The sequence below is a fragment of the Rutidosis leptorrhynchoides genome, chromosome 8, assembly GCF_046630445.1.
Source record: "Rutidosis leptorrhynchoides isolate AG116_Rl617_1_P2 chromosome 8, CSIRO_AGI_Rlap_v1, whole genome shotgun sequence".
NCBI classification, from domain to species: domain Eukaryota; kingdom Viridiplantae; phylum Streptophyta; class Magnoliopsida; order Asterales; family Asteraceae; genus Rutidosis; species Rutidosis leptorrhynchoides.
The window spans coordinates 89,598,221-89,670,309 of NC_092340.1; the positions used below are offsets into that span (position 1 = coordinate 89,598,221).

The 72,089-nt window shown below is 32.4% G+C and overlaps 2 protein-coding genes across 3 annotated transcripts; one reads left to right on the forward strand and one right to left on the reverse strand.

Moving 5' to 3' along the window:
* The first annotated feature begins 23,325 nt into the window (after positions 1 to 23,325).
* LOC139861909 (alpha-dioxygenase PIOX-like) lies at positions 23,326 to 26,607 on the forward strand. 2 transcript variants are annotated; one of them, XM_071850434.1, is made up of 9 exons: positions 23,572 to 23,694; positions 23,767 to 24,033; positions 24,370 to 24,519; positions 24,604 to 24,737; positions 24,816 to 25,029; positions 25,108 to 25,253; positions 25,329 to 25,556; positions 25,646 to 25,848; positions 26,076 to 26,607. In XM_071850434.1, exons 1-9 carry the CDS (start codon positions 23,572 to 23,574, stop codon positions 26,543 to 26,545), a joined length of 1,935 nt encoding a protein of 644 aa, XP_071706535.1. In that variant the 3' UTR covers positions 26,546 to 26,607. The 2 variants fall into 2 exon arrangements, with proteins under 2 accessions (XP_071706536.1, XP_071706535.1); XM_071850435.1 differs by lacking the exons at positions 23,572 to 23,694; positions 23,767 to 24,033 and adding an exon at positions 23,326 to 23,352.
* A 339-nt stretch (positions 26,608 to 26,946) lies between these two features.
* On the reverse strand, positions 26,947 to 27,708 carry LOC139863610 (secreted RxLR effector protein 161-like). Its single transcript, XM_071852223.1, has one exon. It carries the CDS (start codon positions 27,706 to 27,708, stop codon positions 26,947 to 26,949), a length of 762 nt encoding a protein of 253 aa, XP_071708324.1.
* Between the last annotated feature and the right edge of the window lie 44,381 nt (positions 27,709 to 72,089).

Below are 72,089 nucleotides of genomic sequence, written 5' to 3' on the forward strand. Positions count from 1 at the left end.
AACTTTATTTGGGGTTGAAAAGGTACGTACACACCTTGTACCTCAAACAACGTCCAGTTTTCCTTCGACGGTCGAGCAAGCAACACCTACATGTTGTGCACACTCCATACACACATAGTACACCTTAAATACATTATGTACAATAAATATTTGGGTCTTACATTTCACAATCCATTATCAATATTATATTATATCTATTATATATTATATTATATCAATATCTATATCTATAAATCTAAGTGTTTCATGTATGCAAGTAAAAAGACCAACTTCTTTACAGACATCTATGATTAATCATCACCATCATGAAACACTTGCATCATTTTCTCCAAACCATCATAACCAAGAACCATTATCTATTTACTACTACGAGTGTTCCTGTTCGGCCACCCATCTACCATCTTTTGAGATTACTTGAGTCGAGAGCAAACCATACTCGAACGACACATCGAACTTACAACCATCTTCTGTTTCTTTGAATCCACGAAACACCACCATAACCCACCATTAATCGAATTCAACGATTATCCAAACATCCAAACACCCACAAAACTCTGATGTTATCATCTATTGCTACTATCCTTATGCCAACTTCGCTACTGCAACTACTTCTATTAAATCCCAAACCAAAACTAAACATCTTCTTGTTCTCTTTGGTGATTCGATGTACATTCTAAAAATCAAACCATTCGATTGTTAATCCTTCCGAGCATAAACCTCACCTCTAACAACCCAAATTGAAACCTTATGTGTTTCCTCACAGCTGCTATTTGCTTCTGTTCGATCAATATAAATAAACCAAAAATCTTCGGTTTAGTTGGATACGGTAGCTGTTATCAACAAATAAGACGTACACCATTCAAACACACTTGTTGTGTACTTATATACAAAGACTACAACCCAACCATACGCTACTCTCACCACCTAGCTATAACCACCATAAACCCACTACCATTGTTTCCTTATTTAAATTCGTTACCAACACAATCATCTCCTTGTTTGACTCACTACGATTACTGCTATGCGTACCTGTTTCTACTTCTAGTTGCTCGACAACCATTAAACCACCATTAACAACCTGCAATTTTTCTTTATGCTCACTGCTACAACAACTGTATACTTCTGTTTCCTTTTTGCTATTGACGGACGAAACCATTGAAACCTACAAACCCAGAATCAAATCCAACGAATACCTTTGGTTATTTTTTTGTTCGTTGTTTTGATGGTTATGTTTTTCTGTCAAGAAAACCATGAATGATGAAGAAGATTAGCGAAAATAATTTGATAATGATGGTGATTGATGGAGGACACATTGATGATGAGTAATCAACGGGTTTTCTTTTTGGTGGTCGATAGCTATAAACCACGAAACCCTTCACATTTTTGCTGCTACCATTTTCATTTAAAAACATTCACTTTGTTATTTGGGCCGTAAGCTTTTGGATATGTTGGGCTTCTAAATTGTTGAAGCAGGGCCAAAGTAATTATTTTTCTGATTGGGCTTCGGTTTTCTTTTTGTTGCTAGGCCGTGAGCCATTTTCTGCTTCTCTGTTGGGCCTCGTGATCTTTTGAGTTTTAATGGACTAACTCGTTTTGGGCCTGGTTATCTTTCTTGGACGGCCCAATGTGTTTTGAAGTAATTTTTGTGGAATGGTAACCCATGATATAAAGATGGCGATTTATGAAAATGAATGATACGTTAAACGATGATGAATGTTAATGTATGGTGATGAAGACGAAAAGTTTATGATGTTATGATTTTGAAAATGATGACGATAGATATGTTAATCGTATGGCGAGGATGATTAGAATGGTATAATTTTCATCATCCTATTATTACCTATTATTACGATATTTATCATTATTATTATTATTATTATTATTATTATTATTATTATTATTATTATTATTATTATTATTATTATTATAATTATTATTATTATTATTATTATTATTATTATTATTATTATTATTATTAGTATTATTATTATTGTTATTATTATTAACATAATTATGAACATGTAAATAAAAGTTATATTATAAAATTAATAATAAAAGTTATTATGGTAAAATTATGGAAAATAATTATAAAATTATATGAATACATGTACAATTATGAATATGACTATGAAATTAAGTTATAGGAACTGAAGTTATAAGTTTAGAAATTAAACACGAAGTTATGAAAAATCTGATTATTTTTATTAACACTGTTATTATTATCATTATTATCATCATTCTTATCAGTGTCAGTAGTATTACAAATAGATATTTTTATATAAAAAATACATTACAAAAATATTAATATTAATATTAATATTAATATTACTATATTTTTATTATTAAGAGGATATTAATTAAACTGTATATAAGATATATCAATTAATATATAAATATATTTTTTCATATATAAACCCTAATAGAATAAACTACTTAAATAAATATTTACTATATTAATATTAATAAATGTATCATGAAAATAAATATTAACCACTTAAGATATATAGAATAAAAATAAGTTATTTAATTATTAATATAACATATAAATTATTAATATAAGGAGTATATTTATCATATTAAACTTGTTAATTGTTATTATGTGTGTTAATATATATATATATATATATATATATATATATATATATATATATATATATATATATACTTGATATAGGTTCGTGAATCCGAGGCCAACCCTGCATTGTTCAGTTCCGTCGTACCTATATGTTACTACAAAATATCGTATCGTGAGTTTCATTTGCTCCCTTTTAAATGCTTTTGCAATATATATTTTTGGGACTGAGAATACATGCGCTGCTTTTATAAATGTTTTACGAAATAGACACAAGTAATCGAAACTACATTCTATGGTTGGATTATCGAATCGAATATCACCCCTTTTAGCTTGGTAACCTAAAAATTAGGGAACAGACACCTAATTGACGCGAATCCTAAAGGTAGATCTACGGGCACTAACTCCCCCCATACTGGAAAATGGTATGCTTTAGTACTTCGAGTTTATATTATATAGATGGATTTCTATTTTGGGATATTCTATATGCATTATGTTAATGTCGGTTACCAGGTGTTCAATCCATATGAATGATTTTTAAGCACTTGCGAGTGTATGATTATTGAATAAAGGAAATCTTGTGGTCTATTAAAATTATGGAAATGATTGATTACGATAAACTAATGAACTCACCAACCTTTTGGTTGACACTTTAAAGCATGTTTATTCTCATGTATTAAGGAAATCTTCCGCTGTGCATTTGTTCATTTTAAAGATATTACTTGAAATCATTTATGGCATATTTCAAAAGACGTTGCATTCAAGTCGTTGAGTTTAGTAAAGATTATGATTAAGTAAATGACAGATTAGATCATTTATGGTTGGATATTATGAAATGGTATGCATGTCTGTCAACTTTCGATGTAATGAAAGTTTATCTTTTTAAAAACGAATGCAATGTTTGTAAAATGTATCATATAGAGATCAAGTACCTCGCGATGTAATCATATGTTATTGTATTCGTTCTTATGGATTAGGACGGGTCTTTTGATGTTATGCGAGGTGTATATGAAATAGCTTATATTTTACTAGGAAATACTATTAAATACGATACAATTTTACACAAGATATTTATTTATTTAGAGAATGGATATACTTAAACCTTGCTACAACACTTATAGGCAGTGTACCTAATCGTACAGTAGTGTAGTTTTTAGTAAGTCCGGTTCGTTCCACAGGGAATCTTTTAATCAAAGCTTAACGCTATATTAGTTTAATTTATAAAAATACGAATATATATATAAGTAATATTATTATTATAAAGGGGGGTTTTTACCGTTTAATGACCGGTTTGTCGATTTTAAAAACTTAAGTCGCAGTTAAAACCAAATGTAAAATATTAAAAATAAATACAAGACTTAATTTAAAGCGTAAAGTAAATAACGATAATGAAATTGTGATAAATAAAAGTGCGATATTAAAAAGTACGATAATTAAAAGTGCAATTAAATACAATAACAATAAAATAAAGTGCTATAATTAGAAGTACAATTAAATATAAAATAAAGGAAATTAAATATGAAATAAAAGAATTATGCTTATTTAAACTTCCGTAATCATGATGTTTGACGTGTTGATTTTAGCTTTATGCCCATGGGTTAATTGTCCTTTGTCCTGGATTATTTAATATGTCCGTCTGGTTTTTGTCCATAACAGTGCATCAGTCATAAATATAAAGTGCGAGTGTCCTCGTCAAATTATCTTTATACCCGAAGTTAAATATTCCAACTAATTGGGGACTTAAACTATAACAAGATTTTAATACTTTGTTTAATAATTACACCAGGTTATCGATTGCGTGTAACCCAAGGTTTTAATACTTTGTTAACAATTATGCCAAGTGTCCTTGTACATAATTTCACCCCTCTTTTAATAATTCCATAGACTATTAATCCATTCCCGTGTCCGGTTAAATGAACGATTATTCGTACATATAAATACCCCGCCCATCGTGTCCGATCGAGTGTACATGGTTATTTATAGGGACATCCAATTGTAAATCTTTATATTAAAATTAACAAATTATCATTTAGTTAAACAAATATAAAGCCCATTAATAGCCCATAGTCTAATTTCTACAAGTGTCGTTCTTTTGTCCAAACCCCAATTATGGTACAAAGCCCAATTACCCAATTTTAGTAATTAGCCCAACATCATGATTACTTCGTTTTAAATAAGCATAATAATAACTTAGCTACGAGACATTAAATTAAAAAGGTTGAACATAACTTACAATGATTAAAAATAGCGTAGCGTTACACGGACAGAATTTCGACTTACACCCTTACAACATTCGCTAACATACCCTTATTATTAGAATTAAAATTAAAATTAAAATTAAAATTAAAATTAAAATTAAAATTAAAATATAAATATAAATATTTACGTATAGATATAGAGAGATTGATATATGGATATTTTTTCGATCAAACTGCGTTTGCTTTTATAGGCAGTTTTTGAAATTGGGGCTCCGCGAGTCGCGTAATTTTTTGCTTTCAAACTCCGCAAGTCGCGGAGTTTGTAATTCCAGCTCACCCAGCTTTGGCTCTTTGTTTGTCGACGGATTATATAAATAAATATAATATATAAATAATTTTTGTAATTATTTACATAGTATATTATATTTATGTGCATAGTTGACTTGTAATTTTTAGTCCGTTGCGTCGAGCGTTGAGAGTTGACTCTGGTCCCGGTTCTGGATTTTTGAACATCCTTGCGTACAATTTATTATCTTGTACTTTGCATTTTGAATCTTGTACTCTTGTAATTTTGAGACGTTTCTTATCAATAATTGGAACCTCTTTGATTGTATTTTGTACTTTTGAGCTTTTTGGTCGTTTGCGTCTTCAATTCGTCGAATCTGCCTTTTGTCTTCACCTTTTATTATTTAAACGAATATCACTTGTAAATAGAACAATTGCAACTAAAAGCTTGTCTTTCTTGAGAGATAATGCTATGAAATATATGTTCGTTTTTAGCATTATCAAATATTCCCACACTTGAACGTTGCTTGTCCTCAAGCAATACATAACTTGAAATAATATAATACATCACACGAATCACTTCTTTATTCTTCACACTTTGTACATCAGTGATTTTGATATGGCGGTATAAATAATGGTAGTAATGATATGGTTTACAGTCCCACATGACTATAAAATTTAGATCCTTTAAGGAAATTGGATCTTTATGAAAACATTTGATCTTTTGAAAATTAAATCTAGTTTTTACCCTAGATAAGTTTTCCGGAATAACCCTTTACCGGTGTTTGCAAATTCTTTTTGTGGGTTTGATGGGTTTTAGATTTGAAAATTTTGGCTCAAAACTTATGGTTTTGTGTCACCCACTTGCTAACCTTGTATTGGGAAAGCAACACGTCCAGTTTACTTGTTCCGAATATTACCTTTCGATAAACTACTGTCCGGTTGTAAAGGAAAGCGTTGAACAAGCAACTGTTAAGGCAATGTCCCCTGACATGCTTTTAATTATGGTATATAACGTGTCAGACGCAATTACTATCCTTGGTAGGAGCAATAGTAAAGCTCACCCTTATAATTTTTCAGTCTGGCACAAGGTCCTGTCTTTGACCATGCTATGCAACCACCGTTCTTACGGTTGACACCCGATTTGGTTCAGGTGACCTAATGAATTCCAGATGAATTCCAAGGATTTTACATTCAATGGTAATGAACGCATTGAAAATGGATTTTCAGAAAACAAATCGGTTTGTAATTTTTGATCAAAATATTTTCTCGTTCAAGCTCGAGTTTAGATATCATTAAATTTCATGAGGTTGAATTCTCAATCTTTAAGGTCAATCTCTAGGATTGAGTAATATCAGTCTTAAAAGCTGATTTTTGATCTTTAAAGGAGATTATCCTTTCTGGGGATCTGATTTATTAGTCTTATCAAGCTAATTTGCACGGTGCCCCCCATTTTACGAGATAAATCCTTCTCATGGTTAGGATAAATCTGACCACTTGGCCACCCTGTTTGATGCTGAGGTCCGTGGATTTCCTGCTGATTTTAGTGATGACTTTTCTAGGTTTTTCGTCAACCTAAAGCTGGTCTGGACGACAACTTCATGACCTAAATCAGGAAGCGCGTTTCTTTTTCGGAAGACTTTACTTCCTTTTAATGATGGAATTGATTCATCGTGTAGATCCATCTTTCTTACAGTAAATTGGGTAAAACAGTTAATTATCGTTCAAAACAAAAGTATTTTCAATTATTTGTTACAGAAATATGTGACATATGTTTAAAATAACTTGGTAAATTTTCCCACACTTGGCTTTTATTTTTCCTTTTTGTTCTCCTCTATTCCATTCTTAAATGAATTCTAACATTTTGGTTTGTTTCTCAATTTATGTCCTTTTCGAGGTAACAATAATTTCGGTGTTAACACCTAGTTTTATCGTTCATAAATATGTATAAACATGATTTTAAATTCATTTAGTTGAAAATTTTGAAAATTTTTACTAGAATTGGGTAGTCAGTATATAAGACTAGGGCTGTTCTTTATTATCAGAGAGCAGTAGATTCTAATACAACTACTGCTTTACTAGTATTTTTAATGGTAACCAAGTGTATAAAGTAAAAATTTTAAAAATCCGAAAGAATTTAACCCCTTCCCACACTTAAGATCTTACAATGCCCTCATTTGCAAGAAATCAGTAACAATTTAAATTATTGAGGGTGATTAGCGTAGAAATGATTAAATTTTACCAAAGTTTCCAAACATATTTGTGTTTGTTTGCAGAATGATAAATGGTTCATATCATTTGTTCATTCCGTCTTGTTGTTATATCACATTTATTTTGCATCTTGTCATCAAAATTAGTTGCTTTTGCTGAACTTAATGCCAGTCTTTGAAAATGCGTTGTTTTACCCTGTTGTATACATAAGATAAACTGCAAATATATGTACATATTTTTTAAGTTTGGTATATTACCCCACATTAAAAAATTATTAAAATATAATAATAAAAGTTAGAAAATTATAAAAACTAATACAATTCCAACATAAGTATTAAATGTATCAATATTACAAATAATAAAATAAATAAAACTAAGTACACTAGGGATGATACTGATACCAGTAGGGGTTCCATGCATAACCGTATGTGTTATAGAATGCTTCGGCTGGGTTATACGTAGGATACGGTGGTTGCATCTCTATAGACCAGGGAGGAAATATGGGCGTTGGAGTAGGAATATAGTTTCTACCTATTTGTTGGCAATAAGCTATGATTTGGTTTTGATGAACTAGTCAATCTTCAAATGCTCGATGTCTAGCATTTTCGTACTCTTGTGAAGCTATAAACCTTTGCATTTCTGTCATTTCATTTCCCCCTCCCACATTACCTTGCTGTTGATTTCTCTCAGCCTGTGGATGTCTTCCATGGTATGCTACTGCGGCGTTATTTCGCCTTTTCAAAACCTTCGCACCATGGTATACATTTAAACCTATTGTATCGCGGGGTTCTGGTTCTTCGACTAATAATCCCCCCCGACTTATATCCACATTGAGATACTCAGCAATTAGTGTAATAAATATACCACCTCCTATTATACTGTGCGGTCTCATCCCCCTAACCATAGCTGATAAATAATAACCCACACAATACGGTATACTTACAGCGCTTTGTGGGTCTCGAATACACATATGGTAAAACAAATCCAGTTCATTTACCTTTTCCTTATTCTTACCTCTTTGTGTAATCGAATTAGCTAAAAACCTATGAATTACTCTTAACTCTGCTCTATCTATATCCAAATAAGAGTAATTTCCCCCTTTAAATCGGTGATGGCTAGTCATTTGACTCCATACACCATGTGTATCAAAATTTTCATCAATCTTTCTACCATTTAATATCAACCCTCTACAATCGGCAGATGCTAACTCCTCAGGCGTATATATACGTAAGGCCTGAGCCATGTCTAGTAAAGACATGTGGCGCATCGAACCTCCTAACAAAAATCTAATAAAAGATCGATCGGTTAAAGTAGTTACCCCATCATTTATTTCTATACTACACAACAATTCTTCACACCATACTTTATATACAGGTCTACGCATGTTGAATAAACGTACCCAATCATTAAAAGTAGAATTACCATACCTTTGTGTAAGTAATTCCCTAATTGGCCCGGCCAATTCTACAGATTTTAACGGTTCCCATTCTATTACCCTAGGTACTTCAACAGCTTTAGAATGAAGAGTGTGCAAGCCTCTTTGGTATTTTGGATAATCTATCCAACGTCTGTCAAATCTCAAATTCGGGTGCAAATCTTCCAAGTGTATATCAGAAAATGTCATAACTGGATGAGGTATATCTTGTTTGTAGTAGTTATCCACCTCCTGTTGTTCCGCATTCTCAGCAGGAGCATTGCGAGCTTGGGATGAAGATTCACCCCTTTCAGTCTGCAAAACACATCAAACACAATTTTTGTGCATCCAAATATGCATTAGTGTCAGCAAAATCATCAATCAAAATAATTACAATGACATGTTCAATTTATATCAAACTTAAGCTCATTTTCATATTTTTATCAAATCTACACTTTTTCAAATAAGCATATACGAAAATGTTCGCCAAGTTCATAAGCATTCAACTCAAATAACATGTCAAAATAATCATTACTAGCATTTAAACAGGTTTCAAATGGCATTACTTCTCAAAAATCAAGTTCATGAATTTTAGACTTGAAAAAGTCCACTTTAATTCTCAAAATCATGTTTAAGCTCAAATTTTGGATCATTTAACTACCTAAACATGTTACACTACTTAATTTAGCAACAATTCATGACAAAAATCGGCCATAACCTGTTTATATCAAAAATCCCAAATTGCTCAAGAACACAAACCCTAGATTACTCAAAATTTGAAGTTTAAGGCGTCTAATCATGTTAAATAGCATCAATCTAGGTTATACAAGCATAATACATAAGCAATTTAAGCATAATTACACTAAAAAGCATCAAAATCGAATTGGGGAAAAAATTGCTCAAGAACACCAATTTTCGGATTAAATGGTGTTTAGGTGTAGAAATTTACCGTTTTCCTTGAGTAATTCCTTGATAGCATCCTTCTTAACATGATTTTAGTAAAAGATTTGATGAAAAACGATTAAAAATTACGAATTTCGGAGTGTTTGTGTGTGTATTTTCGGGTGTTTTTCTCGCAGTATATGTGTGTGGGTGGTGTGGACTGATCAGTTCGATCCCTTTTATTTTTTTTCTGGGTTTTGGTCTCTCCGCGAGTCGCAGCATTTGGACCTTACAAACTCCGCGAGTCGCGGTGCTTTTTTTTTTTTTTAATAATCCTTAACTTATAAAACAAATATAAAATAAATTTAAAATTTTGTTTTCCTTTGTTTTAGGATGAGGTCGTTTCGGATCGATGTCCTAGTCCGTCCTTCGACAAAATTTTAAAATTTATCTATTTAAAGCGCGGTTTTAAAAGCAAAGATTTTTGGGTTTTTTTAATGTTTTTGGCATACTTTAATTCAATAAGATTAAAAATAATGATAATAAAAGTTCTCGTCCCTCCCTCGGGTAAAGCAATTTCGGTTCAAAGACCTAGTCTTCAACTTACGACGAATTTTACAAATCATATTTTTAACTTAGCGAAATAAAGTAAATTTTTTTATTTTTAAATTCACACCACTTAAATTTAAAATGCATAAAATTAAAAATTCATATTTTAAAAATTAAAAATTCACACCAAACTTAATTTAAAAATTTATATTATAAATTCACACCAAACTTAAATTAAAAATTCATATTATAAATTCACACCAAACTTATATTATATTTTTGTTGTTATACATACAAACTTAAAAATATTAATTTTTTAAATATTGACAAATTTAAATATATTGATTTTACAAAGTTTACAATATTAATTTAAGATTTATATATTAATTTTAAAAACATGGTAAAAATAAAATTAAAAATCTTTTTGGCTTTTTATCCCATTTTAATCAATCAAATATTATCAAAAATATACGGCCCTCTTTTCGGTAAAGTAATTTCGGTTCCATGACCTAATTTAACTCATGACAAATTTTTGAAATATTTTGGGTTGATTGATTAAATATATTTATACCTTAAGAATAAACGTTAAATTTCGCAGTGATGTAATAAATTTTTTAATGATATCAATAATTTCGGTCGCCAAACCTAATTTCATCGAATACCAATTTAATACTTTATAGCGAACAAATTAGTGTTTATTATCAAAAGGTTAAAAATGAAAATAAAAAATAAAAACGTACAGATTTACCTGTGAGATAGTATTCTTAGTGATATGATCTATCCCATTCATAAGATAGTCTGTTTAATTGATTTTCCATGGCTACATAGGCGTAACCTCGAGCATTCAGTGTTTTTTCTTCTAAACATATGAACGGTCCGTCTCTGCATAAAGTAACAAATTCGGTGTTTGAATAGGTTTGATTATTTGAACATTTACCTCCATGTGACCATTTTCCGCATTTGTGACATCTTTCTAGGCGTCGTGCTCTTCTTTTCGCTGCGGATTTTTATTTTCCTTTACCAAATTGTAACTTATTATCTTCGCATCTGGATTCTTTTCTTACTCCGTCCAATCTTTCTCTGATTACTGATACTATTTCACTCGGAAGTGTCATTATTACGTTTAGTGATCAAAGCGTGTAGCATTAGACCATGGTTTAGTTCACAGAAAGTCTTCATTTCGTAAAAACCTAAAAAAATAAAAATTCAGAATGGGGGGAGAAGACTAGTTCTTTAGGGTCTGTTAGGGAAAGACCATTCGGGTTCCATTTTCGAGAACTACACGAATACAGAAAATCTAACTCTAACAGAAATACATATTATCCTTTAAAAGACTTGATTCTCCCCACACTTAGTTAGCTGTGGTATCGAAATCGTGATTAACTTCATTGTCAACTTCCATTGGACTATCTATGTAATGTTTAACTATGTGACCATTAACTTTAAATTCAATTCCATTTGAATTTATTAATTCTATCATTCCGTATGGGAAAACTCTTTTGACTATGAATGGTCCAGACCATCTTGATTTTAATTTTCCAGGAAATAGCTTGAATCGTGAATTGAAAAGAAGAACTCTGTCTCATTCTTTAAATTCTTTTGAACTTCTGATTCTTTTATCATGTCATTTCTTCGTTCTTTCTTTATAGATTAATGAATTTTCGTATGCTTCATGTCTCAATTCTTCTAATCCGTTTAGTTGACTTAACCGTAGACGTCCAGCTTCATGTAAATCAAGATTACATGTCTTCAAAGCCCAAAATGCTTTGTGTTCAATTTCTACTGGAAGATGACATGCTTTTCCATAAACGAGTCTAAAAGGTGTGATTCCAATTGGAGTTTTGTAGGCTGTTCTAAAAGCCCAGAGTGCATCCTCCAACTTAATGGACCATTCCTTCGGATTTGTTCCTACAGTTTTTTCTAGAATACGTTTTAAAGCTCGGTTGGTATTTTCAACTTGTCCACTTGTTTGTGGATGATATGCCGTGGAGATTTTATGAGTTACTCCATATCTTTTAAGAACTTTCTCAAGTTGATTATTACAGAAATGAGTTCCCCGATCACTTATTAAAGATTTCGGTGTTCCAAACCTTGCAAAAAGACTTTTTAAAAAGTTGACTACAACTCGTGCATCATTAGTTGGGAGAGCTTGTGCTTCCGCCCATTTAGATACATAATCAATGGCTACGAGAATATATAGATTATTATGAGATTTTGGAAATGGACCCATAAAGTCAATACCCCAAATGTCAAATACTTCACATACTTGAATGACATTTTGTGGCATTTCATCACGTTGACTTATTTTTCCAGCCCTTTGACAAGCATCACAGGATTTGCAAAGAAGGTGTGCGTCTTTGTAAATTGTAGGCCAATAGAATCCAGCATCATAAACTTTTCTTGCTGTTAGTTGAGGCCCATAATGCCCTCCTGTTGGTCCTGTGTGACAATGGTTTAAAATTTTACTAGCTTCATCTCCGAATACACATCGGCGTATTATTCCATCGGGACAACTTTTAAACAGATGTGGATCTTCCCAAAAATAGTGTTTTATATCACTGAAGAATTTCTTTCATTTTTGGTACGATAATCCTTTTTCAAGGAATCCACATACTAAGTAGTTTGCATAGTCTGCAAACCATGGAATTTCATTATAATCTATCTTCATTAGATATTCATCAGGAAAGTTGTCTTGTATGGCCGATTCATTTAGAACTTCTAATTCGGGATTTTCAAGACGAGAAAGATGATCAGCGGCGAGATTTTCTGCTCCTCTTTTATCTCGGATTTCAATATCGAACTCTTGTAAGAGTAAGATCCAACGGATTAATCTTGGTTTGGCATCTTGTTTCGAAAATAGGTATCTAAGAGCAGAATGGTCAGTATAGACCACCGTTTTTGCTAGAACGAGATATGAACGAAATTTGTCAAAAGCAAAGACAATAGCAAGGAGTTCTTTTTCAGTAGTTGTGTAATTTGTTTGTGCTCCTTGTAACGTCTTACTAGCATAATATATAGGTTGAAATCATTTTTCAATCCTTTGTCCTAAAACGGCTCCCATTGCAAAATCACTTGCATCGCACATTAGTTCAAACGGTAGATTCCAATTTGGTGTTATCATGATCGGCGCATTAGTAAGTTTCTCTTTAAGAATATTAAAAGATTTGATGCATTCATTTGAAAAGATGAATGGAGCATCTTTTTCTAGGAGTTTATTCATAGGAGTGGCAATTTTAGAAAAATCTTTTATGAAACGTCGGTAAAAACCGGCATGCCCTAGAAAACTCCTAACTCCTCTAACATTGGTGGGATGTGGAAGTTTAGCAATTACATCTACTTTAGCTCTATTCACTTCAATTCCTTCCTTTGAAATTTTATGACCAAGAACGATGCCTTCTTTAACCATGAAATGGCATTTCTCCCAATTAAGTACTAGATTTGATTGTTCGCATCTAATAAGCATTCGTTCCAGATTAACTAGACATGATTCTAAAAGTCATTCATGAAAACTTCCATGCATTCTTCTATCATGTCGTGAAAAATTGCCATCATGCACCTTTGAAAGGTTGCAGGGGCGTTGCAAAGTCCAAATGGCATGCGTTTGTAAGCAAAAGTACCATAAGGGCACATGAATGTGGTTTTCTCTTGATCTTCGGGTGCTATTGGAATTTGAAAATATCCGGAAAAACCATCAAGAAAACAATAGTAACTATTTTCGGCTAATCTTTCCAACATTTGATCAATAAAAGGTAAGGAAAAGTGATCTTTTCTGGTGGCGTCATTTAATTTTCTATAATCAATACATATACGCCATCCTGTTACAGTCCTAGTAGGAATAAGCTCATTTTTTTCATTTGTAATGACAGTCATGCCACCCTTCTTAGGCACGCATTGAACTGCGCTTACCCATGGACTATCAGAAATTGGATAAATTAAACCTGCATCTAGCAGTTTAATAATTTCTTTCTTAACAACATCTTGCATATTAGGATTTAGTCTTCGTTGGCGTTGCACATACGTTTTATGACCTTCTTCCATAAGGATTTTATGTGTGCAATATGAAGGACTTATTCCTTTAATATCATGAATCTTCCATGCAATAGCTGGTTTATGAGCTTTCAACACAGAAATGAGTTGTGATTTTTCATTTTCAGTAAGAGAAGACGATATTATTACCGGTAATTCAGATTCACCATGTAAATAAGCGTATTCCAAATGGTTTGGAAGTGGCTTTAACTCTAATGTTGGAGGTTCTTCTATCGATGATTTATATCGATATCTGTCTTCTTCTTTTAGCATTTGAATTTCTTCTGTTGTTGGTTCATATCCATTAGCTATTAGTGTAGCTAACATTTCAACTTCATCAATTGGTTCAGTTCCTTCTCCTAAAGAACATTCTCCCGTTCCTTGTAATTCTGGAAATTCTTCTAATAATTCTGCATGTGAATCTATAGTTTGAATATAATAACATGTATCATCTGCTGATTGCGGTTGTTGCATTGCTCTATCAACTGAAAAGGTAACACTCTCGTCCTCTATACTTAGGGTCAGTTTCTTACCAAACACGTCTATCATTGCTTTAGCCGTGTTTAAGAATGGTCTTCCTAATATAAGAGGAACTTGAGAATCTTCTTCCATGTCCAGAACAACAAAATCTACTGGAAATACTAAAGTACCAACTTTAACTAGCATGTTCTCCATTATCCCTCTAGAATATTTTATTGATCTATCGGCTAGTTGTATACTTATTCTGGTTGGTTTCAATTCTCCAAGGTCTAGTTTAGCGTATAGTGAATACGGCATTAAATTTATACTAGCACCTAAGTCTGCCAATGCTTCTATTGAACTAAGACTATCCAGAAAACATGGAATTGTGAAACTTCCTGGATCAGATAGTTTTTCTGGTATCTTATTCAACAGCACTGCTGAACAATTAGCATTCATAGTAACAGCCAAGAGTTCTTCCATTTTCTTTCTATTCGTGATTAGATCTTTCAGAAATTTAGCATATCTAGGCATTCCTGAAATTACATCAATGAAAGGAAGATTTACATTTATTTGTTTAAACATATCCAAGAATTTGGATTGCTTGGCTTCAAGTTTCTTTTTTCATTTTACTCGGGTAAGGAAGTGGTGGTTGGTATGGTTTAACATAAGGTTTAGCCTTAACTGTGTTATCTTCATTAACCTTTTCAACTACCGGTTCTTTTTCCTTATCTTGATCAGGTTGTGGTTCTTGTGGAGTAGGAATAGCTTCATCAGAAGTTACAGGTATTTCAGGTGGTTTAAGTGTTGTACCACTTCTTGTGGTAATGGCTTTAGCTGTTTCATTCCGGGGGTTAGCATTTGTATCACTAGATAAACTTCCCGGTTTTCTTTCACCTATTAACCTTGCTAGGTTACTTACTTCTTGTTTCAAATTTTGAATAGAAGCTTGTTGATTTCTAAATTCTTGAGCATTTTGTTCATTGGTTTGTTTTTTAGATGTGAAAAACTGCGTTTGAGTTTCAACTAGCTTTGTCATCATATCTTCTAAATTCGGCTTTTTATCATCGGGTTGTGGTGGTTTGTTTTGAAAATAAGGTCTATGCTAATTATAAGTATTATTGGATACTTGTTGATTGCTAGGACCTTGTTGGTTGTTGTATGGAATATTTCAGTTATAATTCTGGTTTTGATTGTAAATCGGTCTTGGCGGTTGATAATTATTCTGATAATTATTTCCAGGCCTTTGGTTTAGATATGAAACATTCTCTCTTTGTTCCATTGTTAATTCAATACTGAGACAATCTTTTGTCAAATGTGGTCCTCCACACTGCTCACAACTAATTCGTATTTAGTGGATATCTTTAGTCATCTTTTCCATTCGTCTCTCGACAGCATCTATCTTTGCAGAAATGGAATCTAAGTCATGGCTAGAATCGGCTCTAGCTGCTTTAGATGATCTAACGATATCTTTTTCTTGGTGCCACTCATGTGAGTGGGAAGCAGTGTTATCAATAATTTTGTAAGCATCAGTTTCGATTTTCTTCATAATAGAACCACCAGCTGCTATATCGATGTCTTTTCTTGTAGTGATGTCGCATCCTTGGTAGAATATTTGTACTATTTGACAGGTGTCTAAACCATGTTGCGGACAACCTCTTAATAACTTTCCAAATCTTGTCCACGCCTCATATAGAGTTTCATTCGGTTTCTGTGTGAACGTAACAATTTCTCCTTGAAGTCTTACGGCTTTAGATGCCGGAAAGAATTGTTTAAGAAAATTTTCAACTAAAACATCCCATGTATCAATTGCCCCTTCAGGTAACGATTCCAACCAATCTTTGGCTTCTCCCTTTAAAGTCCAGGGAAATAACATGAGATATATCTGTTCATCCTCCACTTCTCTTATTTTAAATAGTGTGCAGATCCTATTAAAGGTACGAAGATGTTCGTTTGGATCTTCCTTCGGCGCACCACTAAATTGGCATTGATTAGTCACCATATGTAGAATTTGTCCTTTGATTTCATAATCTGGCGCATTAATGTCTGGATGAGTAATTGCGTGACCTTGGCCAGTGCGTTTAGCTCTCATTCGGTCTTCCATACTTAAAGGTTCCAGATTCTCCATAATTGAATTTGTTGAATCTGAATCACTAGAGGATTCTGATTTAATGGTTCGTTCCTCAACAATCTCTGTTTGAATGATTGGTGGCTTCGGAGAAAAATTTAATGGTTCAGGATCTATGAATTGTCCCTGAATATTCTCCGGATTCTCAATTGTGAGGTCGGGTTCAAAAAATGGATTATCGGAAATTTGAACTGGAGTACTTGGTCGACTGGATGACGATTCTAAAGAAAAATTAACGGCGGTAATATTTGCTAAATGTCTTGATCTAGTTACAGGTGGTGAACGTACAAAAGGTGGTGAACGTCTTGCTCGGTGCATTCACTGAATATCCTATTAGTTTTTAAAAGGAAAGAAAAATTATATAAGTTATCCAATTAATAGACTTTTCTGATTTTGCCCATGTTTCGAATAGCCAAAAGATGCAGCAGAGGGGCAGGATTCGTTTGGTCTCAATATAATTGAGGACTGTTTGGCTCCAATAACCCGGTCCACGTACAAATCCAACTATTACTACGAACCAGAAAATTTTGATGTCTATCAATTTAACCACTTAAAATAAATTTTCGTAATTTTAAGAAATTTAGATAAGAAGTAGAGAAAATTCTAAGTCCTAAAAACTAGAATAGCGAGAAATAAGAAAGAAAAAGAGCGCGTCGAAAAAGAAAAGGGTCGAAAAATAAAAGGCGTCGAAAAATAAGAATAATAATAAAAAAATGACTTATAGAACTTAAAAACACTCGACTAACCCAACCTTATTGCTATCACTAACTTAAAATTATAATCGCAAATTGAGATTACTAATTGGAGTGATAATTGATACATAGGTAAAAGGCGTCGAAAAATATTAAAGCTTACAAGTAAATCTATATCCCAAATGGCAATATCTTAAAAAGGTACTAAAACTTAAAAAGACGTCGCAAAATTCTAAAACACCTAAATCTTAGTGTAAAGAAAAAGCACTTAAGGGATTTTACGGCAAGGCCTAAAAATCTATAAATAAAAATAACTATGGCAAAAACTAAGTTTAAAACTAAATACGAGCGAAAAATACAAATATTACGCTAAAACAATTAAAAAGAGACAAAATATAAAAATATACTAAAAGTTGTAAAAAGTACAATTTTTATAAAAATATTATTTTTATATTATTTATTTTATAAAATTATTAATTTTTATATATTAATAAAACTAAATAAACTTAATATTACAAATTAAATAAATAAAACTAAATTAATTAAAATTAATTAACTAATCAAACCCTAATTAGGTTTTAAAATTAATAATAATAATAATTATCCCGTAATTAATGCTGTTAGGGTTCCTGTGTGGCCCGTGTCAGACGGCTCCGCGAGTCGCGGTACCACGTGGCAATAAACGCCGCGAGTCGCGGGATTCCAAATTTCAGATGACAGACTGATTTAAATTCGACGCGTTTTTGTTTTTTTTTTATGTTTTATATTTTCTGTTTTAATAATTAAATAAAATATTTATAAAAACTAAATAAAAACTTATGTTTTAAAAACTAAAAAAAATAGAAATACTCTATAATTTTATAAAAATCTTAAAAATAGATTTATATATATATATTTTTTTTTCTTTGATTTTATGTTTTAAATAAAAACAAAATATTTAAATAAAACTTATATTTTTATAAAATAAAAATAAAGAAACTTTATAAAACTTAAATATTTAACAAACTCTTAAAAACATTTATATTTTTGTTTTCTTTTTATGTTTTCGAATAATTAACACGTATTTTTACAAAAACGTATTTTTTTTTATTATGTGTGGCGTTTCGCTTCGGCGATCCCCGGCAGCGGCGCCAAAAATACTTGATGTTATGCGAGGTGTATATGAAATAGCTTATATTTTACTAGGAAATACTATTAAATACGATACAATTTTACACAAGATATTTATTTATTTAGAGAATGGATATACTTAAACCTTGCTACAACACTTATAGGCAGTGTACCTAATCGTACAGTAGTGTAGTTTTTAGTAAGTCCGGTTCGTTCCACAGGGAATCTTTTAATCAAAGCTTAACGCTATATTAGTTTAATTTATAAAAATACGAATATATATATATATATATATATATATATATATATATATATATATATATATATATATATATATATATATATATATATATATATATATATAAGTAATATTATTATTATAAAGGGGGGTTTTACCGTTTAATGACCGGTTTGTCGATTTTAAAAACTTAAGTCGCAGTTAAAACCAAATGTAAAATATTAAAAATAAATACAAGACTTAATTTAAAGCGTAAAGTAAATAACGATAATGAAATTGTGATAAATAAAAGTGCGATAAAATAAACTTGCGATAATTAAAAAGTACGATAATTAAAAGTGCAATTAAATACAATAACAATAAAATAAAGTGCGATAATTAGAAGTGCAATTAAATATAAAATAAAGGAAATTAAATATGAAATAAAAGAATTTTGCTTATTTAAACTTCCGTAATCATGATGTTTGACGTGTTGATTTTAGCTTTATGCCCATGGGTTAATTGTTCTTTGTCCTGGATTATTTAATATGTCCGTCTGGTTTTTGTCCATAACAGTCTATCAGTCATAAATATAAAGTGCGAGTGTCCTCGTCAAATTATCTTTATACCCGAAGTTAAATATTCCAACTAATTGGGGACTTAAACTGTAACAAGATTTTAATACTTTGTTTAATAATTACACCAGGTTATCGATTGCGTGTAACCCAAGGTTTTAATACTTTGTTAACAATTATGCCAAGTGTCCTTGTACATAATTTCACCCCTCTTTTAATAATTCCATAGACTATTAATCCATTCCCGTGTCCGGTTAAATGAACGATTATTCGTACATATAAATACCCCGCCCATCGTGTCCGATCGAGTGTACATGGTTATTTATAGGGACATCCAATTGTAAATCTTTATATTAAAATTAACAAATTATCATTTAGTTAAACAAATATAAAGCCCATTAATAGCCCATAGTCTAATTTCTACAAGTGTCGTTCTTTTGTCCAAACCCCAATTATGGTACAAAGCCCAATTACCCAATTTTAGTAATTAGCCCAACATCATGATTACTTCGTTTTAAATAAGCATAATAATAACTTAGCTACGAGACATTAAATTAAAAAGGTTGAACATAACTTACAATGATTAAAAATAGCGTAGCGTTACACGGACAGAATTTCGACTTACACCCTTACAACATTCGCTAACATACCCTTATTATTAGAATTAAAATTAAAATTAAAATTAAAATTAAAATTAAAATTAAAATTAAAATTAAAATTAAAATATAAATATAAATATTTACGTATAGATATAGAGAGATTGATATATGGATATTTTTTTCGATCAAACTGCGTTTGCTTTTATAGGCAGTTTTTGAAATTGGGGCTCCGCGAGTCGCGTAATTTTTTGCCTTCAAACTCCGCAAGTCGCGGAGTTTGTAATTCCAGCTCACCCAGCTTTGGCTCTTTGTTTGTCGACGGATTATATAAATAAATATAATATATAAATAATTTTAGTAATTATTTAAATATTATATTATATTTATGTGCATCGTTGACTTGTAATTTTTAGTCCGTTGCGTCGAGCGTTGAGAGTTGACTCTGGTCCCGGTTCCGGATTTTTGAACGTCCTTGCGTACAATTTAATATCTTGTACTTTGCGTTTTGAATCTTGTACTCTTGTAATTTTGAGACGTTTCTTATCAATAATTGGAACCTCTTTGATTGTATTTTGTACTTTTGAGCTTTTTGGTCGTTTGCGTCTTCAATTCGTCGAACCTGCCTTTTGTCTTCACCTTTTATTATTTAAACGAATATCACTTGTAAATAGAACAATTGCAACTAAAAGCTTGTCTTTCTTGAGGGATAATGCTTTGAAATATATGTTCGTTTTTAGCATTATCATCTTTACACGGCGTGGGTTTTCGGCCTGTGTATTCATATTTAACTTAGCGTTGTGTATTTACAGAGGGAAAATGGCTCATGTCTTAAGCGCCGTTTTAGATGTCGTTGTCTTAAGCGTTTTTTAAAAAGTGTCCGTTTCGAACGTAGTTAGTTTTGTTTTGTTCATAAAAATTTTTCGCGTGTAACGGTGATGTCGGAAAAATTTAACTTGCGGCGAACAGAAAGATACGGGCTATCGTTATGTTAAGCGTTTTTTAAAAAGTGTCCGTCTCGCATATAGTTAGTCCCGTTGGGTTCGTGAGACTTTTTCAAGTTGAACGGTGGTCTCGGAAATATTTAACTCGCACCGAGCGAGAAGATAGGGCATGTTATAAATTCGGGGGAGTTAGTTTCTTTTATTTTAATAAAATTATATGTTTACACTTTCTACCCTTGAAAAAGTCTAAACTTGAGGGGCTGTTGTGTAAAGTGAGCCGAATTTGAGAGACGGTTTGTAGTGTGAACGCATACTTGAAACTACAATCTTAATCAGCTAAAACTACACAATAAGACATGACTTTTAGTATATAAGGGATAATAATGTAACACTTAAACTTATTTGAATTATTATATAGGACTTCTAAAAAATAAACTAATATTGTAATCAACATATTATGAGGGTGGTTATTGTGCACCACACATAACAAATACTAATAAGCATTTTTTACCAGTATAATTGATCATGTTTTGTACAAATATATATTTTTAATATAACGTATGTAATTAAATAATACACTTCCGTAAACTACTCCAAATCAATATTGCAAAAACTTTCACCGCCGCAACGCGCGGTTACCTCATCATCTTGTTTAATTACATTAATTACTACTGTACTAATTATATAAATGAATATACAAGTATTAATACGCCACCGCCGATGGTATTGGTCTTTCTTATATAGTTGACAATTTTTGAAAAAACTTCTAACACATACGGAGTAGTTAGGGAAAATTACAAGGAGTATCAGCATAATTTAATTATGTCTAATTAAAAGTTTCTAAGTCCTCGGTCACGAAAATTACTGAAACAGTGCCACACGGGTTCGTTTGAATTGCCAATGCTCTTCATGACCCCTCAAAAAATTGGCGGTAACCATTGACTGAATCAATCGTTAATTTGGTTAATACAGATGCAATGCGCGCAAGCATATGGATGGTAACAATTCATAAAAGCAATGCGAGAATGATCATGTATTAGGGTTTTTCCGTCGAATATGTAAACTAATGTCTCTACAAACCAAACCAAACCTATATTTGTATCTGATGATGATGCAACACCCACCTGCATATATTAAAACAGAGAACTGTAAATTCACGTCAAAGGCGGCGGGAAGCATGCACATGCTAAAATCCGTGAAACTACTGAAAAATAGCTTCTAAATGATGTGAGTTTTTATATTTGACTTTCATTTACTGTGTCAGGACATAAAATTAGGGCTTTTTGTTGTAGTAATATGAATGATTTTTTTGTGAGTTGGTTATATATAGATGAAGGCAATGAGGTTGAAAGAATTGGCAAGTGAGTTAGAGAAACAGCGAAAGAGTAGTAATGGTGATCAAAGGAAAAATGTGATTACAGATGAAAGCTAAACAGACGAATTCATTAGATACAGAAGGTTTTGGCGATTCCACTTAGTGGGGTCTCGAAATTTTTTTAAATACTAATTATATTAGGTTGTTATTTTAGTGATAGTTTACCTTAAGAAAAATTAGAAATTCGAAAAATATATGGGACCCGAGTAGTATAATTTAGTGGTGTTTTCAAAAGAATAACTATAGATTTACAAAAATATATGGGATCATACATTTAATTTAGTGGTGTCCTTTTTTTCTACTAAAAATTTTCAAACTAGCGGTGTCCCGTGAATCCACGCCCACGAGTTTATACTTAGAACGCCTCTGGTTTTGACCAATTAGTTTTAGATGCAATGTATACAATTGTCTCATATTAATGTATGCCTTTTGTTATAGTAGCATGGATCTAGATGATGTGATTATTTTATTGGAAAATGTTGGCAGCTTAGATTGAGGCAGAGGAAGACGGAAGTTTTATTGGTGAAGTATCAACATCAGGGGGTAAGATTCATGTTGAATGTGAGGATAATGACGGTGATGAAGAGATGTTAATTGTAAGTTTTAAGTTAATCCTTGATGACTAAACCCATAAGTTTTACGTTTGATCATCTATATAACATCCTATCAATGGGATTGATTCTACAGCCAACACTGCAAAGGAAGGTTGATCCAACTGTTTTAGTTCCATTATGTAGTAACAAGCAATCGACGTGTTCAATAAATTCAGAAAGGCATTCTATGAAGATGTTGATACATTTAGAGATGTGATGGGACGTGTACGTACGAGTGAAAAATAATATGACAGCAATTGGAATTTGTATGACTCGTGATCTGTAGAGGAACTTGAATCTAATGAAAGTAATGGAACAGTATTACGGAGTAGTTTGAACCAAGCAACATGTTGAGTGTGACTGCATTTTCATGTAAACTTCCAGAAAGTTCTAAAGAAGCAAAGGTACGATCGACTAACTTGTTTATATTGAATAGTTTATTCATTATCATTATTATCCAATCACAACCATTACTTAATAAAAAATCTCACCTCAAGTGATGCCTAATCTTATCAACAAATTCGGAGTTTGTTTTGTCACGCATATTATGTGCATTTTTACTTCAAAATAGTTAAACCCCGGTGATAGGTAAAATGTAGCATACAAACGAATTCTATACCATCCATGCATATTGTTTCAAGTGTTTGAACAAATGATTCAATCTCATCAAAACAATTATTCAACTGTCTTTCCTCTTTCAGTAATGTTATTCCCGAACTTAAACGATATCTCTCAAAATTAAACCATGATTCGCCTTATCACGTCTTTTGTAAAGTATCTTGTTTTGTCAGTCATCAAACGCTTGATCCATGATGATTTTCATGACATTTTTCAAAAGATGAAACCTGTTGACAAGCTTCTATTTTTGGTACTTGCGTATATATAATAATTTTTATTTTTATGATGTATGTACATAATTCAATTCTAATGATTTGTACAGATAATTCATGGTCTTGATAGGTTTGGGATGAAGTGGTACCGGTTCCCTGTATTTTTGGGGTTGACGTACCTAGCGACACGTAGGCATCTACATAACAACTACAGTTTAGTTAATGTTGGGGAAACACCCATAGGTACTAGCTTCAATCCTGACGACTTCCCTTATCGGACCGCTAACGGAATGTTCAACGATCCTTCTGATCACGCTGCTGGTAGTGCAGAAATTTTCTTTGGCCGAAACATGCCCCAAGTTGATGGCCGAAAAATGGTATATCAATTTTCAAATTTTCGTTTTATATCTCATAACCTAAACATTTTTTCAACCCCGGCCATTTTCTGTCAATTTGAATTGGTCTATTTTGATCATGCCTAGTTGTGATTTCACTCAAGTGTTGTTTGTTTATCAGTTTGCAGATGTCAGAGGTTATTATGTCTTATACACTTTTACTGCAAACTTTTGTTTTTTTTTGAAGACATAAGATAGAATAATTTTATATTATGTCTGTGAACTCGGAGACTTAGAAATATGATTCTAGATTTATGCAAGTTAAAAGGATCTTTTTAAAACTATTCAATATATACTGAAGTACTAGATTTATTTTAGTTGTTGAAGCCGAATCCTATGGTGGTAGCAACAAAGCTTTTGGCACGCAAAAAGTTCGTAGACACGGGAAAACAATTCAACATGATAGCTGCTTCATGGATTCAATTCATGGTGCACGATTGGATGGATCATCTCGAGTCAACTAAAGAGGTTTGACTACTTCAATACTTCATCATCATATGACATATGATTATGATGTACTAACACGTACTTGATCGTGGATTTCAATCGCAGATTGAGCTTAAAGCATCTTCAGAAGTGGCCAATGAATGTCCACTCAAATCATTCAGATGTTACAAGACTAAAAAATTCAATGCCGGTTTAGATAAAAACAAGAAAGGTCATGTAAACATTAGAACTTCATGGTGGTACGAACAATTCGATTAATGTACCGAACGCTTTTTTGTGGAACAATATCAATGTACGTAATGTTTGGTGTTGTGTAGGGACGGGAGCTCGATATATGGAAACAACTCTTCCCAATTGCAACAAGTGAGAACCTACATAGACGGAAAGCTTAAAATCGAAACAAACGGTTTGCTACAACATGACGATGATGGATTACCGTTAGCTGGTGACGTTCGTAATAGTTGGATTGGTGTATCCACATTACAAGCCCTCTTCATCCTCGAGCACAATGCCATTTGCGACACATTAAAGGTACAATCTTTATACTATTTGAATCAATTATCGATCATTTGTATGTGTATCTCAACTAAAACTGTTAAATTTCATTAGGAAGAATATAATAAAATGGATGATGAGCATTTATATCGTCATGCAAGACTGGTTACAGCTGCAGTGGTGGCCAAGATTCACACTATCGATTGGACCGTTCAACTTCTTAAAACCGACACCCTTCATGCTGGAATGAGTGCTAACTGGTAAATAAAACTCTAATTATAATTTTATTTGGTTGTTGATTTTCTTGATTAAAAATTGGATTTTGATTAATTTAGGTATGGTCTACTTGGGAAAAGTTTTAAAGAAAAATATGGACATGTTGGAGGATCATTTTGGGGAGGTCTTGTAGGGTTGAAAAAACCGAATAATCATGGGGTGCCTTACTCATTAACTGAAGAGTTTACAAGTGTTTATAGATTACATTCTTTAGTACCTGATGAACTTGTCATCAGGGATATAAATTCATCACCAGGCCCTAATAAGTCTCCAAAATTGAGCTACAAGTAAGACTTTTACATAATCTATTGATCTCGATTAGTTTTTTCATCCAAGATCCTAAAAATCACATACTAAACGTCGTAAACTGATACAGGGTTGACATGGTAAATTTGACTGGGAGAAGAGGGGAAAAAGAATTATCAAGAATTGGAATTGCAACACAAATGGTATCAATGGGTCATCAATCTTGTGGGGCACTCGAGCTATGGAATTATCCGGTGTGGCTCAGGGACGTTGTACCTCAAAACGCCGATGGCATAGATCGTTCCAACCCTGTTGATTTAGCCTCTCTCGAAAGTAAGTTTTTTTTTCTTCGGGCAGTGTAAACCTTTGTCCTGTTTTTTTTTTTTTTTTTTTTTTTTTTTTTTTTTTTCATTAAGCAAGGCCCCAAGGTGTAGCCAGTAGGAATTGAACCTGGGTCTTCTTTGAAGATTCTCAAGCATCCAACCACTAGGCCAGCCCTTGGCCCTTGAGGTTATACCTTTTGTCTAGTTAGTTACACAAATAAACATGTGGTGATGTAGTTTACAGGGATAGGGAGCGAAACGTGTCAAGATACAATGAGTTTCGTAGATCACTATTCTTGATTCCAATATCCAAATGGGAAGATCTAACGGATAATATAGAAGCAATCAACACATTGAACGAAGTGTACGGTGATCAAGTGGAACATCTCGATTTGTTGGTGGGATTGTTAGCCGAGAAGAAGATCAAAGGGTTTGCGATAAGTGAGACGGCGTTTATCATTTTCCTCATCATGGCGACAAGGAGACTCGAAGCGGATAGATTTTTTACTAGCGATTTTAACGAAAAAGTGTACACGAAAAAAGGGTTGGAATGGGTGAACACAACTGAGAGTTTGAAAGATGTGTTGGATCGACATTACCCTGAGATGACTAATCGATGGATGAACTCGACTAGCGCGTTTACAGTGTGGGATGCTCCACCGGATCCTAAAAATCCCGTACCGGTTTATCTTCGAATCCCTAAATGATTTTTCTGTCATATTTTTTTATATATACTATACGTATATATGTCGTGTTAATTACGTATAAGTATTTGTTACAAGGATATTTGATTTTAATTAGCTATGCACACCAGAAAATAACAAGATTAGTTGACAGTGTGAAGATAAGGTGATTGTGAAGATAAGTGTGGAAAAACAGAATTGAATAGTCTGAATTTTGTATTGATCGTGTAACAGAATTTTTATGCTTTTTAAATTGATTATTAAAATGATACAAGGTGGCTATATTTATACACAAAGCCTCAACGGCTATAAACCTCTAAGGCAAGGAGCCTAAGTAAGTTTAGAAAGTGCTAGCTGTTGCTTGCTGTAATGAGCTGTACCTGATCCCAAATCTTTAATTTTATTTTCTAACACTCCCCCGCAAGTTAAATAGTGGGATTTCCGATATTTAACTTGAAGAGCACATCTTTGAAGAGTCTTCCATTAACAGACTTTGTTAGAATGCCTGCTAGTTGGTCTTCAGATCTGACATATGGAAGAGAAATTACTTCGGCTTCGAGTTTTTCTTTAATGAAGTGTCGGTCTATTTCGATGTGTTTGGTTCGATCGTGTTGAACTGAATTTTCTGAGATTGCGATTGCTGCCTCGTTATCACACATGATTTTTATGGAACTACTTGGAGGGAAGCCGATCTCTGTTAAAAGTTTCTTGATCCATAAAGCCTCGGTTACACCACGAGTAATTCCTCGAAATTCAGCTTCAGCACTTGATAGGGCGACAACTTTTTGTTTCTTACTTTTCCAAGTAACCAAGTTTCCTCCAACAAGTGCAAAGTATCCGGATGTTGATTTCCTATCACCCTTCTCTCCTCCATAACCCGCATCAGTGAAGATTTGTGCTTCTAAGTGATTGTTTTTCTGGAACAAGACCCCATCCCCTGCCGTGCCTTTGAGATACCTGATAATCCTCCATACTGCATCCATATGATGTTGTTGGGGTTGATGCATGAATTGACTTACAACTCCAACAGAATGTGCTATATCAGGACGAGTATGAGCTAGGTAGATAAGTTTTCCCACGAGCCTTTGATATTGACTTTGGTTAGCTGCTTTGACCTTGGCCTTGTCTTCTATATATAATCTCTGGTTCGGGATCATAGGAGTGTCTGCGGGTTTGCAGTCGACCATTCCTGTTTCAGCAAGAAGGTCAAGTATATATTTCTTTTGACATATGAAAATCCCCCTCTTAGAACGTAAGACTTCGATTCCCAAAAATTATTTAAGTCCTCCTAGGTCTTTCATTTCAAATTCTTTAAAGAGGTTAGTTTTTAAGTTTGCAATTTCTTCTTGGTCGTTTCCTGTGATAATCATGTCGTCAACGTAAATAATGAGACATGTGATAAGGTTCCCTCTTTGTTTTAGAAAAAGAGTATGGTCGGAGTTACTTTGTTTAAAATCGTAATTTTTCATAGCTATAGTAAAACGCCCAAACCAAGCCCGAGGGGATTGTTTTAATCCGTAAAGAGATTTTTTAAGATGACAAACTTCCCTTTCTTTGAAGTCTGATGTGAAACCGGGAGGACCTTCCATGTAAACTTCTTCTTTGAGTTCACCATGAAGGAAGGCATTTTTAACATCAAATTGGTGGAGTGGCCAGTCTTTGTTTGCAGCAACAGAGAAAAGAACTCTAATAGTGTCGATTTTTGCAACTGGGAAAAGGTTTCTGAGTAATCAACACCGTAAGTTTGAGTATACCCCTTGGCAACAAGCCGAGCTTTGTACCTTTCGACAGATCCATCGGCTTTGTGTTTGATTGTGAATACCCATCGACATCCAACTGGTTTCTTTGATTCTGGAAGAACACATATTTCCCACGTATTATTTGTTTTTAGAGCCTCCATCTCTTCTTCCATTGCTTTTCTCCATTTTGGTGATTTTAGAGCTTGTTCAATGGTGGCTGGGATTTGTTCAGAGTATAATGCGGAAGTGAATTGTTTGGCCTTTGTTGATAAATTTCCTTTGACGATGTTCGCCATCGGATATCTTGATCTTCGGGGTTCCCTCTCAGGTGAGTACCTCTTTGGTGGAACGCCTCGGGTTGTCCTTGGAGGAAGAATGTATTGAGATTCAGTTTGTTGTTCGGGTTCTGATTGCTGTTTGGGTTCTGTTTGTTGTTCAGGTTCAGTTTGTGGTTCACTATCATTCTGTGGTTCAAGTTCAGTTTGTTGTTCGGGTTGACTTGTACTATTTTCCTGTACTGGCAAACTTCTTTCATTTTCAAGATTAGTAGTATCAGTTTCAGAAAACTCTGTACTTTCCTCAGTATGGTCAGTATGGTCAGGGAGATCTTCAGCTGTGGTACTGATGGATGGAGTACTATGAGTTACTTCTTCTGATGATGGTATGTCTAGCCAACTCACATTGTCATCAGATGTCGTCTCCCCCTGACTTGTGTGTTGGGTAGCATAGAAGAACTCGGTTTCCAAGAAATCACAGTTCATAGTAGTGAACATGTGTTTTTTCTTAGGGCTGTAGCATCTATATCCTTTTTGATTTACACCATACCCGACAAAGACACATTTTTCAGCACATGCTTCCAGTTTAGTTCGTTCTTGCTTAGTAGTGAACATGTGTTTTTTCTTAGGGCTGTAGCATCTATATCCTTTTTGATTTACACCATACCCGACAAAGACACATTTTTCAGCACATGCTTCCAGTTTAGTTCGTTCTTGCTTAGGTATGTGAACAAAGACAGAACAACCAAAAATCCTTGGTTTTAGAGTAAGATTGGACGGTAATTCATGAAATTTGGAAAGGGTTTGAAGTGGGTTTTGAAGATCAAGAACTCGGGTAGGAAGTCAGTTTATAAGATAAGTTGCCGTGGCAAGTGCTTCTGGCCAAAAACTTTTCGGAACATTTGATTCTATTAGGAGAGCCCGTGTCATTTCTAAAAGGATACGATTTTTCCGCTCAGCTACCCCATTTTGTTCAGGGGTATGTGCACACGATGTTTGATGGATTATCCCTTTTTCTTGACAAAATTGTTTCATAGATGAGTTAACAAATTCCCCCCCATTGTCAGATCGTAAAATCTGAATATTTTGTTGAACTGAGTTTGAATCATTTTATAGAATAACGAAAATTTATCGAAAACTTCATATTTATTTGCCAAGAAATAGGTCCAGGTCATCCGTGTACAATCATCAATAAAAAGTAAAAAATATCGAAAGTTCTTTCCCCCATTAATTAGAACTGGGCCCCACACATCTGAGTGAATCAATGAAAAAGGAACATTTTTCCTTGAATTGTTAGGTTTAAAAGTATTTTTATGATTTTTTGCTAAAATACATGTTTCACAAGTTAGTACGGAATTTGGTGGAAATAATTTTGGAAATAAAAGATGTAGATAACTTGCAGATGGATGACCTAACCTTCTATGCCATAACCAAGCTTCCCTATTAGTTGTACCGTGTGCAAGCATCACGGTACCTTGTTGGGAGACTTCGTCCACATAGTAAAGACCCTCCCTCTCAGTGCCACGCCCAATGATTAGCCCTGTCTGAATATCCTCTAAGATACAGAATGTCGGATATAATTGGACTTTGCAATTTAATTCTTTAGTGACGTGACTGACAGATAGTAGTTTATGAGATAAATTTGGAATATAGAGGCAATTAGTTAATTTTAAGTTTGGAGTAATTTCAATTTTTCCTCCTCCTTTTACTTGGACTACCCCTCCATTTGCGGTTTAAATTTTATTTATTCAAGGATTTGATTCAGAACAAAAATTGTTTTATCGTAAGTCATGGTGTCGGTGGCACCACAATCAAAAATCCATTCGTGATTTTTTGTTTTATTTGTAACGACATTCGCATGTGCATAATTATCCTTTAAAAACGAATTTTTAATATGTTTATCTAAATAGTTTGAAGTTGAGGGCTTATTCTCTACTTTATTATTAACCAAGGGCTCTTTATAAAACTGTTGGTTATATACAGATTTATTTAGGGAACAAAAATTATTAGAGGGGTCTTTAAGTAAAATCTGGTCAACTAGGGTGTTCTGGTCAACAAAGTTTTCTTTTCTTAAAGTGAACTTACGGTTTGATTTTCCATCCTCACCCATGTCTTTCAAGACTTTAGGGTTCTTCTTTTTATTAGCCGTTATATGAGATTGATGCGATAAATTGAGATTTAAAGGGTTTTCATTGAAGCCTTTGATTGTTTTTTGCACTAGGGAAGAGGAATTAGGGTTATAATCATTCGATTTCACCCATTTTTCCTTTTTTTCAGTCACGGTGATCGATTTATGATGTGAACTAGGCTGTAGGGGTTTTTCCCTCATTCCCTCTGTTGTTTGATGTAATCGAAAAGAAGTATTAAGAGAAAAATAAGGGTTTGAGGTATTTAACCTCAACCCTTTACCTCTAGTCGATGTTCTTGCGACGCCGTTGCCGGTAGCCTCAGGGTTGTCGCCGGTTGCCGCTGCTACAGGTTGCACCGCCGCTACTGTTACCACCGCCGCAGTGCTGTTTATTTTCTTATGGCTATTAGTCCACCATCTCGGGTACCCCTGAAGTTCAACGCGTTTTTTTTCTGTATGCTTCGATTCACAGCGGTAAGTACCATTAAATTTTGAATTTTCTGTTGTTACTGATGGTGGTGGTTTGCGGTGGTGATCGGTTGCAGCTTGGGGGTTGGTTTGATTTTTCTGGTAGATGTGATTTGTATGAACTAAGTTACCGTCTTTTGACATGGCGGCTTAGTTATCTTGGTAACCGATTGAAGCTAAAGTGTTTGCTTTGATCTCGGATCAGCAACACTGCTCTGGTACCATGTGGAAAAACAGAATTGAATAGTCTGAATTTTGTATTGATCGTGTAACAGAATTGTTATGCTTTTTAAATTGATTTGATTATTACAATGATACAAGGTGGCTATATTTATACACAAAGCCTCAACGGCTATAAACCTCTAAGGCAAGGAGCCTAAGTAAGTTTAGAAAGTGCTAGCTGTTGCTTGCTTTAATGAGCTGTACCTGATCCCAAATCTTTAATTTTATTTTCTAACAATAAGGTGATGCCAATATATGCACTCACATCCATCACAAAATTTATTTAACGTAAAAACTTTTTATAAGTAAGACTGTATTTTTGAATTTGTCCTCATCTAAATGATAGAATAAGTTATATTCTAAAGTGTTTTTTTATATTTGTCTTTTGACAAGATTCACATTTTTATTTAAAATACTTTTCAATGTCTTTAAAAAGGTTTAAGCTACAGTACATAATTGAAACATATTCAAAGTCTTCGTTTGGTACTGGGTTTAATAACGAGTTCGCGATTTAAAATAGTCATCCCTCTCTCCACTATGTAATTGTCTTTTAGCCCCATTTTCTACAAACTAAATTCAACTTTGGGACAAAACGTCTTTTGTACGAATGCATAGTGGATATCTAGAATTATATCCTTTACATTCCAAAAAGGCCGTGTAGATGTTGATTGGACTTTAGATTAAACGTAAAACACTAGATTAAGAGCGGAATTCAATAACCTAGGTTGCGACGAATACGATTACACTTTGGGATCGAATAAACCAACTATTTGTTGATTAGATTGACGCCTTAGGGTTTTTATTCGGTTGGGGTATTGCTAGGGACGATAATAGACTTCAATATGAAGGCTAGGAGGTGTAGGGTTCGTAAACTAACAATGAAACCCGACACCTCTATTTATAGGAGTCTGCAGTGACCATCGATCGATGCTCCTTGACCTCCGGTCGATGGTCCACGTCCCTCGACCGATGGTGCCTTCCATCGGTCGATGGTCAGAGTTTCCAACAAAACAACTCTAAAACCATCCCACGGCATTGGTTAAACACAATAAACAATAACCAATATTCAAACACACAAGTGTTCATATTACATGACTGAAATATAACGCGTATTAAACGATATAACGAGTACAAAACAATAGAACTGGGGATTACATGAACCAACAAACTCCCCCTAAGACCTAGTTCTATCTAAAGTCTTCAGTCATATTCTTCATTCGTAAGGATCCGTAACCATGTTGTTCAAATAGCACAGCTTTGCAACTTCCACATATTGCTCAGCCTGTACTCGATTCTCCCTGCTAAATACAACATCCGATTGTAGTACAAAGTAAAAATGTCAGCCTCTATACAGTTTCGCAACCAAATTGAATCCAACGCACGAATGATGTCTTCATCACTTTCGGTATTCTTTTCCAAGACTATCACAGCTTCCTCTGATCGATCATCATAGTACCACCATCAGAATCTCTTACTAAAATTCTGCGGCATCATTCTTAAAGGTACTTTCTTCATCGTCTTTGCAGGCTTATACTTTACAATCTTTCGAGATTCACCTATTCTAGGATCAACCCTGTAGCTAATCCTTGGAAACTGTGGCCTAAAACCATCCCAATCCTTTGATCGAAACACATTCCTAATCTTCTTCAACAATACTGAAGATCTATCATCAACTCCACAATAAAGCATCCCCAGCCTGGCGATTTGCATAAGCTCATAATACAGCAGTGATTTGAACTCATGTCCATGCTTGATATAGTCAACACCACACTCAGTATTCATGTTAACGCTCAAGGTCTTTTGTCTAGTCCTTTTCAGATACTTTCTAGCTCTTCTAACAACACTCCCCATAGCCCACAAGATATCCATTCTTTCCAGACCATCCTCATCAATCTGCTCATAATCTTCATTTTCCAGATGACCATTTACAACCTGTCCACTGATCATGTGACAACCCGGAAATTTCTGACCAAATTTAAACTTGATCTTTATATGTTTTCGACACGATAATGAAACAACCCAACCTGTATTAAAACCGGCCCATAAAATTTTTTTCTTTTAATACGTGTTAAATAATACTTTAGGTCCCAATTGTGTTTCCATAAACATCTTTAATGCAATAATACGTTATTTAAAACATAAACTGAGCATGGTAATTTGGGACTACGCTACCCAAATCCTAATCGAATACAAAAGCAAGATCTTCTAAGCAACCTAGCCAAGATCTCTAATCCCCAAGCTTACCCGAGCCGCCAAGCATGCGAACCTATAAAAATATCAACAACGAGAGGGTAAGCTAACGCTTAGTGAGTGAAAATATACTACATACATATATATGCATAAAATGGACACGCCACACAAATATCCAAATACCGCATACCGGAGCATCCAAGCATAAAGGCAAGCTAGTCTAAGCATACCGTAAGATCACTAAGCAATGAGCTAAAGATACATCCACAAAATATAAGTTCACCAACAACGATGTGAACAATGCCAATAAACTACAACCGGAGGGTTAGCTATATCACGACAAAACAACGTTATACGTATACAAAATATATATATATATATATATATATATATATATATATATATATATATATATATATATATATATATATATATATATATAACTCAAATAACATAAAATGCTTACGCTTACAACGCAATAACCATGGTTAACCAAATCTTCGCAAGGGAATGACTTCGCGAAACAAGTCATCGATGTTCATAACAACCATTAGTGCACTTAACACTTCGTACACTAACCCCACGGGTGGCATCTTAACACTTCGATACTTCACCCCAGGTGGCGTCTTAACACGTCGACACTTCACCCCGAGTAGTGTCTTAACACTTCGACATTTCACTCTTCATTTTACTTGAGGTGGCATCTTAACACGTCGATACTTCACCTCGAGTGGCACCTTAACACATCGGCACTTCACCCGTTATCAGTGTTGTAAAAGTCGGCCGACTTGGCCGACGCGTCGGCCGATGCGTCGTTTTTTTGGGTTCTCCGTCCTGTTTTTTCTGACAACGACTCAAAAGACGGTCAAAGCTAAAAGTTCGGTTAAAGACGGTCAAAGTTGGTCAAAAACGGTCAAAATCATTCAAATTTTTGTCAAGATGTGATATGTTTTAAAATTATTTTACATTTTCATTTTTTGGACCGCTCTTTTCTCTGTGTCCTTACTAATTATGTACACGGTAACATTAATTAAGTTTGAAGTTTGATTGTATTTAATTTCAAATTCTTATTTAAGAAAGTTATGGTACAGAATCAACTATTTTATACATATATAAATATATATTTAAGAAATTATCAATAAAGTCAACGTTGGTCACCGACCGATGCGTCCCCGATGCGTCCCCGAATCGGCCGACGCGTCCGTTTTAGGTCTCGACCGATGCGTCCCCGACTCGCAACTTTTACAACCTTGCCCGTTATTCTCTTGGAGTGGCATCTTAGCACATCGATACTTCACTCCGGGTGGTGTCTTAACACATCGACACTTCACCCCTCACATTACTTTGAGTGGTGTCTTAGCACATCGACACTTCACTCGTCACGTGAAATGTGGTGTCTTAGCACATCGACACTTCACATCTCACGCTACAACAAATAAATACATTATATACCTACGCATATAATTATTCCACTCACTATATTAACCCTTCGTCATTGGGGTTATATAAGTCCACATCACACACCCATGTGATAACGTACACACAAAGTGTGCACCTCGCCAAAGGTGGTCAACCAAAACGCACAACCGTGCCAATTGGACCTATACACAAGTCCATCAAATCCACCTATATGTGAAGTGAGCTCTATAACCGAGAACCACTTCACCCGACCCGCACCCATCCTACACATACATATGCACATAGGATATTAACACTCACCTTGTCGCCTTGAAGAAATGCTTCCAAGTAATCCGCAACTCGTCAATGGAAAGTACCTAATCCATTATCACAAATTCAACAACACACTTAGATTGGATTTACAAACCAACCCAATTTGACACTTAGTGCAAATTCGACCCAAATGCACTTCCAAGGACAAACCGCGCCCAAACTAACCAATAATCACTAACACAAGTGATAATGGTCCTAATATGCCAATTAAACCCGAACACAAGTGTTAAACACTTATCGTTCTCAAAATCGCCCACAAACCCTAATTTTGACCCATAAGGTCAAAATCTCACCATTTACAAGTTTTGACACCAAAACATGTTTAACTCGGTTTTACACTTCAACTTAATCCATTTTAAGTTTATAAACCTCAACGAATCGACATTCGGGTTATAATCCTCAACAAACCCTAATTTCGACTCTAGTCAAAGTTAGTCAACCACAAGAACCCTAAAGGTCTCCAAATCATCAATAATCACTAACACTAGTGATTATACACCATTCTCAAGTCTTAAACATGGTTAAATCATTAACCAACCCAAAACCCGCCTTTAACACTTATAAACCCGAATCTTGGTGTTAATCTCCAATTAACAACTAAATGGGTTCCATCTATGAATCATGCAATCAAAAGCCCCAAATTTGAATGATGAACACGAAAATGAAATTCGGAGTTAGTGCTTACCACTAGTATCACCGTGTAGCCAAGAACGAGGAGAACACACTTGTCAACTACGCCAAAGATCAACTCACAATCCTTCCTTTCCAAAAATCCTTTTGAAATCAAATGGGTGTTTGAGTTTGAGAGGAAAAATGAAAAGAAAAGGGAAATTAAAATGAGAAATGAAATGAATGGATGAGGTTAAATCCTCAAATCTGGCTCAAACGCGAAAAGACCAAATTGCCCTTGAACTTCCTTAAAAATTACAAGAATCCGGTGCCAGTTCGTGCAGTATGCCGCGCCACGGCCTAATTTGTCGGGCCGCGACCTATAACTAGGTCTGGGATCATTTTATATCAAGCTTCTGATCTGGATTCTTTCGAAACGCCACGCCGCGGCTCCATTTGTCGCGCCGCGACACTCTGCTTTCCCTGATTCATTTTTCTCGCGTACTAACTTCAACATGCGAGTACGCCTTGAACCATCCGTAAACTAGTCGTACGCACACTTTACACCTATAAGTCATGTACGGGGAAAAAGGGGGGTTACAACTCTCCCCCACTTAAATTCGATCACGTCCTCATGATCCTAGTGACGAACCCAAACAGACCCACATTTAATGGTCCTCGAACAAGCTTTTCAAACCGACTTTCCTAAGCAATTCTTCCCACTGAATTGCCTTTAATAACTAAATCGTCACCCGCGATTCATCAAATCCACAATTCGAGCACTAAAACCTTGCTCAATCCCTCACATCGGGAAACACTCGACCAATCTCGAACCGAGATATCAATTCCTTAGCGTACCTTTACCAAGGACAACGCTAAAAGCGACCAAGTCTTAATCTAAAGTCAACAATCCGAACATTGAAGATCGAACCACATGAATCCTTACGGGTTACACTTATCGCTAAACATCCTTTGTAGTGAGCAATACGACCAATACGCAACTACCGTAACATCATAATCCAACGGCTAAAACCGATAGCGTCCAAAACGACCATGGCAAAGCAAATCCCAAGGTGTACAAAATCGACTATCGTCACACCCGTCACAACATGTGAGCGAAACATGGCTATCGCATCATTAACCACACAACATAGTCCTCGCGGCCCCACCATTGGCGTATAAACAACCAATAATTCCCACAACATGGTCCTTACGACCCCACCATCGGTGTATAAAACAACCGACAGATCACACAACCCGAAGGCTGGCCGAAAACACACGCGCCTTAATGAATCCGAACTACACGCGACTCACTACCTTTACCATAACAACAATCGGGATTGGCCGAACTACACGCGCCTTAGTGAATCCGAACTACACGAGAGTCACTATCCCGAAGGAATGACCGAACTACACGAGTCACTTGTGAATCCGAACTACACGAGACTCACTCCTCCATACAATGACCGAAACCACACGAGTCATTGGTGAATCCGAACTACACGAGATTCACTTCCACAATAAGATGACCGAAACCACACGCGTCATCGTGAATCCGAAACCACACGCGATCCACTACCATGATGAAGTCAGCGGACCCGAAGATCATGCTTCACCAATCTCAACACCAGATGAAGTCAGCAGACCCCGTCAACGGTCATGCTTCACCGATATAACACCTCGCTCATGATGAAGTCAGCGGACCCCGAAGGTCATGCTCCACCAATCGCATACTCCCATGATGAAGTCAGCGGACCCTAAAGGTCATGCTTCATCAATCACCAATACCATGATGAAGTCAGCGGACTCCGAAAGTCATGCTTCATCAATCAACGCCCTTTTGGCCTCGAACGACGAGTAGCGTAACATTGCGCTCTGCTACGCCATAGTGAATCCTAACGGATACCACTAACCATTCACACACTCGAGCAAGAACCACCTATATCAACATAGGCACAAAACAATAATTCTCTAGAAGAGAATCCGACACACACCTCCCTTAACCGAAGGATTTCACCTTGCTCACCAAACACGTCCATTACTTCTCAACGAGATTTACCACATTACCACCTTGGTGATAATTCAAATCCAAACCATAAGTACAATTTATCCGAAATTGTAATCTACCACAAATCGACCAAAACCAGGTCTCGACAACATTTTCCGGATCTACCAAAAGCATCATCCGAAATCTCACACTAAAACTTCCTAGTGCGGGAGTGTAACTCCCCCACTTGGAACTACGTCCCATATCCACAACTCGTACAACCGTACAATGCTACCAAAGGTAGACTTTACAAACGATTGGGCTCACACAACCCATCACCATATCTTGCTCCAATCTTGAGGACACGATGGATTTCAAACCATCCTTAAACACTTCGAACGAAAAGTGTACCACGATTTCACAAACCATACCCTCGCAATCATCCAATTGCTTTAGTTTGTTAAATTTCACCTAGTCACTCATGTACCTAAGGGTTTCACTCCAGTACCCTAAGTACAATGTAACCACAACACAATCGGAGTCGAACACCACGTTAGTAGGTATAAAAGAGGCACCTAATGTCGCGTCATAAAAACTCCATTACCAACATACATCGAGATTCAAAACACTCGATCTCAAGGTTTTCCAACCACCCGACGAACCTCATAGTTCATCAACTTCCACACTATAGCGAACACGCGCTTAACAATCGAACACCAAAACTCATTTCCATGGCTTGGTAGAAACATTTCCCAAATACTAAGGAATGCTTGGTTACGCCAAGTCTTACGCCCTTCACCCAACAACCAAAACGTCACCATAGGGTACTTCCATTAGGAACGTCACCCATGACGAAAACATGCACAACACAAGGCATTTAACAACTCAAACTCAAACGGCACTTAATAAATAATCAAAGGGCATATTTATTAAAACGAAACGTACCTTAACGTCTCTTTGCCGCACCCGTCCCCGCTAACTTGGGACATTCCGACTTACGATGTCCTTCCTCTTGACAATTGAAACACACCATGCCATCACCCTTTGGTACCGAACATTCCCAAGACTTGTGACCCCTCATGCCACAATTGTAACATCTAGATGCACTAGAATCTGCTATACCCGTCCGTGTACCACCCGTGCTCACACTCGGACCCTTAGTCCTCTTACTTGGAGCACCAAAAGAAACAACCCTTCTCTCACTTGAAGGTTCACCAATCTTTGATCGCGTATACGACTCGAATCCTCTAGCCACGGCGAATAATTCCGCAAACAATTTCGCGTGACCCCGGCTAATCTTATTCTTCAAGTCATCATTCAAGGTTCGATAGAAATCTTGCATCAACAAATTATCATTCCCCAAATACTCCGGGCAAAAACGAGCCTTCGCCATAAAGGTCGTCTTGAGAGTATTCAAATCCATAGAACCCTGTTGCAAATTTCGCAACTCATTACGCATTTCCGACAAATCGGCTGAAGTCCGGAACTCCTCGAAGAATTCCTTCTTAAACCCGTCCCACGATAACGCCATAAACGGTTCACCACCGACAAGATCAATCTTACCATCCAACCAATCCTTTGCCCTACCCCGCAACAAACTAGTAGCGAGTCTCGTCTTCTTCTCAGGAGGGCATTCAATAGTACGAAAACACCCTTCGACATTCGAGATCCAAGTTGTGCTTACCAAAGGATCCGGTTTCCCGTCATACTCGGGGGTTTAGTCCTCATGAAGCTCTTAAGACAACGCTTCATTTCACTACTACCCCGAAATTCGGAATACTTCCTATCCATTTCTTCTCGAAACGTACTCATTTGCTCCGCAACGGCGGCCGCAACTCTAGCGTTAAACTCCAAATCGTTCGTCTCGATCCCATTTCCCGTCTCCATTCTAAGGAATGCAAAGCGATTAGATCACGAACGTAAAAAGTTATGCACACAACACCGCCCCATCTTGCTAAACACTCATCATACATCACTTGTTAGACACGATTTGCACCCGTAATAAGGTTTGCAAGTCCTTATTACGCACACACGCCGTATCGACTTGTTAGTACAACGACCGCCTCGCTCGATGATAATAACCAACGCAACCAAAATTCCTACACGATATAAACGTACGCAAGGAATAACATCACAACACAATCCAAAATCCTAGTTGGTTCACCTACACGCTAAGGCACTAACCAAGTCCCCGTCCGACCCGTTCACCTACAAGTCCCGCAGCAAATAAGCACACACATAAGTCTAAGTCTAGGCACTTATCTCAAGTCACCTAAATCCCTTAGACCATGCTCTGATACCACTTGAAACAACCCAACCCGTATTAAAACCGGCCCATAAAATTTTTTCCTTTTAATACGCGTTAAATAATACTTTAGGTCCCAATTGTGTTTCCATAAACATCTTTAATGCAATAATACGTTATTTAAAACATAAACCGAGCATGGTGATTTGGGACTACGCTACCCAAATCCTAATCGAATATAAAAGCAAGATCTTCTAAGCAACCTAGCCAAGATCTCTAATCCCCAAGCTTACCCGAGCCGCCAAGCATGCGAACCTATAAAAATATCAACAACGAGAGGGTAAGCTAACGCTTAGTGAGTGAAAATATACTACATACATATATATGCATAAAATGGACACGCCACACAAATATCCAAATACCGCATACCGGAGCATCCAAGCATAAAGGCAAGCTAGTCTAAGTATACCGTAAGATCACTAAGCAATGAGCTAAAGATACATCCACAAAATATAAGTTCACCAACAACGATGTGAACAATACCAATAAACTACACCCGGAGGGTTAGCTATATCACGACAAAACAACGTTATTCGTATACAATATATATATATATATATATATATATATATATATATATATATATATATATATATATATATATATATATATATATATAACTCGAATAACATAAAATGCTTACGCTTACAACGCAATAACCATGGTTAACCAAATATTCGCAAGGGAATGACTTCGCGAAACAAGTCATCGATGTTCATAACAACCATTAGTGCACTTAACACTTCGTACACTAACCCCACGGGTGGCATCTTAACACTTCGATACTTCACCCCAGGTGGCGTCTTAACATGTCGACACTTCACCCCGAGTAGTGTCTTAACACTTCGACACTTCACTCTTCATTTTACTTGAGGTGGCATCTTAACACGTCGATACTTCACCTCGAGTGGCACCTTAACACATCGGAACTTCACCCGTTATTCTCTTGGAGTGGCATCTTAGCACATCGATACTTCACTCCGGGTGGTGTCTTAACACATCGACACTTCACCCCTCACATTACTTTGAGTGGTGTCTTAGTACATCGACACTTCACTCGTCACGTAAAATGTAGTGTCTTAGCACATCGACACTTCACATCTCACGCTACAACAAAAAAATACATTATATACCTACGCATATAATTATTCCACTCACTATATTAACCCTTCGTCATTGGGGTTATATAAGTACACATCACACGCCCATGTGATAACGTACACACAAAGTGTGCACCTCGCCAAAGGTGGTCAACCAAAACGCACAACCGTGCCAATTGGACCTATACACAAGTCCATCAAATCCACCTATATGTGAAGTGAGCTCTATAACTGAGAACCACTTCACCCGACCCGCACCCATCCTACACATACATATGCACATAGGATATTAACACTCACCTTGTCGCCTTGAAGAAATGCTTCCAAGTAATCCGCAACTCGTCAATGGAAAGTACCTAATCCATTATCACAAATTCAACAACACACTTAGATTGAATTTACAAACCAACCCAATTTGACACTTAGTGCAAATTCGACCCAAATGCACTTCCAAGGACAAACCGCGCCCAAACTAACCAATAATTACTAACACAAGTGATAATGGTCCTAATATGCCAATTAAACCCGAACACAAGTGTTAAACACTTATCGTTCTCAAAATCGCCCACAAACCCTAATTTTGACCCATAAGGTCAAAATCTCACCATTTACAAGTTTTGACACCAAAACATGTTTAACTCAGTTTTACACTTCAAATTAATCCATTTTAAGTTTATAAACCTCAACGAATCGACATTCGGGTTATAATCCTCAACAAACCCTAATTTTGACTCTAGTCAAAGTTAGTCAACCACAAGAACCCTAAAGGTCTCCAAATCATCAATAATCACTAACACTAGTGATTATACACCATTCTCAAGTCTTAAACATAGTTAAATCATTAACCAACCCAAAAACCGCCTTTAACACTTATAAACCCGAATCTTGGTGTTAATCTCCAATTAACAACTAAATGGGTTCCATCTATGAATCATGCAATTAAAAGCCCCAAATTTGAATGATGAACACGAAAATGAAATTCGGAGTTAGAGCTTACCACTAGTATCACCGTGTAGCCAAGAACGAGGAGAACACACTTGTCAACTACGCCAAAGATCAACTCCCAATCCTTCCTTTCCAAAAATCCTTTTGAAATCAAATGGGTGTTTGAGTTTGAGAGGAAAAATGAAAAGAAAAGGGAAATTAAAATGAGAAATGAAATGAATGGATGAGGTTAAATCCTCAAATCTGGCTCAAATGCGAAAAGACCAAATTGCCCTTGAACTTCCTTAAAAATTACAAGAATCCGGTGCCAGTTCGTGCAGTATGCCGCGCCGCTGCCTAATTCGTCGCGCCGCGACCTATAACTAGGTCTGGGATCATTTTATATCAAGCTTCTGATCTGGATTCTTTCGAAACGCCACGCCGCGGCTCCATTTGTCGCGCCGCGACACTCTGCTTTCCCTGATTCATTTTTCTCGCGTACTAACTTCAACATGCGAGTACGCCTTGAACCATCCGTAAACTAGTTGTACGCACACTTTACACCTATAAGTCATGTACGGGGAAAACGGGGTGTTACAGATAAGCAAAGTCTGTAATGTTGAGTCTCGAAAATTTTGGAACTATGTTCATATATTCAATTACCCTTTTGACTATACTCTACGATTCACGAACATTTATGTACATATAGATATGTATATACAATATATAGTTATAATAATTGAAAACGTTAACAAAGTATTAGATGTATAATACTTTACATGAACGTATTTGTTTAAATATATGTTTAACATATTCATCGAAGGAATTAAAAGATAATAACAAATGATTAAATTATTAGATACATTGTGATATGATTATGAGTCTCTGTTGTGAGGTCCACGTTGATTTAAGAAATCGTTTCATTTTAACGGCATACGGAATAAATGGTAAAGTAATCTACGAGTGAGAACAAAGTGTCAAATAACGAGATTTAGACAAAAGTTAGTGGAGAACTAAATTTCATAATATTCTATTAATTTAATTTCAAACGTGCGAAAACTTTTTTAGATATAATAGGAATTGATTGTTAAAATGTTTTTTATTTAAATAACGTAATTTGAATATATATGATAAATTGGAATATTAATTGTTGAGAATTAAATGTATGAATAACTTGCAACGTGTATATAAAAAGTGTTTATATATATATTGTATATATATATATATTAAGGTTCGAAATTATTTTTGTAAACGATAGTAACACGCGTTTATTGTTCCGTTTGATAAATAAATATTATATGCAAATTTATATTTTTCTAAACGAAAATATATATTTTACAATGTGATAATGTATAGAATTGAATTAGATATAAAACGTTTCGATATTATTAAATATATTTTAATAAATAACGAGGAGTTGATTTATAGAAGCAAATGACCAAAACAATCAAATGATTAAGTTATTCTTCGGGTAATATAGTTTATCATTGATTAAGTCTAATTATTGATAAATGTACACGTCGCGAAACGTAAAGTACAAGTTTTCTAAGTGTACGAAAGGACGTTCGAAAAACCGGAACCGGTACATAAGTCGAACGTAAATGTACAAGACATCGGAACCAAAATTACAAGTTAACTAGGCACGAGAATATAATATAATATATAATTAATTAATATATATTATATATTTATTTAATCATGTCGACAAGCAAAGAGTTAAACGAATGTGAGCTGTCATGGGAACCCATGCGATCGCATGGGATTTACCCCTTCAAGCTATGCGATCGCATAGCAGGGTTGGTGAGGCCAGGTTCTATAAATTGCGTGATTTCTGGTTCCAGCTGAATCTATCTCTCTTTCTCTAGTATTACTCTATAATATTTATTTAATTTATATTTATTATTATTATTATTATTATTATTATTATTATTATTATTATTAAGATTAATATTATTATTAATCTTATTATTACTATCAGTAGTATAATAATTATTAGTATTATACATAAAATACTACGACGAGGTTATGTCCAAATGATTTCAAAATGATTTTTCGAGCGGGAAAGAGCTAAGGAAATTATGAGTTATAGCTAAGGAGGTGATGGGTATTATTCAGGGGTATTGCTCGTGAGGTCAAACTAGTGTTTATCATTTCCGTTGCGTTTGCATACTTTCCTGCAATATTGAATCACAATATTGATACGTGAGCATTCAAATCTTATCTTTTATATATTATTAGTGTATCCATGTCTAGTGCTCGAGTATATATGTTTATGCATGCTCGTATACTTTAATTTTATCGTTAAATAGTTTATAATAAATCACGAATTTAATACTTATGCTACTAAGATAAGGTATATGATATGCATGTCATTGGAAAGCTATCGAAAAATTAATAACTTTTCATTTAGAAATCGTGTGATTTCGAGGAACGGATTAAAAGTTATGGTCAACTGAATTATAATTAACATTAATTGAAATTGCTTTTGAATCTACAATTGATATTTAAACAACTTGTTTATACGATTGATAAATTGGATTTTTAAATATTACTAATGTAGTAAATGAATTTCTATATAAGGCACGTATCGTCTTGTTAAACAATTGTCAAAGTTGACTGTCTTATCATGTTTTAAAGCTTTATAAATACTATAATCTGATTTTTCAAGTATTGGAAAACTATATAAAAATCATGTTCGATTGCCATGATAATTCAAATATAATATAGCTCCTGAAATAAATAATATTTTGAGTTTGATAAACTATAAATTCGTTCAATTATCAAGACTTATACTATGTTAATAAACAAGTATAGATTTAAAGATCATATTGGGTCAGGTTGACTTTTGAGATGACTTTTGTTAACCTTTGCATGTCAGTCTCGAGCATTAGGATTGTGATACACTATGACCCAACCTAGCTTATTAGACATGTATTGACCAACATATGTTCTCTAGGTTGAGATCTATGATTATTTTGCATTCCGAGTTTCGGTCACATTTCGGTGAATGACCTTATGTGCTGCTAAGGTGAGTTTCATTTGCTCCCTTTTTAATTGCTTTTGCAATCTATATTTTTGGGCTGAGAATACATGCACTTTATTTTAAACGCAATGGATACAAGTACATACTAAATTCTACACCGAGTTTGAACCGAAAATCCCTTAGCTTTGGTAACTAGTAACTGCCGATTATAAGAACTGGTGGGCACGAGTAGTTATATATGGATCCATAGGGCTTGACATCCCCGTCTGTTCCAGGTATAGAAACCCTAGCCTGAACTATAAAACAGACATATGCTATTTGAGTTTAGTACACGTTGGATTGCGTGTATTGTACATGTTGGTTGCATGTATGTTAAAATAGGGGTACTTATTATAACGTTAAAGCTTAGTTACCAGGGTGCTCAAACTTGTAGAATATTTTGATAAACGTTTCTGGATGAAACAACTGAAATCTTGTGATCCACCTTTATATACAGATTATACGCAACATTAAAACTATGAACGCATCAACCTTTGTGTTGACACTTTTAAGTATGTTTATTCTCAGGTTCCTAGAAGTCTTCCGCTGTTTGCTTATATGTGATACAAGCTATGTGCATGGAGTCATACATGCTTTATTCGAGAAAATGTTGCATTCACAAATTCATCACCATGTATCTTATTTTGACTGCATTATCAACGGATGTAGTATTGTAAACTATTACTTACGGTGATTGTCTATATGTAGAAATCATCAAACGTCAAAAAACTTGGAATTTGATATTCAACTATGGTGTGCTTTTTCAAAAGAATGTAATGTTTACAAAACGTATCACAAATCAACAACGCGTATATTGTATCAACGAGTTATGAAGTATTAACTCATTTCCCCTGAAGAAAATATATGTATATTTTATATATATGAATTTTGAAATCAAAATAAATCTTTTCGTACTAAGCTATTACGTGTGAATCTGAACTGGTAGGTACTACTCGGTTAGTTCATATTACTAATATGCAATGATGTACATCCTTCATTAGTGACATAACCATCGTTAACTACAATCCCTGTTTCACATTCAATGAAATCCTTTTCATAATAAACCAAGTGTATTATTCAATTATATCTTTGATTTTACGCTTTCATTTTCGATGGACTCGAAACTTTCTAAGAAACATCATTCGTACCTTGCGAAGTTAGAAAGAGTTCCATGAGCACCAACATAATTCACTGAGAAAATTGATTACATTAGTGGAATACTCCGCGAAGATTATTAAATCTTTAATGTTTTAGAGATTATTTATTTCTAGCTCCAGCCGAAAATCAAATGAGCTTAATATGATATTAACTCATTAAATTTGTATTATATCTGAAGAAAATATACATACATATATTTTCATAAAGATTGTAATAAAATTCTCTGGTACAAAATATTACTTGTAAAACTTTTAACGGGTAGGTAATACCCGAGAGATATATAAATTCACAATTAATATGTTATGTTCTTCGATTCTAATTCAGCAAATCAACTTCGACCTTTCATTCGAATAAGCCTTATTATAACTTGATATATAAGTTTGCCCTTCGTCATCGTTACCGGGGAACCATTTATATTCCACCACATTAGCAGTAAACTTACCAGCAACATCATTGATCTTTAACTTTCCAAAAAATCATTATATTCATTGAAACCCTATCATGTACTCATCTGCAACTTGTAACGGTAATTGTCATACCAAAAAGCTTCAATCATTTTTCTCGAATTTCCCAGCAATTCTACGTCAACAAGTTATATATGTACATATAACGTCTATCTCCTAGACTTACACACTTCGAATGTGAAGTTTCTGAAAAACGCCCAAACTGTGAACTAGTTCTCTGAATTTTGGAAAAGAGCTGATGAAGCAGCAAAAACTGTAAACGACCTTAACAGTCAAAAATTTGACGATAAAGAATAGCGTGTTGGCAAAGCTCAGGAAAAGAGAAAATTTGGTACTGAAAAACGAATTGAACAAACCATAAAGGAGGCTGTGGACAAATCACAAAGACTAAATCTGCCTTCAAAGAATCCAAATGATTCAGTGTCTGCTGAAGTCTTTAGCGAATACCTTACTCCTTACTTTAAAACCATTGCGAATAATATTCTTCATCATTCGCTGATCTTAGATATTCTAAGATATTATCATATCTTTCATTATAAATATCCTCGATATTTCTGAAGATATTTTCATAATTATTCTTATCTGAAATCATTTATCTTCTCGCGTTATCTGTATCATTTCATAAAGAAAACTGTTTTAGTTTCTAAATTTTGAAACCTTCGAGTTTAAAGTATGAATGTTTTTGAAGTAGTGTTGGGAATTGAAGCATGAGTTAGTATAATATAATGACACTTGATCAACGTGATTATATTACAGTAAGTCATGCTTTTCATGACCCGTCCTAATCCATCAGGACGAATACATTACATTTGGTTACATCGCGAGGTACTTGACCTCTATATGATACATTTTACAAACATTGCATTCGTTTTTAAAAGACAAACTTTCATTTCATCGAAAGTTGACGGCATGCATATCATTTCACAATATATCCAACTATAATTGACTTAATAATAATCTTGATGAACTCAACGACTCGAATGCAACGTCTTTTGAAATATGTCATGAATGACTCCAAGTAATATCTTTAAAATGAGCAAATGCACAGCGGAAGATTTCTTTCATACCTGAGAATAAACATGCTTAAAAGTGTCAACCAAAAGGTTGGTGAGTTCATTAGTTTAACGTAATCAATCATTTCCATAATTTAATAGACCACAAGATTTTCATTTTCATTTCTCATAAACATAATCTCATATCAGGCATTTCGCACGGCATAGAGATAAAAATCATTCATATGGTGAACGCTTGATAACCGAACTAACAGGATGCATATAGAATATCCTCATCATTTCGGGACTCTCATCAGACATGATAATCGAAGTACTAAAGCATTCGTAACCCGAATGGGACATGTCAAGGTCCATAGATCCATCTTTAGGATTCGCGTCAATTAGGGGCCATTTCCCTAATTCTTAGGCTACCAAGCTAAAAAGGGGCATATTCGATCCGATAATCCAACCATAGAATGTAGTTTCGATTAATTGTGTCTATTTCGTAAAACATTTATAAAAACAGAGCATGTATTCTCAGTCCTAAAAATATATATTGCAAAAGTATTTAAAAAGGGAGCAAATGAAACTTACCATACTGTATTTTGTAGTAAAAATACATATGATGAACTGAACAATGCAGGGTTGACCTCGGATTCATGAACCTATATCATTCATTTATATATTAAAACGTATACTGGAAATCACATAATTTCAATTAATATATGTTATTTTTGTAATTCTAGTTATATAACATTCATACTAAACTTCATTTAAAGTCATATATTTATATTATATCTTAAATTATGTGTTATATATGTTTATTTTATATATATATATATATATATATATATCTAAAATGATTATTGTAGTTATATTAGTATCTATATATATTTAGTATTATATTAAAAATACCTAATTTGTTATATGTAGTCATATATATAATGACAATATGTTTTTCATATAGTTATATGGAATATCAATATATTTATAGTATATATAATAAGTGTGTTTTTATGTACAAATATTTATTTGTTAAAAATGATAGTTTTGATATTAATGTTTTACTAGTGAAAATAATAATAACTTTATTAATAATGAAAATAATAATAATAATAATAATAATAATAATAATAATAATAATAATAATAATAATAATAATAATAATAATGATTTTGATAATGATTTTAATACTATGTTGTATTATAATAACAATTATATCAATAATTATAATAATTCTATTAATTTCTTTAATTCATAATCTAATTAAAATTTTAACTTAATCAGTTCCATAATAATATTTATATTCAAGATTTCTATAATTATAATCTTAACAATATCATTAAAACGTTTATATTCATAATAGTAATCATAATCTTCGCATTTTAATTTCTAAACTAGTGACTAAAGTTTCTATTGCATCAATTTGTAATCCTAATCATAATAATAATGGTAATACTTATATTAATATTAGTCTTATAAAATTAATAATAATGATAATAATAATAATATTTAGTGATAATACTAATAATGATAATGATTGTAATATTAGTAATAATAACAATAATTAATAATAATAATGTTGATCATAATAATAATATTATCTATAATATTTAATAATAATAATAATGCTAATAATAATAATAATACTAACAATAATAACAATAACAATATTAATAATAATAATAATAATAATAATAATAATAATAATAATAATAATAATAATAATAATAATAATAATAATAATAATAATAATAATAGTAATAATAATAATAATAATCATAAAAATAAGTAATGATAATAATAAATAAAAATAGAGAACTACCTTCAAATAAGCTTTTTATAAAAAATTTGCCTCAAGCGAGACTCGAACCCGCGACCTCTTGTAACCCGAAAACACCCTCAAACCATTCAACCGTGACTGTTTTTCTGAAATTATTTCCTTTTGTAATTTACTTAAACATTAACTGATTCAACTCCTTTTTCTTCATCTTATTTATCAACTAAATCGACTATCGTTTAAATCATTCTCACAATAATTGATACAAGTCTTAAATTACGTTGTAACTTTGAATTATAAAAGACCTGTAATGATCGTTTGTATTTACAAAAAAAACAATTAATAAAAAAAATGACGGACATACCTGAAGAATACTTGTAAAACTCAAATTTGATTTTTGAGTTTAAGGACGTTTTAGCCAAAGATTAAAACATGAAAAAGGTTCTAATTCGCTCCTATAAACTTTCTCAACTCTCAATTGTAACAGAAACTTCAAAAATTTTACGAATTTAATGATGAACTGATAGTTGACTTTTAATCTTCGAAAGTTTGACTTCAAAATTAGGGATTGATAGGAAAAATTGGACTTCGAGACTTTGCATATAGTTTAAAAGAAAGACTTATAACCTAACTGCAATAAAGGATTTTGAGTTTAAACTAGAATTCGATGTTTTTGGAAAATTTATCAAGAACAGAGAAAACTATCTGTTCGCGTTTTATTTTCTATTTAAATTCTCAGATACGATTAGGTGTAAGTGATAATTGATATTGCTGGAGAAAAAGTCGTTTATTTGCTACCTAATACATGGATTGATCAATTGAATTATAGTGCAAGTGTCGACATAAGTCAATTAGATACAGAAAAAATATAATTAAAATAAATAAAGGATGAACAGATTACTAATCAAATTTGGATTGTATATTGTGTCTGATTCAGGATTTATACTATTCTAAAGACAGAGAAACAAAATTTAACATAGCTTGATTGATACATTTAACAAATTTGTACGATTTTTTCTTGATTTTTTTTATATTTTATATAATTAATATTAATAACTAATAAATATAACAATAATTATATTAATACTAATAATAATAATTATATTAAAAGTACTAATAATATTTTGTTACTGATAATAGAAATAATAATAATTTCAATAATATTAATAATACAATCATTTTATTAATAATAATAATAATAACATTAATAATAAAAATGATAATGATATTATTAAATAATAATTCTTAATGATAATAATATCTAATGATAATACAAGTAATAATTATGATACAACAAGTTTCATAACTATATATTTTATATTAGACATAATAATATTAATATTACAAATATCAATCATTAGCATTAAAGATTTATAATAATAATAAGAGTAATAATAATATTAATACGACAATAATATTTAAGTTTTGTAATCGAATTTAATATATTATATATTAGTATATATGTCATATTTATTAGTTATATAGTATATTCTATAATAACCTATCTTAAATATTTATTTTATATTTCAATATATATATATATATATATATATATATATATATATTCATTTTAATAGAACTTAATTATTTTATATATTCCTTTAGATTTTCAATTCAATTCAAATGATTTATTTGTATTATATTAATTTAAGTTAATATATACACTTACAATTATATATATATATATATATATATATATATATATATATATATATATATATATATATATATATATATTATTTATTTTTTTTATTTTTTACATATTTATTTACACAATTGTTCGTGAATCGTCAGAAATGGTCAAAGGTTAAATGCATCATTGTAAACAGTTTCAAAAATTTTTAAGAGTCAATATTACAGACTTTGTTTATTGTCTCGAAATCATATAAAGATTAAGTTTAAATTTGATCGGAAATTTCCGGGTCCTCACAGTACCTACCCGTTAAAGAAATTTTGTCCCGAAATTTGATTGGGATCGTCATGGCTGATAATAAGTATGTTTTCATGAGTCATATGAGTTGATAAATAGAGTTTTATCATCATTGAGTAATATGGAAATAAACAATTCGATTATTCGAAGAGTACGAGTGAAGTTATCACAAAAGAGTGAAATAAAGAAGTAAAGATTTGTCTTAGATTTTGACGTAGTCAGGTTGAATTCCAGAATTCAAGGGATATAAAGAAAATCTTCGAAATCTAAAAGATTTGATTCTTCGACGAATAAGGAAATTAAGATCTCTATATTTAAATACGGTGATCTGCCTCGATTACTCTGTCTGATATTTTCATTATAAATTAAACTCTTCCGTTCCATTATTCTCACCATTTCTATACTTTCTTTCTTAGTTCATACATCCAAAAGATTGTGAAAATGCTTAATCCAGTTCTAATCCCTGATATTTTCCTAATCATCATTTCTGTCATCCTTCTTTTCAATCTTCCACCAGAAAAATCTGTTTTCTTCTACTATTACCTTGGGGTGATACTATTCTTAATTCTGCCGTGTCTTTATATTGCTATTCGTATTAATATCCACGGTTTGTGACCTCCGTGTTGTTATTGGGCTTTATATTTTCTCTTATATTTTGGAGCTCTTTGCCTTATTATTCTCTTCTCGACCTCTAATAAAGCGAGTAATGGTCCAGAATTCGTAAGTATGGAGTTTCGAATGAACTAAATGTTCTAAACAAGAAAGAATGTAATAGCACGATTTGATTTGTCAAATTACCAGAATCACTGAGAATAGAACTATTAAGAATATATTTTCTTGATATGTTCAGAAGTTAAGCAGAATGAATGAGTTATGTAACATGGCACATGATGACGTTATGATCTGTGAATCATCACGTTCCATTTAGAAACTCAGCATGAATTACTGTAATATAATCACGTTGATCAAGTGTCATTATATTATACTAACTCATACTTCAGTTCCCAACACTGCTTCAAAATCATTCATATTTTAAATTCGAATTTTTCAGAATTTAGAAACTAAAACAGTTTCCTTTCTGATGTAATACTGATATCGCGAAGAGATAAATGATTTCAGTTAAGAATAGTTATGAAAATATCTTCAGAAATATCGAGGATATTTATAATGATAGATACGATGATATCTTAGAATTTCTAATATCGATAGATGATGAAAAAGATTTGTCCGTAAGGGTTTAGAGTCAGTAGCAAGGTATTCGATAATAACTTCAGCAGATACTGAATTATTTGGATTCTTTGAAGGCAGGTTTAGTCTTTGTGATTTGTCTACAGCTTCCTTCATAGTTTCGCATAATTCTCTTTTCGGTACTAAATTTTCTATTGAGTTTTTCCAACCTTCCATTCCTTTTTATCAAACTTTTGGCCGTTTAGGCCATCTACAATTTTGTTGTTTCCTCTGCATTTAATGCAACCATAACTGAATCGTCGGTTGTCAATCCGAGGTGGTTTCAAGTGAATTGTGTTTTTAGATGATTAAACGCTGATGGTAATATGGTGGAATATAAAAGGATCTCCGGTAACAATAAAAGAGCACGCATATATATCAAGGTGATAATAAGGTTGTTTCGAACGAAAAGTCGAAGTTGAGTTGCTGGAGCTGTGACAAAATTGACTAATTTGAAAAGGAATTGCAAAGTTATTTTCGGTAATAACAACACCAAAGAAGCTAGCACAGATACATGTTAAACGTTTACTCAGGTTCCGAGTGTTTTCAGGTGCATAACTATATTCATCAATCCTTTCTTCCGTATAAGAAGTGCGTTTGGTTCATCCTCTCGATTGAGGTGTCTTCAAGAATCATGAAAAGTTTGAACGCATATTGTAATCGTCAAGATACAAATGAGGTTTAGGATGAAATCAAGTGGCAAACTTCAAGAAATATTTAGTTTCATATATTATAATCAATATTTTAATTCATTTTAATTGTCCAATGTTGGCAGTCCACAGTTAGCAGTCCACAATTAATAATTCAATAATTTAATATATAATATTCGAATTAATTAATACGTATCGTGACCCATTGTACACATGTCTCAGACTCGATCACAACTCAAAGTATATATATTATTATAGAATCAACCTCAACCCTGTATAGCTAACTCAAGCATTACTGCATATAGAGTGTCTATGGTTATTCCAAATAATATATATAGATGCGTCGATATGATATGTCAAAACCTTGTATACGTGTCCCGATATTTAAAGTGCGTAAAATAAATAACAGAAATTAAATGACGATAAATAAAATTGCGAGAATATAAATTGCGATAAATAACTTGCGATAATTAAATTGTGATAAATAAATTGCGATAAATAAAATGTAATATGAAATTAATCAGTTAGCTAGGAACAGTTAGCTAGGAACAATTAGCGTGGATTCTTACCAAAATTCTTCTCATAGTTAAATTGTTTGTTTCTAACAAATTTTATTTTTGTCCAATGTTTTCTTCATTATGCCACTTGTTGGATTCTGATAGGTCAAAATCCAAATATGAAATTGAATGAAAATGGTTATTCTGCGGTGAACGGATACGTATATCTGTGGATGTAAATATGATAGTAAATGACTGTTGAATCAGATTCGAAGAATGTACTGTGTAACTTATTAACGTGAAATCTAAATATTCCTCGGGTATTACCTACCCGTTAAAATATTTTCACCATTAACAGTTTGTACGAAAGAATTTTTAATTACAATCTTTATGAAAATATACTTACATATATATTTTCTTCAGATGTAATCATAGATTTAATGAGTTAATATGATATTAATCTCATTTGCTTTTCGGGTTGAGCTAGAATAAATAATCTCTAAGACTTTAGAAATTACATAATCGCCATGAAGAACGAAGATAATTAATGTAGAACGATACATAGAACGGTGATTATACTCGAGGTACAGAATGAGATGTTGAGGCATGGATTGTTGTTAGTACTGGTGCTGTTATTGATGGTACTGTTGGTGCCGGTGATATTGATGAAGCTGGTAATTTTTGCACCATATTCTCCAAATTGATTACTTGAGTGCGAAGTTCGTTGACTTCTTCTATTATTCCGGGATGATTGTCGGTCGGAATGAGTGAATGAATAAGGTTTAGAATTTTAGATAGAATATAATCGTGGCGAGGTATTCGAGAAATGAGGGTGAAACTGGTGTTTCGGACTGGTTCGCCGATAAGTGCTTCGGGTTCTCCGTCAAGAGGTGAATTCGGTTGGTGGAAAGGATCGTCTTCTTCGCGTCTCCATCGGTTAAGTCGTCTATGAACCCATCCCCAATTCATCCAGAATTGAAGATGACTAGTTTGGTTGATCCATTTCATTTACACTGTTTTCGGAGCTTAGGTGAATATCCATGTCAGAATAGCTGTAGGAATAACTATCGAAATAGCTATCGGAATCTGAGGGACTCGAACTGGTTGCGGGATTCATCTCGTACGATCAGATGAAGAATTTTCGATACGAAATAGATTATAGGATGTAGATTAGTACCCTGCAATACATAATTTACATATGCATATATAATACTAAAATCCCATAAGTTACGGAGGAATCTACGGAAGCTGTCAGGCAAAGATAACAATAACAGATATGCTAAGATATGAATTTATCTATACACTGTCTATGCAATAGAGGCAGTAAGACGTGTCTAGACTTTAAGGATGATAAGCAAAGAATTTTCGACACTAAATGATAAGCAAATCTATTGACATGCAGACACGGTCGAAGTCCAGACCCACTAATGCATCTAAACAACTATCAGTTAGACACACTAATGTAAGACCTGGTTCGCTAAGACCACCGCTCTGATACCAACTTTCATGACCCGTCCTAATCCATCAGGACGAATTCATTACATTTGGTTACATCGCGAGGTACTTGACCTCTATATGATACATTTTACAAACATTGCATTCGTTTTTAAAAGACAAACTTTCATTTCATCAAAAGTTGACGGCATGCATACCATTCCACAATATATCCAACTATAATTGACTTAATAATAATCTTGATGAACTCAACGACTCGAATGCAACGTCTTTTGAAATATGTCATGAATGACTCCAAGTAATATATTTAAAATGAGCAAATGCACAGCGGAGGATTTCTTTCATACATGAGAATAAACATGCTTAAAAGTGTCAACCAAAAGGTTGGTGAGTTCATTAGTTTATCGTAATAAATCATTTCCATAATTTAATAGACCACAAGATTTTCATTTCCATTTCTCATAAACATAATCTCATATCAGGAATTTCGCACGGCATAGAGATAAAAATCATTCATATGGTGAACGCTTGATAACCGAACTAACAGGATGCATATAGAATATCCCCATCATTCTGGGACTCTCATCGGACATGATAATCGAAGTACTAAAGCATTCGTAACCCGAATAGGACATGTCAAGGTCCATAGATCTATCTTTAGGATTCGCGTCAATTAGGGGCCATTTCCCTAATTCTTAGGCTACCAAGCTAAAAAGGGGCATATTTTTCATAACCCGTCCTAATCCATCTGAACGAAGTCCATATCGATTATAAACGATTCACAATAGTTGATTACATCGCAAGGTACTTGACCTCTATATGATACATTTTACAAACATTGCATTCGTTTTTAAAAGACAAACTTTCATTATATCAAAAGTTGACAGGCATGCATTTCGTTTCATAATATAACAAACTATCAACGACTTAATAATAATCTTGATAAACTCAACAACTCGAATGCAACATCTTTTGAAATATGTCATGAATGATTCCAAGTAATATCTCTAGGATGAGCTAATGCACAGCGGAAGATTTCTTTCATACCTGAGAATAAACATGCTTAAAAGTGTCAACCAAAAGGTTGGTGAGTTCATTAGTTTATCATAAATAATCATTTCATAACTTTAATAGACCACAAGATTTTCATTTCCAGTTCTCATAAATATACGTCTCATGCATAGAGACAAAAATATCATTCATATGGATTGAACACCTGGTAACCGAGTGGGATTGCTAACAGAAATTGGTTGTATTCACTTGGAAGGAATCAACTTGTTAAATTCAACAGACATATAGGACGATTTAAACAGATGATCTGATGTTGATGCAAAACAGATTCGATACCTTTATTATTTTTATACTTAATTAAAAACTAATAATTAATAATTGTATTAATTATAATATTGATATAAATAAATAATAATAATACTAATTAATAATAATTAAAAATACTGATTTGTTCTAGATTCCTTTATTTATATAATATAATACATACTAATAATTAATGAATGTATTATTAATAATAACAATTATATTAATAATAATTATAATTAATAAAAATACTAATATCCTAAAACTTATAATAATTATATAATTATTAATAATTATAATCGATTATAGTAATTTTTATTAATAAATACTATAATAATAATGATATTAATAATAATAATCTTGATAAATATAATAATAATACACAATCATTTATAGTAACTAAAGTTGTAATCTTTCTACTAATTACGATATGAATAATGATAACAACGATACGAATAATGATAACAACCATACTAATAATAATAGTAATTATATAACAAATCAATTATATCAAATTTCATATTTATGTATTATACAAAATAATAATAACAATATTATTAATTTTAAACACATATTTTAATAATATTAGTGAAGGTAATAATAATTTTAGTAAAGATAACAAATTAAATGCATTAACCTTCATATTTATATATTATCTATAATAGTATAACTAATATTGCTATGTATTATTAATATTAATATTAGTATTAATAATAATACTGAAAGTAATGATAATCTTATTATAACAACTATATTTTCGTTAATAATACTTTATTAATTATGTAATATTTAATAATCATATAATACATTATATAGTAATTTTTATTGATTAAAATATACTTTATTAATTTAAAATATATACCTATCTTTCACATGTATGTATGTATATATATATATATATATATATACACACACAATTGTTCGTAAATCGTCGGTAATAGTCACAGGTCAAATGAATTCATGTAAACAGTTTCAAAAGTTTTAAGACTCAACATTACAAACTTTGCTTATCATGTCGAATTCATATAAATATTAAGTTTAAATTTGGTCAGAAATTCCCGGGTCGTCACAGTACCTACCCGTTAAAGAAATTTCGTCCCGAAATTTGAGTGTGGTCGTCATGGCTAACAATAAAAATGTTTTTATGATGAATATGAGTCAATAATTAAAGTTTTATCACCATCAGGTGATTTGAATAAAACCACTCAATTATTCGAAGCGTACGAGTGAAATTATCACTAAAAGATTGAAATAGGATAAGTAAAGATTCGTCTTAACTTTTCACAGAGTCAGGGTTGAATTCCGAAATTCAAGGTATTTAAAAAAGAATCTTGGAAATCTATAAGATCTGATTCTTCGAGATTTAAGGAAAATTAGGATCCTCTTTAATTTAATGCGATCATCTGTCTCGATTGCTTTGTCTGGTAATTCCGCTATAAATTTACCTTTTCTGTTCCATTATTCTCACCATTCCTATACTTTCTTTCTTAGTTCATACATCCAAAAGATTGTGAAAATGCTTAATCTCGTTCTAATCCTTGATATTTTTCTAATTATCATTTCTGTCATCCTTCTTTTCAATCTTCCACCAGAAAAATCTGTTTACCTCTACTATTACCTTGGGGTGATACTATTCTTAATTCTACCATGTCTTTATATTGCTATTCGTATTAATATCCATGGTTTGTAACCTCCTTGTTGTTATTGGGATTTATATTTTCACTTATATTTTGGGGTCCCTGCTTCTATCTTTCCATAATCATTGATATCCACAGTTAATACTCTCTCCAATTTACTGTGCTTTATACTCCCATTGATATTTTGAAGCTTCATGCTTTTGTTTTATCTTTCCGACTTTAGATTAAGCGAATAATGGTCCAGAGTTCATAGGTATGAATTTCGAATGAACATGACTAGCGTTCTAAGAGAGTGATTGTAACAGCACGATCTTGATTGGTTAAATTACCGGAATTTAAGAGAAAGATAGAACTATCAAGAAAATATGTTCTTGATATGTTTGAAGATTCGGTAGAATGTAAGAGTCGTGTAACATGGCACATGATGACATTATTGTCTGTGAATCATAACGTTCCATTAGAAACTCATCATTACTTACTGTAATATAATTACGTTGATCAAGTGTCATTATATTATACTAACTCATGCTTCAGTTCTCAACACTACTTCAACATCATTCATAATTTAAACTTGAAGGTTTTGTCGTGAAAAGATAACTTATTTCAGATAAGGATAGTTATGAAAATATCTTCAGAAATACCGAAGATATTTATGACGATATTTTAGAGTTTCTAAGATTGAAGGTTGATGAAGAAAATTTCCGCAAGATTTTAACATGACTTCGGAGCAAGATATTCTCTAAAGATTTCAACGGATCCAGAATTACCTGGATTCTTTGAATATAGGGTATGGTCTTTGTATTTGTCCTTGGTCTCCTTTGTGGTTAGCTCAATCCGTTTTTCAGTTCCAACTTTTCTGAGCTTTTCCAACATACTATTCTTTATTATCAAACTTTCGACTGTTAAGGTCGTCCACAGTTTTTGCTGGTTCCTTCAGCTTTTTCAGCGTTCAGAGTATTGATTCGTAGACTGGGTGCTTTTCAGAATTTCAGAATGAAAGATCATAATTCTAAGAGATAAATGTTATACATATAACTGTTGATGTAGATATGCTGTGAGTTTTCAAAGTACTGATTGCTGATTCCCGGTAATTGGTATGGCAGTTCTTGTTACAGGATGCGGATGAGTATACGGTAGGGTTTTAATGAACAAATATAATGATTCTTCAGAGTAACTTAAGTCAATCAGTAATGAAGTTGCCAGTAAGTTTACTTGCTAATGTGATGGGGTGTAAACGGTTCCTCGGTATCGATGATGAAAGGCAAACTTTTGTATCAAGGTTATAATAAGGCTAATTCGAATGAAAGTCGAAGTTGACTTGATGGAGTTGTGACAAAATTGGCTAAATTGAAAAGGAATTGCAATGTTATTTTTGGTAATAACAATGCCAACGAAGCTAGCACAGATACGTGTTAAATGTTTACTCAGTTCCGAGTGTTTCCAAGTGCATAACTATATGCATCAATCTCTTCTTACGTAGATGAAGTGCGGTTGGTTCATCCTCTCGATTGAGGTGTTTTCAAGAATCATGAAAGATTTGAACGCAGATTGTAATCGTCAAGATACAAATGAGGTTTAAGATGAAATCAAGTGGCAACTTGAAGAAATGTTTAGTTTCATATGTTATAATCAATATTTTAATTCATTTTAATTGTCCAATGTTATTAGTCCACAGTCGATAGTCCACATTTAACAGTCCAATAATTCATATATAGTTTAACATATAATATTCGAATTAATTAATACATATCGTGACCCGTGTACATGTCTCAAACTCGATCACAACTGAAAGTATATATATTATTGTAGAATCAACCTCAACCCTGTATAGAGAACTCGATCATTACTACATATAGAGTGTCTATGGTTATTCCAAATAATATATATATATATATATATATATATATATATATATATATATATATATATATATATATATATATATATATATATATATATATATATATGCATCGATATGATATGTCAAAACCTTGTATACGTGTCCCGATATTTAAAGTGCGTAAAATAATTACAGAAATTAAATGACGATAAAATAAAATGCGTAAAGTAAATAACAGAAATTAAATGACAATAAATAAAATTGTGATAAATAAACTGCGATAAATAAAATGTCATCAGTTAGCTAGGAACAGTTAGCTAGGGTTTTGTTAGCGTGGATTATTAATAGAATTTCTCATACTTAATTCGTTTGTTTCTAACAAATTTTATTTTGTCTAATGTTTTCTTCATTATGCCACTTGTTGGATTCTAATAAGTCAAAATCCAATATGAAATTGAGTGAAAATGGTTATTCTGTGGTGAACGGATACGTATATCTGTGGATGTAAGTAGGATATTAAATGACTGTTGAATCAGATTCGAAGAAGGTACAGTGTAACTTATTAATGTAAAATCTAAATATTCCTCGGGTATTACCTACCCGTTAAAATATTTTCACCATTAACAGTTTGTACGAAAGAATTTTTAATTACAATCCTTATGAAAATATATATACATATATATTTTCTTCAGATGTAGTCATGGATTTAATGAGTCAATATGATATTAAACTCATTTGATTTTCGGTTTGTGCAAGAATAAATAATCTCTAAGACTTTAGAGATTACATAATCGCCATGAAGAATGAAGATAATTGATGTAGATCGATATGTAGAACGGTGATTATACTCGAGGTACAGAATGAGATGTTGAGGCATGGATTGTTGATGGTACTGGTGCTGTTATTGATGGTACGGTTGGTGCCGGTGATGTTGCTGAAGCTGATACGTTTTGACCATATTTTTCCAAATTGATTACTCGAGCGCGAAGTTCGTTGACTTCTTCTATTATTTCGGGATGATTGTCGGTCAGAACGAGCGGATGAATATGGTTTAGAATTGTGGATAGAATATAATCGTGTCGAGCTACTCTGGAAATAAAAGTGAAGATGGTGTTTCAAACTGGTTCGCCGGTAAGTGCTTCAGGTTCTTTGCCAAGAGGGCTATGTGGTGGATGGAAGGGATCACCTTCTTCTTGTCTCCAATGATTGAGAAGGCTACAAACCCATCAGATGAATTGGGGATGGCTGATTGGTTTATTCATTCTGGTGCTTCCGGAGCTTAGGTGAACATCCATGTCGGAATAGCTATCGGAATCTGAGAGACTCGAACTGGTTGAGGGATTCATCTCGTACGAGCAGATGAAGGATTTTCGATAAGAATAGATTATAGGATGTAGATTAGTACTCTGCAATACATAATTTACATATGCATATATAATACTAAAATCCCATAAGTTGCGGAGGAATCTACGGAACTGTCAGGAAAAGTTTACAGTAACAGATACGCTAAGATATGAATTTTTGTCTATACACTATTCATGCAGTCAATGCAGTAAAACGTGTCTAGACTAAGAATAATAAGCAGGTAATTTCCTAAGGATGATAAACAGATGATTTCCGACAAAAATGATAAGCAAAACTTTTGACATGCAGACACGGTCGAAGTACAGACTCACTAATGCATCCTAACGACTATTAGTTAGACATACTAATGCAATACCTGGTTCGCTAAGACCACCGCTCTGATACCAACTTTCATAACCCGTCCTAATCCATCTGAATGAAGTCCATATCGATTATAAACGATTCATAATAGTTGATTACATCGCGAGGTCCTTGACCTCTATATGATACAATTTGCAAACATTGCATTCGTTTTTAAAAGACAAACTTTCATTATATCAAAAGTTGACAGGAATGCATTTCGTTTCATAATATAACAAACTATCAACGACTTAATAATAATCTTGATAAATTCAGCAACTCGAAAGCAACGTCTTTTGAAATATGTCATGAATGATTCCAAGTAATATCTCTAGGATGAGCTAATGCACAGCGGAAGATTTCTTTCATACTTGAGAATAAACATGCTTTAGAGTGTCAACTAAAAGGTTGGTGAGTTCATTAGTTTATCATAAATAATCGTTTCATAACTTTAATAGACCACAAGATTTTCATTTTCAGTTCTCATAAATATACGTCCCATGCATAGAGACAAAAATATCATTCATATGGATTGATCACCTGGTAACTGACATTAACAAGATACATATAAGAATATCCCCTATCATTCCGGGAAATCCTTCGGATATGATAAAACAACATCGAAGTACTAAAGCATTCGGTACTTTGGATGGGGTACGTTACGCCCAATAGATCTATCTTTAGGATTCGCGTCAATTAGTAGACTGGTTTACTAATTCTTAGGTTACCAAGTAAAAGGGGCATATTCGGCTTCGATCATTCACCCATATAATGTAGTTTCAATTACTTGTATCTATATCGTAAAACATTTATAAAAATTGCGCATGTATTCTCAGTCCAAAAATATAAAGGGTAAAAGGGCAAATGAAACTCACCTAATGTATTTTGTAGTAAAAATACATATGACTATATTGAACAATGCAGGGTTGGCCTCGGATTCACGAACATATATCATTTGCATATTTATTAATACACATATTTGTAATCGAATAAGTTTATATATTATTATTAGTGCTGTACTTATTATATTTAAAAAAATTTGTAAGTTTTACTAATCATTTATATATTTTCATTTTTATATATATCTATATAATTATTAATATAGTTAAGTTAGATAATTTAAATGAAATTTTATATCTATACTCTTTATTTTATTACTTATAATCTTAACAACGTCATTTAAAACTTTTATTTTCATAAATAATATTAGCTTAATAATAATAATATAGATAATACTTGATAATAATGATATTAGTAGTTTTATTGATAACAAAATAATAATTTTGTAAAAATAATAATAATGATAATAGTTTTTAATAATAACAATACTATTAATGATAATCATACTAATACTAATAATGATAATTTCAATAACATTTTGTTGATAATAATAATAATAATACTAATAATTATGAAAATAAATCATTTTATTTTTCATAATGATAATAATATTAATCATACCCATAATATCGATATTAATATTAAAGTGGTAAAATTTATATTTCTAGTAATACTTATAATACTAATGATAATATTAATACTAGTCTTAATAATAATGATAATAATAATTTTACTTATTTTAGTGATAATAATATTCATAATATTAATTTAGTAATAACAGTAATTAATATAACCATCATCTTAATCATGATAATTAATAATAATAATAATAATAATAATAATAATAATAATAATAATAATAATAATAATAATAATAATAATAATAATAATAATAAAATAATGGTACGATAATAATAATACCAATAATAGTAATAAGAGTGTTAATACTAATAATATTAATAAATGATGATAATTAGTAACATACTAATACTAGTAAGTAATAATAATAATAACATAGCAATAATGATAATAATAATAATAATGATAATAGCAACCATAACAATTATGACAACAACAACAATAATAATAATACTAATTATATTAAAGATGATAAATAAATGTATATACCCTTTTAAAAATGCTTTGTTAAAAAGAATTGTCCATCCGAGACTCGAACCCATGACCTCCTGCTACTACACCAACACCCACGACCACTCTTCTGTTTCCATATTTCCTGATTTAATTTAGCTATTAAACCATATAACCCGTTTTGCTTTCTGATTAATCTTTCTTCTACTTCACCAATTCTCAAACGACTCAGACTCCCTTTAAACTTAATAACGTTTACCAAATTGATTTTAGGATTTAGTATTTAATACCAAAATATTTATAAGTGGTTAATTTGATTAACAAAACAAAACAAAAAAAGAAAGAAAAAGCAGCTATTGCTGCTCGACGAGTGAAAGCACAAAAAAAAAATTGATTTTTGATTTTTATTGCATTATAGAAAAAACGTATAACACGAAATAGTTTCCTAATCTTATATAGAAACTATTGGGATCATAATTTGAACTTGAATCATCAAAACAGATTCGAATTTTAACGAAGAACATACAGTTGACTTTTAAAGTTTGAAACTTTGACTCAAAAATTGAAGCTCGATAAGATGAATTGATCTATGAAACTTTGCAGATAGTTTGATTAGAAGATTTCAAACACAACTGCATTTACACATTTTTAAATTTGCTTCGAAATTGGGTTTTTGCAAAAAAAATTGAAATACAGAGATATATCGCTGTTTCTATTTATTTATATATATATATATTTTTTAAATTAACTAATGATTGCAACTGTAATTGTGGATTGATAATAATTGGGGAGTAATCGAATGAGTTTTATATGAAATAACAGAATTCAATCGTTTGGCTTTATAGAATAAAAGGTCGACTTAATTTCTCATCAGGTACTGAATAAAATAAAAAAAAATATATATAAAACCTGAGTGGGATTGCTAACAGAAATTGGTTGTATTCACTTGGAAGGAATCAACTTGTTAAATTCAACAGACATATAGGACGATTTAAACAGATGATCTGATGTTGATGCAAAACAGATTCGATACCTTTATTATTTTTATACTTAATTAAAAACTAATAATTAATAATTGTATTAATAATAATATTGATATACATAAATAATAATAATATTAATTAATAATAATTAAAAATACTGATTTGTTCTAGATTCCTTTATTTATATAATATAATACATACTAATAATTAATGAATGTATTATTAATAATAACAATTATATTAATAATAATTATAATTAATAAAAATACTAATATTCTAAAACTTATAATAATTATATAATTATTAATAATTATAATCGATTATAGTAATTTTTATTAATAAATACTATAATAATAATGATATTAATAATAATAATAATAATCTTGATAAATATAATAATAATACACAATCATTTATAGTAACTAAAGTTGTAATCTTTCTACTAATTACGATATGAATAATGATAACAAAGATATGAATAATGATAACAACCATACTAATAATAATAGTAATTATATAACAAATCAATTATATCAAATTTCTTATTTATGTATTATACAAAATAATAATAACACTATTATTAATTTTAAACACATATTTTAATAATATTAGTGAAGGTAATAATAATATTAGTAAAGATAACAAATTAAATGCATTAACCTTCATATTTATATATTATCTATAATAGTATAACTAATATTGCTATGTATTATTAATATTAATATTAGTATTAATAATAATACTGAAAGTAATGATAATCTTATTATAACAACTATATTTTTGTTAATAATACTTTATTAATTATGTAATATTTAATAATCATATAATACATTATATAGTAATTTTTATTGATTAAAATATACTTTATTAATTTAAAATATATACCTATCTTTCACATGTATATATATATATATATATATATATATATATATATATATATATATATATATATATACACAATTGTTCGTAAATCGTCGGTAATAGTCACAGGTCAAATGAATTCATGTAAACAGTTTCAAAAGTTTTAAGACTCAACATTACAAACTTTGCTTATTGTGTCAAATTCATATAAAGATTAAGTTTAAATTTGGTCGGAAATTCCCGGGTCGTCACAGTACCTACCCGTTAAAGAAATTTCGTCCCAAAATTTGAGTGTGGTCGTCATGGCTAACAATAAAAATGTTTTCATGACGAATATGATTCAATAATTAAAGTTTTATCACCATCAGGTGATTTGAATAAAACAACTCAATTATTCGAAGCGTACGAGTGAAATTATCACAAAAAGATTGAAATCGGATAAGTAAAGATTCGTCTTAACTTTTGACAGAGTCAGGGTTGAATTCCGGAATTCAAGGGATTTAAAAAAGAATCTTGGAAATCTATAAGATCTGATTCTTCGAGATTTAAGGAAAGTTAGGATCCTCTTTAATTTAATGCGATCATCTGTCTCGATTGCTTTGTTTGGTAATTCCGCTATAAATTTACCTTTTCCGTTCCATTATTCTAACCATTCCAATACTTTCTTTCTTAGTTCATACATCTTAAAGATTGTGAAAATGCTTAATCTCGTTCTAATCCTTGATATTTTTCTAATTATCATTTTTGTCATCTTTCTTTTCAATCTTCTTCCAGAAAAATCTGTTTACCTCTACTATTACCTTGGGGTGATACTATTCTTAATTCTACCGTGTCTTTATATTGCTATTCGTATTAATATCCACGGTTTGTAACCTCCTTGTTGTTATTGGGCTTTATATTTTCACTTATATTTTGGGGTCCCTGCTTCTATCTTTCCATAATCATTGATATTCACAGTTAATACTCTCTCCAATTTACTGTGCTTTATACTCCCATTGATATTTTGAAGCTTCATGCTTTTGTTTTATCTTTCCGACTTTAGATCAAGTGAATAATGGTCCAGAGTTCATAGGTATGAATTTCGAATGAACATGACTAGCGTTCTAAGAGAGTGATTGTAATAGCACGATCTTGATTGGTTAAATTACCGAAATTTAAGAGAAAGATAGAACTATCAAGAAAATATGTTCTTGATATGTTTGAAGATTCGGTAGAATGTAAGAGTCGTGTAACATGGCACATGATGACATTATGGTCTATGAATCATCACGTTCCATTAGAAACTCAGCATGACTTACTGTAATATAATTACGTTGATCAAGTGTCATTATATTATACTAACTCATGCTTCAGTTCTCAACACTACTTCAACATCATTCATAATTTAAACTTGAAGGTTTACAGAATATAGAAACTAACAGTTTCCTTTATGACATAATACAGATGTCGTGAAAAGATAACTTATTTCAGATAAGGATAGTTATGAAAATATCTTCAGAAATATCGAAGATATTTATGACGATATTTTAGAGTTTCTAAGATTGAAGGTTGATGAAGAAAATTTTCCACAAGATTTTAACATGACTTCGGAGCAAGATATTCTCTAAAGATTTCAACGGATCCAGAATTACCTTGATTCTTTGAATATAGGGTATGGTCCTTGTATTTGTCCTTGGTCTCCTTTGTGGTTAGCTCAATCCATTTTCCAGTTCCAACTTTTCTGAGCTTTTCCAACATACTATTCTTAATTATCAAACTTTCGACTGTTAAGGTCGTCCACAGTTTTTGCTGGTTCCTTCAGCTTTTTCAGCGTTCAGAGTATTGATTCGTAGACTGGGTGCTTTTCAGAATTTCAGAATGAAAGATCATAATTCTAAGAGATAAATGTTATACATATAACTGTTGATGTAGATATGCTGTGAGTTTTCAAAGTACTGATTGCTGATTCCCGGTAATTGGTATGGCAGTTCTTGTTACAGGATGCGGATGAGTATACGGTAAGGTTTTAATGAACAAATATAATGATTCTTTGGAGTAACTTAAGTCAATGAGTAATGAAGTTGCCGGTAAGTTTACTTGCTAATGTGATGGGGTGTAAACGGTTCCTCGGTATCGATGATGAAAGGCAAACTTTTGTATCAAGGTTATAATAAGGCTAATTCGAATGAAAGTCGAAGTTGACTTGATGGAGCTGTGACAAAATTGGCTAAATTGAAAAGGAATTGCAATGTTATTTTCGGTAATAACAATGCCAACGAAGCTAGCACAGATACGTGTTAAACGTTTACTCAGGTTCCGAGTGTTTCCAAGTGCATAACTATATGCATCAATCTCTTCTTACGTAGATGAAGTGCGGTTGGTTCATCCTCTCGATTGAGGTGTTTTCAAGAATCATGAAAGATTTGAACGCAGATTGTAATCATCAAGATACAAATGAGGTTTAAGATGAAATCAAGTGGCAACTTGAAGAAATGTTTAGTTTCATATGTTATAATCAATATTTTAATTCATTTTAATTGTCCAATGTTATTAGTCCACAGTCAATAGTCCACATTTAACAGTCCAATAATTCATGTATAGTTTAATATATAATATTCGAATTAATTAATACATATCGTGACCCGTGTACATGTCTCAGACTCGATCACAACTCAAAGTATATATATTATTGTATAATCAACCTCAACCCTATATAGAAAACTCGATCATTACTGCATATAGATTGTCTATGGTTATTCCAAATAATATATATATATATATATATATATATATATATATATATATATATATATATATATATATATATATATATATATATATATATATATATATATATATATATATATATATATATATATATATATATATATATATATATGCGTCGATATGATATGTCAAAACCTTGTATACGTGTCTCGATATTTAAAGTGCGTAAAATAAATACAGAAATTAAATGACGATAAAATAAAATGCGTAAAGTAAATAACAGAAATTAAATGACAATAAATAAAATTGCGATAATTAAATTGCGATAAATAAACTGCGATAAATAAAATGTCATCAGTTAGCTAGGAACAGTTAGCTAGGATTTTGTTAGCGTGGATTCTTAATAGAATTTCTCATAGTTAATTCGTTTGTTTCTAACAAATTTTATTTTGTCTAATGTTTTCTTCATTATGCCACTTGTTGGATTCTAATAAGTCAAAATCCAATATGAAATTGAGTGAAAATGGTTATTCTGCGGTGAACGGATACGTATATCTGTGGATGTAAGTAGGATATTAAATGACTGTTGAATCAGATTCAAAGAAGGTACAGTGTAACTTATTAATGTGAAATCTAAATATTCCTCGGGTATTACCTACCCGTTAAAATATTTTCACCATTAACAGTTTGTACGAAAGAATTTTTAATTACAATCCTTATGAAAATATATATACATATATATTTTCTTCAGATGTAATCATGGATTTAATGAGTCAATATGATATTAAACTCATTTGATTTTCGATTTGAGCTAGAATAAATAATCTCTAAGACTTTAGAGATTACATAATCGCCATGAAGAATGAAGATAATTGATGTAGATCGATACGTAGAACGGTGATTATACTCGAGGTACAGAATGATATGTTGAAGCATGGATTGTTGATGGTACTGGTGCTATTATTGATGGTACGGTTGGTGCCGGTGATGTTGCTGAAGCTGATACGTTTTGCACCATATTTTTCCAAATTGATTACTCGAGCGCGAAGTTCGTTGACTTCTTCTATTATTTCGGGATGATTGTCGGTCGGAACAAGTGGATGAATAAGGTTTAGAATTGTGGATAGAATATAATCGTGTCGAGCTACTCTGGAAATAAAAGTGAAGATGGTGTTTCAAACTGGTTCGCCGGTAAGTGCTTCAGGTTCTTCGCCAAGAGGGCAATGTGGTGGATGGAAGGGATCACCTTCTTCTTGTCTCCAATGATTGAGAAGGCTACGAACCCATCAGATGAATTGGGGATGGCTGATTGGTTTATTCATTCTGGTGACGCTGCTTCCGGAGCTTAGGTGAACATCCATGTCGGAATAGCTATCAGAATCTGAGGGACTCGAACTGGTTGAGGGATTCATCTCGTACGAGCAGATGAAGGATTTTCGATAAGAATAGATTATAGGATGTAGATTAGTACTCTGCAATACATAATTTACATATGCATATATAATACTAAAATCCCATAAGTTGCGGAGGAATCTACGGAACTGTCAGGCAAAGTTTACAGTAACAGATACGCTAAGATATGAATTTTTGTCTATACACTATTCATGCAGTCAATGCAGTAAAACGTGTCTAGACTAAGAATAATGAGCAGGTAATTTCCTAAGGATGATAAACAGATGATTTTCGACAAAAATGATAAGCAAAACTTTTGACATGCAGACACGGTCAAAGTCCAGACTCACTAATGCATCCTAACGACTATTAGTTAGACATACTAATGCAATACCTGGTTCGCTAAGACCACCGCTCTGATACCAACTTTCTTAACGCGTCCTAATCCATCTGAACGAAGTCCATATCGATTATAAACGATTCATAATAGTTGATTACATCGCGAGGTACTTGACCTCTATATGATACATTTTACAAACATTGCATTCATTTTTAAAAGACAAACTTTCATTATATCAAAAGTTGCATTTCGTTTCATAATATGACAAACTATCAATGACTTAATAATAATCTTGATAAACTCAACAACTCGAATGCAACGTCTTTTGAAATATGTCATGAATGATTCCAAGTAATATCTCTAGGATGAGCTAATGCACAGCAGAAGATTTCTTTCATACTTGAGAATAAACATGCTTTAAAGTGTCAACCAAAAGGTTGGTGAGTTCATTAGTTTATCATAAATAATCATTTCATAACTTTAATAGACCACAAGATTTTCATTTTCAGTTCTCTTAAATATACGTCCCATGCATAGAGACAAAAATATCATTTATATGGATTGAACACCTGGTAACTGACATTAACAAGATGCATATAAGAATATCCCTATCATTCCGGGAAATCCTTCGGACATGATAAAACAACATCGAAGTACTAAAGCATCCGGTACTTTGGATGGGGTTCGTTAGGCCTAATAGATCTATCTTTAGGATTCGCGTCAATTAGTAGACTGGTTTACTAATTCTTAGGTTACCAAGTGAAAGGGGCATATTCGGCTTCGATCATTCACCCATATAATGTAGTTTCAATTACTTGTGTCTATTTCGTAAAACATTTATAAAAATTGCGCATGTATTCTCAGCCCAAAAATATGAAGGGTAAAAAGGCAAATGAAACTCACCTAATGTATTTTGTAGTAAAAATACATATGACTATATTGAACAATGCAGGGTTGGCCTCGGATTCACGAACCTATATCATTTGCATATTTATTAATACACATATTTGTAATCGAATAAGTTTATATATTATTATTAGTGCTGTACTTGTTATATTTAAAAAAATTTGTAAGTTTTACTAATCATTTATATATTTTCATTTTTATATATATCTATATAATTATTAATATAGTTAAGTTATGTAATTTAAATGAAATTTTATATCTATACTCTTTATTTTATTACTTATAAGCTTAACAACGTCATTTAAAACTTTTATTTTCATAAATAATATTAGCTTAATAATAATAATATAGATAATACTTGATAATAATGATATTAGTAGTTTTATTGATAACAAAATAATAATTTTGTAAAAAAAATAATAAGGATAATAGTTTTTAATAATAACAATACTATTAATGATAATCATACTAATACTAATAATGATAATATCAATAACATTTTGTTGATAATAATAATAACAATACTAATAATTATAAAAATATATCGTTTTATTTTTCATAATGATAATAATATTAATCATACCCATAATATCGATATTAATACTAAAGTGGTAAAATTTATATTTCTAGTAATACTTATAATACTAATGATAATATTAATACTAGTCTTAATAATAATGATAATAATAATTTTACTTATTTTAGTAATAATAATATTCATAATATTAATTTAGTAATAACAATAATTAATATAACCATCATCTTAATCATGATAATTAATAATAATAATAATAATGGTACGATAATAATAATACCAATAATAGTAATAAGAGTGTTAATACTAATAATATTAATAAATGATGATAATTAGTAACATACTAATACTAGTAAGTAATAATAATAATAACATAGCAATAATGATAATAATAATAATGATAATGCAACCATAACAATTATGACAACAACAACAACAATAATAATACTAATTATATTAAAGATGATAAATAAATGTATATACCCTTTTAAAAATGCTTTGTAAAAAAGAATTATCCATCCGGGACTCGAACCCCTGACCTCCCGCTACTACACCAACACCCACGACC

Excerpts from the sequence above, each read along its gene's own strand:
- LOC139861909 (XM_071850434.1), top strand. The coding sequence starts at position 23,572 with ATGATTCGCCTTATCACGTCTTTTGTAAAGTATCTTGTTTTGTCAGTC. Across the intron at positions 24,034-24,369 it reads AAGTTGATGGCCGAAAAATG|TTGTTGAAGCCGAATCCTAT; the intron begins GTATATCAATTT and ends GATTTATTTTAG. Across the intron at positions 24,738-24,815 it reads AACATTAGAACTTCATGGTG|GGACGGGAGCTCGATATATG; the intron begins GTACGAACAATT and ends GGTGTTGTGTAG.
- LOC139863610 (XM_071852223.1), bottom strand. The coding sequence starts at position 27,708 with ATGGTCGACTGCAAACCCGCAGACACTCCTATGATCCCGAACCAGAGA.